The sequence below is a fragment of the Amblyomma mixtum genome, chromosome 3 (assembly GCF_055824585.1).
Source record: "Amblyomma mixtum isolate Tamu chromosome 3, ASM5582458v1, whole genome shotgun sequence".
Taxonomy (NCBI): Eukaryota; Metazoa; Arthropoda; class Arachnida; order Ixodida; family Ixodidae; genus Amblyomma; species Amblyomma mixtum.
This window is the reverse complement of record NC_143014.1, coordinates 64,734,656-64,806,131: the sequence shown is the minus strand read 5'-3', so window position 1 is coordinate 64,806,131 and position 71,476 is coordinate 64,734,656. Positions and strand designations below refer to the sequence as shown.

Here is a 71,476-nt window from a genome sequence, read left to right as displayed (position 1 = left end):
TGTGTGCCCTTTATTAAGGCGGAAGCCTTTAATGCCTCATCGTTGTAAGCGGGAGTTGTCGACAGAGATGTCACGCTTTTCAATTGGTCGAAATGGTCGTGACGTTACAGTGCGCGAATTTCAAACGGGGCCAATTACACTTTGGCTAGTAACCATGCAACCAATTAAAGCGATGGTATAGTGATGCTCCACGTAAGTGGGACTGGGTTTAGTCAATTAACCAATTAGCCTAATTAACCTTTATAGTCAGACCAGATAAATAAATAAAACCTACTAGGAAATCGGTCGAGTTGGGGAATTGAACCATGGTCTCCGGAGTGCGAGACGAGCACGCTAACCACTCCGCCATGCCAGCACTACGGTTTTTTAATAAACAAAGGCGCGTCTAGTGAATTCCCATCTTCCTCCCTTCCCTTACGGCGAGGTTCAGGTGTCCACCGAGATATGCGAGACAGATACGTTTCCTTTCCTCAAAACCAATTAACCGACGAGCAAGGCATAGAGCCGAACGGGCAATGGCGTTCTGTGGACTCCCTGGTAGCGTTGCAAGACGCTCTCGCGTTCCGCTCTTAGAGGCTACGCTTAACATCTTAACCACACATCAGTGACACAAGCAGCAACACCGCGCTTAAGGCTTCCGCCTCACTGCACTTTAAGTCAACAATGTGCCCCCCTGAATTTTTCTGATGCAGCGTGGGTCTATGAAAACTGCGCTCGCGAGGAACACCGCTCATGAGACGGACGCCGAAAATCAATAATGTAGACATTAAATGGCCTCCCTGCATTCACTTCTAGACTTTCACCCTATACCGGGGCGGACAAGCCAAACAATACCTGCGTGATGGCAGCCAAATCCAGGTGGTTCGCCACTGTATATTTCACCTATTAAACGACCGTTCACACTCCACACAGAAACCCCTGTGCCTTTGCGCTTATCGTTTTGTGAGTATCAAGCACACGATGAGGACGTAAGTCCGGGGTATGTCTACCCAGTCTCCCGTCCAGGAGAGCTCCTCCTGGTCGGCTTCCCTGTCCCCTGATGTCCTGCCATTGGAGGCTTTTTTGCGCAGTGGCGTCGGCAGCATACCTGTTGCGCTGGTGCCTAAGGATGGTGGCGCTATCAAGATGACCAATCCTGGAGTTGTTCGGGCTGCGCTCCAGTCAGCCACTTCTCATTATGAGACCATCTCTGAGGTCCGCCAGTTTGGACGCGGCGGGATTCTGTTCAGATCGTCAGACCTCGCCTGTGTCAGAGATCTAGCTTCCTCATCATTTGCGTCTCTTCGGGTAAGCTCTTTTATCCCTCCACATTTGGCTTGTACGAAGGGCATTGTTCGAGGCGTCGACTCTTCGTTGACTGCAGCAGAGACTCTATCTTCTGTCCGCCGCAGGTGTCGTTTCTGTGCACCGCTGTAGCCGGGATGTTGGCAACATGCGGGTGCCCACAGAATCTGTGATCGCCACTTTTGCCTTCACGTGCTGCCTCACTGAAACCAAGGCATGGCCTCTAATTTTTCGGGTAGACCAACTATCGTCTAGGCCTCTGCAGTGCAACAGCTGCTGGTGCTATGGCCATAGCACCGGCGGTTGCAAATCCACCTTGCGCTGTTGTAACTGTGGGGAAGTTCATGCTACGAGCACCTGCTCTGAGCATAACGAGACGTGCTGCATTTGCGGTGGCGCCCACGCTGCTAACTTTTCCAACTGTCCCTCTCGAGCGATGGAGATTCAAATTCTGGACATTATCGACAGGAAACGCTGTTCGCGCCAAGACGCTATATTGGTAGTTAAGGAACGGGCCTACGGCTATGCAGGTGTGACCGCTCGTCAAGGAGTCATGTTAGACTCGACGCTGTCTCAGGCAATTGCGTGTGCGGTGGAGGCGTCCATGACTAAAATGGTTGAGGGGATTGCTGCAAGTGTTTCCGAATGCCTCACTAACGTTCTCGCAACCCAGCTTACCAATGCCGTGCAAGCCGGTCTGGCCTCTCTGTCGACAGTAATTCCCTCTCCTCTTACCCGTTCTACACTATCTGAAGTATCTCAGCCGCGGAAACGAACTACTGCCCCCAGCACTGTACTTGCCTCGGGTACTTCAAGTGACGCTGGAATTATCTATGATTCTGAGATGATGGAGTCTGATGAGCGGGTTCTCAAGCAAAGCGGGTCCCCGATATCTCATTCGTCTACTTCTCCGCGTCCGCAGGCCAAATCAAAGAAGCAGCAGCTTGGCACTAAGCCGAAGGACACCATTTTAGAGCAGCCAGTTGCTGCTGCTCTGCTTTCGCAAACATAGCGTCGTTGAGAGTTCTACAGTGGAACTGTCGCTCTATTCTTACAGCTTCAACAGATTTACACTGTATTGCTTCCCAGCTTAATACGGATCTCATAATTCTTCAAGAAACGTGGCTTTCAGCCGACAAACTTTTTCATTTTAAAAATTACCGTTCATTTCGTCTAGATAGCCAGTCACGAGGAGGGGTTTTGCTATTTGCTAACTTTAGTTTCTTCAAAACTTTGCCACAGGGCTAAGGTATCTTTTCAGCAAATGTCCCCTGACTGTGAGATATTGGCATTAGACTTTGTTCTTCCTGGGTGCTCTCGATTTTCCTTAGTAAATGTTTATTTCCCCTATGAAGTACAGGATACTAGACCTCTGGATTCGCTTCTCGCTAGCTGTAGAAACCCAGTTCTCATGGCTGGGGATTTCAATTCACACCATGTGTCGTGGGGCTATCGTACAAATCTATGTGAGAAGCGCCTTTGGGACTGGGTTTCTGATAACAGCCTTATGTGTTCAAATTCTGGATCGGCCACTTACATTCGCGCTGAGTCTAGATCTGTTTTAGATCTTACATTCAGCAGTCCTGGAATTGGCGTAACGAATTGGTCGACTGTTGATTCCGGCACCTCGAGTGACCATATACCTATTCGTTTTGATATCATCTGTCGTGTAACTCTTACGTCTTGTCCGTTGCGGTCGCGTGTTAATTATGACAAATTTCAGACGATGGTGCGCTCTGCCCTTGCGTCAGTTTCTAACATCGCCGAAGACCACCAGTCAACAAGCATATGCCTGGCTATAGAGGAATGCCGTAAAAAGTCGGAGTTCCTGGTGCGGCCCTCAAAAGGGAATTCCTCTAATCATTGGTGGAATGCGGACTGTACGAGGGATTACAGGCAAAGGAAGGCAGCACGGAAAAAGCTTCTTTATAACCAATGCCCAAATAACTGGAATGATTATAAATTCACAGCAGCCACCTTTAAACGCACAGTTTCTCCTGCGAAAGAGAAATATGACTCAGAACATTTCGATTATCTTTCAAAGTCGGGCAACCGACGTGCACTATTTGGCTTTTTACGGTCTAGAAAACAGGTCCTGCCCTCTCGTAATTTACAATCAATAGTTACGTCACCTAAGGAAGCTATCGAGGCGGTTGAATCAATTGCCGCGGGCCTGCATAAGCGGTTCTGGTTTCTATTACGTTTACGTCCCATGTTCTTTGCGCCAGTGACGCCAAATAATTATTTCTCTAAAGTTAATCTATCGGAGCTTTCTCAAATTGTTCAGAGATTACCAGCTTCTGCTCCTGGTCCTGATGGTGTCACGTCAAAGATGCTCAACATTCCATTTGAGGAGTCTCCCGACTCCTTGTTACACCTGGTCAACTATTCTATCAAACACGCTTGGAGTCCTTCTGAATGGAAGCTGGTCAAGGTGATCCCTTTACTTAAAAACCAGGGTGGTGGCTATGAATTGGAAAATATTAGGCCAATTTCTTTAACATCAAACATGGTAAAATTAATAGAAATGGTGTTACTAATTCGGGTTTTTGCCTTCGTGGACCGCAGAACTATTCTCATCCCGTGTCAACTCGGCTTCCGGCCACGATGTTCGATATGGAATGCACATGTAGATCTTGAGAGTCGTATTCTCCTCGCTCGTCGTCAACGCCTGTACGCTGCTTTGGTTACGCTGGACATCTCTAAAGCTTACAACAGTGTAGAGCATTCCATCCTAATAGATAGGTTACAGTCCCTTCAGTTTCCGGAATATTTAGTTACTTGGATATCTGCATTTCTCTATAACAGGGAATTCTTCTGCGTCTACGTATAATGGTGTACATTCCGAGATGTACAAAAAGACGAGAGGTGTTCCGTAAGGAGCTGTCCTTTCGCCTGTGCTGTTTAATATTCTGCTGAGCTCCATTCCTCTACACCACCATGTTCGCACTTACGTCTATGCGGACGACATTGCATTTTTTGCGGCTGCGCCTGATATACATTCCCTCTATGACCAATTGCGTTCGTATTTGAGTTCTCTTGAGCACTGGTTGAGCAGTTTACACCTGACGTTAGATGTTAACAAGTGCGCCGTCCTTGTTTTTCCTCTACAGGATCCTGTTGTGGTCTCTCTTACATGTGAATTTCAACCAATACCCCAGGTTCAATCCCTAAAATACCTAGGCGTCATTTATGACGACAAACTCACCTTGCGGCCTCACATTGACCATGTTGCTATGAAAGGGACTCGTGCCGCAGGCATGTTACGCAGGTTATGCAGTCACAGGTACGTTATGCGCAGGGATACGCTACTAATGATTTACATAATGTATGTCAGGCCAATTTTAGAATTTGGCTCTGTGTTGTTTTCAGGCTCGGCTTCATACAAACTTCGTCCTCACATCCTTTTGGAGTGGGAGGTGCTTCGGATGTGCCTTAATTTGTGGCTACCAATGCGCTTACCTTGAAGCCCGCATTCCCCCTCTTTTATCCCGACTTCACTTTCTAACTGTGCAGACTTACCTCAAAATCTATGAATCCCATTTTCACCGTTCGCAAAGCATTTTCTGTTGCCAGCCGACCTCCTTTTTTGGTGTCCACTGGCCTCATTTTCATACCCCACAGGTTGTGTTCGTGCAAAGACTACCTGAGCCTTTAAACGTGCAAATTTTTAACATCCTTCCAGCACTAAGCAGTGGGTCCTCTGTCCACATTTTTTTCGACAACATTTTCCCCCAAAACGCGAAACTTTTACCCCCCCCCCCCGTATTCTAAATGGACTATTAGTAGATAATTTAAGGTCCCTACCTACAAAAATTGCAATAGCAACCGACGCCTCTCAATGCAAAGAAAAGGCATGTGTGGGAATTTTCTGTCCGAGTTTAGACTGGTCCTTTTCGCTGCGCCTTCCGGATTTCACCCCTATTTTTCAAGCAGAGTTTCTGGCAGTAGTACTTGCTCTGCGCAAGCTAGGCCCTTCTATTACTGCAATGGCAGTCATTACCGATTCTTTATCTTTGTGTTCGTCCCTCGCATCGCATGTTGACTGTCCCACTTTAACCACTTTTTTATCGCTTCTTCATTCGCATTTTAGCCTTGTTCATTTGATATGGGTACCCGGTCACAGCAGCGTGACAGTAAATGAGATCGCGGATAACCTCGCAAAGGCTTCCCTAGGCGGCCCCGTGTTGCCCATCATCCCGGCTATGGAGTATATCACAGCATCTAGGTTCCGGCGACGAGCGTTATTAAGCGCGCAAGACACAGCACTTTTAACATCGGCGGAATGTCAGCATCTGCGATATTCCCGGAGCAGGAAAATTTGTCGATCTCGGCAGCTAGTAGTATCTCTGACGAGGTTGCACTGCCGTAACCCCCCTCTAAATGTCCTACTGCACAGGCCTGGTTTGGCGCTATCTCCCCTCTGTGCATTTTGCCGTGAGCCTGAATCTATCGATCATTTTTGGCTCCATTGTCGTCGTTTCACCTCATTGAGAAGACTGCTGGAGTTGCCCTTACAGCATCTTGGCCTTAGTTTAAGCATCCCACTCTTGCTATCATTTGGTGCCACCACGCTTGGGTTCAGCCACAGGCCTGTTTGTGACGCTGTTCAAAATTTCTTGCTGGAATCTCATCGACTGCCTTGCTAAAGCTTACAGTATTTTCTTTTCTATGCTTTATTACATTTTGAATTATTCACTTCATTTTTTTCTTTCTCTCTCTCTCTTCAATCCAAACTCATATCTTTTTTCACCCCCTGCCCTCCTTGTGGTAGACTCCCCCGGTGTTGCTCTCCCGTGTGCTTTTATTTTGCCTTTAGTATGTACAGGTGAATAGCAACCTTTGCCACCCGTATTCTTGGCCGATCCCCCAGTGTGGCTATGTGCCGTCTTTTGAAAGGCTATAACAACAACAACTATCGCGCACCACGCGACTACGTGTCCTCGAGCCGCTTTTGGCGCAAGCCACCGAGCGAACGTGCCACTCCCGTTCAGAACTGACTTTGCAGATCCCGAAGCCTTGTATCTCAGCTGCCTTCATTTACCGAAGTCTCCTAGGGCGGCCTCTGAGTCTAGGATAGCGAGATAATGCCTCAGAGTGCGGTCAAACGGAAGCAGACAGCGCCAGCGGCCTTCAGGGAGTGCTGCACCGCCACTTCTAACAGCCACGGAGGCCTTCTCATCGGAGCTTGGCACAGCCCGGGAGACCGAGGTTGTGCCCGCATGCGAAGCATCCTTACTCTTCTGAAGGCTGCTGTCGCGCGCTCTTCGACGGCGCACCAGCCTAGCGAGGACGAGGGGCATCAACAGCGGTCGCCTTGGAGATACTTGCTTGAGTCCGGTGGACGCTGGCTAGTTGGCCAGTGGATGGACGTCTACGACGGGACGCGGGAATTCCATGCAGAGGTAACCAGTGTTCCTCTTCTTCACGGTGCTCCGAAGAGCGCCCCACTGTTCCTCCAGACTCTGGAGCGCCGCCGCGATTCTGCCAAGAACCAGCCAGATGCCGCGTTCCACCGAACCGAGTCGTTTATTCCTGACGATATAAACGAGTGCACTGGTCAGCATGAACACCTGGTCGAAACTGGAGTCGACGCCGGGCACCACGTATTCGTCACCCACACCCGACGCGCAACTGAGCCCGTTGCCCATGGCCTGCACCGTCATCGCGGCGAAGGTGAACGCATCCTCCTCTTGATTCTCGACTATGCTGCCAGCCGGCTCTCCACAACTGCGACAAGCCCCGTTCTGGAGGTACCTGGTGAGCTTTTGCCATCTACCGTGAGCACCACCGAAGGTGTAGAACAACTGACAGTCCTGCTGGAAGATCTGGCCCAGGATAATACTGCTGTCACCTGTCCCTCGACAGCCCACGTTGTGCGCATACCAGCAGCGCTTACGCCACCACGCCGCCCCGCCACCGAAGGCACAGAAGGACTCGCCATCCTGCCTCAAGATCTAGTCCAGGATGCTGCTGGAGTCTTCCGTCCCACGGCGACTCTGGTGACATGGCTGGTGCCCTTGCGCCGTCTGCCCTCCCCGACGTCAGAGAAGACGAGGAAGAACTTGTGCACCAGCTGCAGGCTCTCTGCTGGACTGCCGCTGGTCGCCCTCACCTTCTGCTAAAACCCCGTTGGTGGTGCCAGTGCTGCGTGTTGTTCACCTGGCTTCCGTGTGCTCCAGGAAGGGCCGGGGAAACTCGCACACGAAGCCGCGCAGCAGGAGAACATCAGAGGCACCACAGTTACGGGTCAGCGGGACGTCGGGGTCACAGGGAGGCCACAGCAGCGTGGGTGCCAGCAGCAGGAGATGGGACGCAAGCCCTTGCCTCATCTTCGTTGTCGTGTAAGACGACCGCAGCTGACGGAAAGGTGAAGCAGTGAAGCGGCAGCACAGTGGTCCCTCTGTGCAAGGCGCCATCTCCATTTGCCTTGACATCATCATTTTTAGCCTGGCCACCGGTGTCGCACTGCAAGCCTGCCACTTCCTGTCCCGAATGACAAGCGGTAGGACCCTTGGAGGGACTCAGTAAAAAAATGTGAAGAAGTCACGTCCCCTCAGATGTGGAGATCTATTATTGGACTTTGTCATCGGCAAACTACTTTTAGGATTAATTTTCCCGAGCAATTAACCCGAACCGATAAATATGGATATGAACATTAATATTTTCAAATACGCGCTACCCTAAGATATAAATATTCTCTAGTATTACAAACTACGCATACCTCCATGGCTTAGCTGACACTGCCAACTCCAAAATGTGCTCTGGGGACAAAAACACCGCAGCCCTACCACACTTGTTCCAGAATTCTGACTACAATGAAAAGGACTTTTCTACCGGCGGGAAGGTGAACCACTGCGCTAAAATGCTATGCGTGGCGTACCAGGCGTCATTCCCTATCAGAAAACTCTACGTGAGTGCGATTATATAGGACTCGGTCGACTCTTATGACCCGCTGACGCGGAGGACATTTTTTGGTGTTTTGAAGGCGCAGTCGCACTTGTTCTCCGTTAACACTGCCAAGAAATTACTTCCTGCCGTGAATAGGAAATGCATTGTATTTCAAATGTATTTGGAACGCAGTTCTGAGCGCAGTAAAGTAGTGGACCGGATTCAGTCCGGTCTAGCTTCACCCGCTCTTGTTCAGCCCTGTGCTTATTCTCTCTCGTTGACATGGGATGTAGCAACTCCCGCGTTATTCGGGCATAGGCTTCGCTTTCGCCATGCGTGCTGAAAATTATACGGTATTCTTTTGCTATCAAACATTTAATTGCAGAAGTGCTCATCGTACACATGGCTCATATAACGCCACCTTTAATCATTCTTATCCGGCCTATTCGCCGAGTTAAACGAACTGCCTCACCGTATTGCCGCGGGACTGAGTCCCACAAAATTGAATCATTAATAAATCGCTTCTGTCACCACTTCTGTTGCATGTCCACTTACTGATTTACTGACTTGTTACTTTGTTTATTCCAAAGCATTTCTTACAACACGTTGCTCCAATACGCACAACTGTGTTTTACTTGTGTCTGCTATTCATATTTCGGTCCACCTGCTATTCATATTTAGGTCCGCCTTGGAAGTGTCCATCGAGGTGGGGCTTTACCGGCTCCGGCGTACGCCCGTGCGTGTAGGCGCTCTTCGCTCACGCCTAGGAAATGCCCATCGAGCGACCGTTTAGGCTGCAGTCTTGCGTTCGCGCCTATAGTGTAGGCTACAACTGAAGAACGAAGATGCAAGCACCTCTCAAAGGAGGCCGTCCAGCCAATGGCGTCGACCATTTGTTTCTGTGGCTATGCAGCCAAGGCTAGGCAGGAAAGGAAAGGGGACGGCGCTTTACCCCATCGCCACGGGGAGGGTCCTATCTTAGCCTTAGCAAGCCTGCACCATCTGCATTTCCATGCTGCCGCACTCCTAATCCGAACAAATGACAACCCATCCCCCACAGTTCGTCAACAAAGGCGCGCCTCCTTCCCTTTCCTGCCTAGCCTTGGCTGCATAACCACAAAAAGATGTCCGAGAGTTGTACATTTACAACGCAGGTAGCTGGCAAGTGCCTCCGTTAATTGGAACTGACCTCTTCTGGCTTACGTTACGGATGAGATTTCGAAGGAGGGGCGAAGGCCGTGTCTTGGTGTAGTTGGCAAACATTCCACTGCTGGCGGCGTGGTGCAGCGTATTTATTTCTCGTATAGTGACAATTTGCTGTTTTTCTCAATGCTGTCGATTTGTTGCGCGGTGGAATGCGCTGACTGATCGAAGAAGACCAGCCGCATATTGTTGCGAAAGCAACACTACGCGAGTCGCCGAGCCATTTCGCGGAGCTGACGAAAGGCCATACTGCGCATGCGCGAGGAGCAGTGACGTCACACGGCGCACAGCTGGCGCGCCGCCGCCGTCGCTGCGCGGGTGACCCAGAGGCACCGCCGCCGCGCTCGCGAGTTGCACATGCGCAATAGCGGCGCATAGCTAGCGTGCCGAGGCCGCCGCCGCTGCCGTGCGCTCTCCATCACCTCTCTCTCTCTCCTCGTTGCTTGCGCAATCCTCCAGGTTTAACCAGAGCTAAACCACTGCCAATTTTTCCTTTCGCTTTCCAAAATAGCGAAAACTGGCGAAAAATGTGTTTTGCAGCCGTGCAAAGAGCAAAGCAACAGACGTAAAGAGCTTTCAGAATCTGCGGCACGCACTTGACTGTTGGCAGACTTACTAGGTTACTCGTGCACCCATTTGGGTGAACAAGCAAGCATTTAGTTATATGACGACCACACATACTGCGCCGGCCCACACGTGACGGAGAGGCAAAGAGACACCACTAGGCTCAGCTGGAACAAAACAGATATTTATTTATTTATTTACAGAATACTGCAGACCGAATCGGTCCAAGCAGGAGAGGGTACATACATTTGTTAGTAAATACAATGCCTTAGGATCAGCAACAATGGTGAAGTTAGAAATCACGACAAGAAAATATAATAACAAAAATAAACAAGGTTACAAAGCAAATACACTATGTGAATGTACATGCCCCAAACACAGGCACATAGGCAACGAAGCACGCTATGCACTGCTAATGAATGACAAACATTTCCAACCATACACTCAGATATGTAGGTTCTCAAATGGTTGAAGGCAGGAGAGGTGAATCATGAGGCAGAGAATTCCATTCGGATATTGTTTTTGGGAAGAATGAATATTTGTAGAGATTCGTGCGGGCAAATATTGGTCTGATGCTATGACTATGTTTATGTCTCGAAGGTCTGGTTGTGTCCCTTTCGAAGTAGCCCTGTGGCTGAATGCCTAGCTTCTGAAGATACAAAGAGTGAAAAAAACGCAGCCGGGCAGCCTTTCTTCTTCCAGCTAATGGCTCAAGGGCTGCCTGATGTAACATGATGGATGGAGAGCCCCTTCGCTTATACCGGTTGTATATGAACCTTACTGCTAATCTCTGGATTTTCTCTAATTTTTCTATGTTGGCTGTGGTGTGTGGGTCCCATACTATGCTGGCGTATTCAAGAGTAGGTCTAACAATTGTTTTGTACGCTTGAAGTCTAAGTATGCTTGAAGAATTGCCTAATTTATGTTTTAAAAAGCCTAGCTTTTTTCTTGCATATTCAATAATTACATACTATCGAGTACATGATGCAGAGGCTGGTGTGCCCAAGCTTACATGCCGCTGCGTTGGCGCCGTAGTCCTCGTCAGAAGGAACAGAGGAACTTCGGAGTTGACCTTTTCCGTTCGCTCAGGCTCGTCATCTGCCCGATGGCTTGGGCGCTTGGGGCGCCGAAGGACCAACTGCCCAGCGGTGTCGTCTCGTGCCTTCCTCGTCTCTCTACTGCCCGCTTTTGTTTCCCTGTCCATTCGGGCGATCCCTCTTTCGAGGCTGGAGTGTCTCCTTCTCCCCCATCTCAGCGCCGGCGCCTGCGGCCTTCCCTGTCTTCCCCGGACCTCCCGCCGGCGCCCCTGTCACTCCTGCGAGGTGTGCTTGACCAGCCGAATGCCCGTCGGTGTGCGAACAATGATGATGGCCAGGCTGTCGGCATTCGGACCCCCAATGAGCACTGACCCCTGCTTGTGTGCGTGCGCGCGCGCGTAAGTGGGCTGCCAGTTGCACACATGCTGGCCTGCCACGCATGTTTTACTGGGTCACAATGAAGCCTTCCATATGCGATCTGCGATACTGTACAGGTCCCTCCAATATGAAAGGGAGCAACCAAATTGCACGAAAATGCGAATTTTTCAGTTCTCTACTAAAGTTGAAAATGATTTGTGAATATTATACGCCAAGAGGAAAGCTACTGAGAAGACAAGGGTAGGAAAATGAGAGATCATTGTGTCATACATATGAAGGAAGCGAACAGTTACCGAAACCAATGAAAACATAGGGGAATGTTTCTATCTTTATATATATATATATATATGTATGTATTTTTGAGAGCTGCTGATAAATGGGAAATTAACAGTGTAATTCTTTTATGGCTGAAAGTTAAATGATTATAAAGTGGCAGAAAAAGCAACTTCGTGCCACCGGTGGAACCCCAACCCCAGACCTCCGAATTTCGCGTACGGTGCGCCACAACTTGGCTGCGGCAGCGGCTCTCCGATCTTTTATTTTCGTGGATATTTATGTCGCGTGTAACTTAATCTTGAGAGTAGGGTGCCTCGATGTAGCGCACTCGATGTAGGCTGCGCTGGCATCGAGGCACCCTACTTGAGAGTGTAGCGTGGACAAGGCCATAAACCTTCATGGCACGTGCTCCACGTCGCTGTGCGCGCACCGCAACCGCGCAATGGTACTTTCGAATGACGTGCTAGATCGCAAAGATTCGTTGAAGGAGTATACAGTTTTTTTTTTTCGAGCGTTTTGTTTTTGTTTTTGTTTTTTTTTGCTCTGGTAACGCTGCGGTTTAGCTCCAGGACACCTCTAGTTTCAAGAATTTGGACAGGCGCGTTTTTCGAGCGAGCAATAACCCCAGGGAAAAAAACGAAACATCGAAAGCTGGCGCGTAACCTGCAACGGCGTCTTATCAAACAATGTGTGGAATGCATGGCTTGACGCGCTACCTTATCGAAACCAGCCCGACACGCATCGCCTGCGTCAGCGCTTTATCAACTCAAACCAGAACGGGAAGACACCTACTGGAGAAATTACGGCTACCTCTAGGCGCACAAAGAGACAAGGAACAGATTAACAGTGAAGACAGAAACAACATCCGGGTAAGACCAATACCCCGACATATGGATCCCAATATACATCATGAAAGACGACAAGCCAGAGTCCGAGCACTCACCAGGGAACTCAGCGACAATCCCAACGTAGTCTACACGGACGCAGCAAAGTACCGATACCAACGCAAAACGATCGCCGTTGTAACAGACGAAGGAGGGCAAGAAATAACCAACGCAACGATCAACAACCCAAGCATAGAAGCAGCTGAAGACGCCGCCATTGCTCTGGCAATATCGCACGGCAACGCAACAGGACACAACCTCACTATAGTGACGGACTCCAAACAAGCATGCATGTAGAAACTACACAAGAGGCAGGATCGACAGCATCGCCAATCATATTCTACACACGACGAGAAGACACAAAAACACTAAACATAGTATAGTGTGGGTTCCCGGACATGAGGGGATGAGGGGCAACGTGGCAGCAGACGAGTTAGCTCGAGGGTACGTCAACCGAGCAGACTCAACACTTTGCACCACAGGCACCTTTGACCCAGTTACCCCCACGTACTCAGATATACTCGATCATTACAGGGGTCAGCGGAAACGCTACCCAGCCCCACACAAAAGGCTCACCAAAGAGGAGGCGGTAGACTGGCGCAGACTACAAACAGGTACCTACCCACACCTGCACAAACTACACAAGATTTTCCCTACACAATATGCAGACGAATGTCCGTGGTGTCAGGATAAACCTACACTAGAGCATGTCACATGGACCTGCCCTAAGGCAGACTTAGAGCCCAGAATAGACCACCCGAGTATGATGCAGTGGGAGCACTAGCTGGCCAGTGAGGATGAGGAAGCGCAACGATTCCTTGTGCGCCGAGCCACGATGGCAGCAGTCAAGTGCGGAATCCTGGACCAAGGATCGACCACGGCGCCCAGTGACCCGTAATGGTCAACAACACCTGAAATTTATTAACAATAAAGTTTTTCCATCCATCCATCCATGGCTGAGCGAAACGCGTCGTGTGCACCGGCGCAAACATGGGCGTAAACCTTTTCAAACTCCGCGCCATTGACTGCGACTAGTATCATCATCGGCACTCATGTTTGTTTACAAACGTTAAACCCGGGTTTTCTTCTTTCAACTGCGGTAGAGATGTATACATGAACCACCACGTGGCATTCACCTACAACTACTTGGTAACTGAAAATTGGTTTTTGAGGAAAGGAAATGACGCAGTTACTGTCTCACATATCTTGGTGGAAACCTGAACTACCATACCCGAACCCACCGAACCGCTCTGTAAGGGAAGGGATAAAGGAGGGAGTAAAAGAAGAAAGAGGTGCCGTAGTGCCGTTATAGTCCTAGTACACTTATAGTGCTGTAGTGGAGGTCTTCGGATAACTTTTGTCTTAATTCTGTTTCGGTTTCGTCATTCGAACGATGGTTGTAGGTCAGCTCTTAAACCAGGCTAGCCTAAGTGTTGTATAAGTTGTTTTCGTGCCTCACGTAGCCTAAACACCAATTAAACGCCACAGCCATCGTTCGCTCGGGCGATAGAAATCGAAACATCCGTGTGTCCGGGTTTTTTTTTTTTTTTTTTGCGGGTACGTTGGACGACTCAGATCGCCGTGTTTTGAAGCGGTACCGTAAGGTACGTCGGACAATAAAAGTGGCGGTTAAACTGACGCAACGCCTCTAGAATTTCAACTAGCTGTAGCGGAGGGTTTCGTGATAGCGGAGGCGACTGTCGGTCCAAAAATAAAACCAAAAGAAATCGTAAATCCAGATCTACGGATATCTCATCCAAGTTCTCATATTTGTACCGCTACTTCAAGTGGCCCGTTGGTCTAGGGGTATGATTCTCGCTTTGGGTGCGAGAGGTCCCGGGTTCAAATCCCGGACGGGCCCTATTTTTTTTTTTTTTACGTATTTTCCAGTGTGTGTTAGCAGTTACATTCAAAATGCTTCTCGCACCCTTAAGCGGCCCTACAGATTACCAGTGCTTGATCAACAATGGTAGCCTACACCGGGTTGTTTCACATAATTTAATGTCCTTGGCAAAGTCACATTACTGCGCAACATCTCCCCTTCCGTATTTAAAAAAAGTGAGATACATTTTGTAGTAAAAATTCATATCAGCACCACCTTTGACCCTACAACAGCCGGAGGAAGAGAACGAGCTGCCGCTATTCTTTCGTTAAAATCAATCGCTGTACATAGTGCTCCAACCAGAATACTACCACATAATTGAAAATGACAATTTATTCAATAAACTGATACAGTATATTCAATGCCACTGTAGCAAAAACAAATAATGCCTGTAAAGAAGAACTAGAGTTGTGGTGCCCCATGTGCACAAAAAGTTCTTGGACATGAAGAATTCTTTCCACTGGAAAGAGAACTCACACCATCCACATCTGCAGCCACACTGGAATAAGGCCTAAGCAAGTTATGACAAATGTCCAGTTGCCATAAAGAAGCCAGTCTTCCACGGAGAACACCACAAACTTCTTGTGGCCCAAAAATGAATAAGATAAGTTGTTCTGAATGAACTGAGGGTCCCAGCCATCAAAGCTCATAGCTTGAACGAAGATAATCAGAAAACTAAACACAAATGGATGGATCAACAGCTGCAAGAGTCTGTGGAAGAGGACAGCCACCCTGAAACACATCAACAATAAAATATTAGCACCTAAATTGTCACAAAAAAGACACAATCAAGGAAGCAAGCAAAATTACTTTTTAGCTTCATGAACTCCTTTCTCCGCCTCCATACTCTGTACCAGCTACCACCCTTGCAAGGATACTAAGCACTTGCAGCATTTTTGCATTATGGCAGCAATATACTGAGAAAAACTTGCTTATCAAATTTTTTTCTGTACCAGATGATAACCTTCCAATTCTTCAAAACACTGAATCTGGTTGGCTCACCAAGCTTCAGCTCTCAAATATAATCATTAATATAAATCCATCAAGTTCAAATCACTCCACTTGAACTCAAAGCAATTTCACGCAAACTAGAAGGCTATATTTATATTACTTTCACAGTTCCTTAAAGGGAACCTGAAATGATTTTTATGGGTATATTCTGGTGCAACAAATCTGTAGAGGTCGTCTTTGCGGGTATTCGAGTCAAATTTGAAAGATCTGCGTGGAGCCTATAAAATAGAAATATTTTTTTAAAATCACTGTTCATATTAGCTCGCAACCAATTAGGGCGACGTGCCTCACCACGCATCCCCTTCTCCGATGACGTCAGTGGGCAGAATGGGTGAGCTTGAAGGCTGGCTTTTCTGCCCACTGATGAAATCAGGGTAGGGGACGCGCGATGAGGTGTGTCGCCCTAATCAGTTGCAAGCTACTGCGAGCAGTGATTTTAAAAAATTATTTCTAAATTATAGGGTCCACACATATCTCTCGAATTTGACTCGAATACCTGCAAAGACAACCTTTACAGTTCTGTTGTACTAGAATATGCCCACCGAAATAATTTAATATGTTTCCACCAGCAGTGCTGAAGAGTAACTAAAATATGTTTGCTTGAATTATGTCACCATGCAAGAAATTAACGTACTATTTGCAAGAATGTGTAGTTCAAAGTTCGGCAGCAAATAAAAATTTGTGTCTGCAGCCAACAACAGCAACGAACTAGACAACTACATAAAATAAGTCTGCAACTAGTCTTAAGATGATTTGCACAAAACTGATGCATCAGCAACAAGCAAATTCTGCCAAGCCTAGGGGTGCATTTTCATTGCATTGCCTTGCATTTTCAATGGCCACAGCTACTTTAATGTGCTTGTAGTATTGCTTCATACCAAGCTAACTAAAGCCACAGACAGAACTTCAAGTTATTTTAGCCAAGTGGAGCTTCAGGCTAGTAGGTATTGCATTTTGACAGAGAGGCTTAGCACGAGAACACAGGACGAAGGAAGAAAGCCAGGACGAGCGCTATCCTGTCCTGTCCTTCTACCTTTGTCCCGCGTTTCCGAACTAAGCCGCTTTGTCAAAATTGAAGTCGTTTCCTCCAAGTGAAACGGAGGTTCTCTCATGGGCACAATCTTTCTCTCTCTGACACACACATGCATGCATGCATGCATGCATACACAGGTGCACAAAGAGAGAGAGGCGAAGACCAATATAATGCCAGTAGTGAGAACAAAGAGCAGGTCGGCACTCATGCAATCTAAAGACTAAGCTTCAAGCAAGTGCAATACTGCCAGTCTGCATATCATCTGTTTCTCTTTTGTATTTATTTAATACCTCAACTATTAAAACTACTGAGACAGAACAACAGACACTCTCCCATTCCATCTTGGGAGGGAACCAGGCACCACCCATTTCCCCATTAATATTAATAAATGGCATGGCCTCCTTTGAGCTTCAGAAGACCTGGCTACGGGGACATTCAAATGTATTACTGAAACCCTAATGGCAACAGTAGAATAGTACAGGTCACGTAAGGATTTTTTTTTTTTTTCAAATGAGCCATATCCAGAAACTGAAACTAAATTGAATTATGCTGGAATGCGAAGAAAATTGTACTTCCTTCTTTTACAAAAACTATGAGAACGAAAGGGGCCCCACAATGCCCTAGAAAACCTGCACGCAAATCTTATTTTAAATCAAAAATGAGTCAGATCCTGTTAATGTATGGATCAAAATGAGCCAAACCACTCGTGAGAGCATTCTTTGTCACCTTCAGCCTCATACCTCGGACTGTTTCGAGCGTAGTTTCATTTATTCCATCTCCAGAGCTACTTTCTCGTCGACTACAAAGAATGAAGAGATCAGCAGAAGACCTGAACCCTGAAGACGATAACGAAGTGATCATTAGCCCTGTTGCTGAGGGATTAAGGACGCACCTTTGCTACACTGAACATTAAAGTGTTTAGTTAAGCTGGTCGGAACTGGCTTCCTCAATTCCTTTTTACTAGCAAAATGGCATACACAGACAGGTCACCTCAAAACCAGTGGTTGCCTTGTCGTTTCGTGTCCTATCTACATCTAACATTCCACTACTGATCACGAATTAGGATCCTACAGTGAAGCAGAATATATTCTTGATCCCATACAATTCCAGCTAGTTTGCTTTTCCCCTGCTAAAGTGTAAACAGAAGAAAAGAAGGCTGTCACGTCAGCGCTCGTGGCAGAAGTCTGCTATTCTTGTTTACTTGCTTATGTTAGTGACGCACAGCAGTGCCCTTGATCGCACACACTGAGTGTTCTACTTGTTTTTCTGCAGAATTCACACCACAATCATTCTTAAGCATTCTTTTTATAAACAGAGCTTGAATTACCAATCCAGAAATAAAGTTTTCTGAACAAAGCTGGGTCAAGTCCAGAGTTTCCCATCGAAAAGAGCCAAATCCAAAGTTTACATGCTGATCTTAGAGAAAGAACAGTGCAAAAAGACGAGATGAAGCAGCAGACACATACAAGCGCTGTGTGTGTCTGCTCCTTCTTCATCTCGTCTTTTTACACTGTACTTTGTCTGAGATGTTCTCTCACCAAGTTACCCAGCAATACACTTTGATACATGCTGATATCGACCAACTTATTTGGATAATTTTTCATTACATGATGCTGTGCAGTTGCTCTAACATGTATAAAGCATATCATATAACAATTTGCATAGTGCAACAATTTGCACAGATAAGAAACTTTCTTGTTTTTCTCAGTCCCTGTTTAGGTGCATCTGGCTCACTTAAAAAAAATGCTCCTCACATCTAAACGCTCACAGTACACACAAATCTGGTGGCACATCTTCACAGGATGAAATGTACAAGTTCCTGTTTTAGAACAAGTTCCTGTTTTTTCCCAAGAAAGTAAAAAAAAGAATGTTTCTTGCTTGATATGAGCTTGAAAGTGACACTGTTTGCAATGGCACTACTGCAAAGAAAAGTGTCAGGAATATCACTATAAAAGCTGCACACAATGGTTTTAAAGGAACTCAGATATTCCAAAAAAGTATGGCACTATAAGTATATCCTTTCCATTGCTGCGTAATAGAACATTTTGGCTGTTTGCTGAAACAGGTCACACCCTTACATTAATGCAAACACAACCATGCCAAATTAACATCACCACTGCTGTGCATTACTGCAATGATGGCAATAAAAATATATTTAACAACTTACACGTTCTTTTTGCAAAGCATGCCCATGTACTATTAGGGACAAAAGTTTCCAGGATGTGCCAACAGGGATTTAGGCGCACAGATGCCATGTCTACCAACAATAGCCTTGTTTCACCACCACAAGTGAGAGCACTTGAGTCTGACTTCCATGCCTAAATCTGTGACACCGAAACACCAAGTGATAACAGAGCCACGCACTCACTTAGATTGAGACTCACACGTCCTGGAGACATTTGTTTCCTTTACAACATGACAAAAATCAGAATAATAAAAATATGAACCTAGTAACAGACACCAACAGAGTCCCATTACAAGTTCACTGATCTGGTAGAGGCCTGCCCTGGCAACTAATGCTCAGAAAAAATAAAGGTCAAAACAAAAAGTTTCAAAAAAATTGGTGAACTTACCAACGTTTTGTGCTACCTGCCGTAACCAACACAGGTATAGTAATGACAGCAACAGCAGTGGCAAATGATATGTTCACAAGGGCCAAAGAGAACACCACTGTAGAAAATGCCAGTAACACAGCACATCTATGGGCTGATCTTTCTTTCTCTTTCCTGAAAAGAAGAAGTTTGAAAGCTTACAAAAATGAAATGATTTCAGAATAAACTACAAATGGTGAATAACCAACGATCTGTAAGTACACAACCTTCCTCGAAAAAAATCTGGGCTAGCACTTGAATATTTTCACTAGGGAAAAAACAACGAAACTTGAAGTGGGAACTTCAGACTAAATGCAAGCTAGAACCTAAATTAGTAAACAAGATTTCCACAAACCTTGGGCCCACTACCAATGGTAGGAGAAGAGAAACAATCAGTGTAGCCACATAACCAAAGTACACAGACTCCTGGCTTGAAAGGTGAAAGCGGTGGCCAAAATGATCGAAGTATGTAGGTGCCACCATCAATAACAAGCCAACAGTGTGTGCCACAGTCATGCATGGCAGAGCTGACCAGGGTGATGCAGTCTGCAATAGAGAGAAAGCATTAATCAGACCACTAGTAAGGTTTAAAAAATCAAGCCCAGTCATAACAAAATTGAAAAAGAAATCACCCTTTGACGTCATAAACATATATTCACTACAGTCGCATACACTTTCTAGTTCCTGACACTACAATAGACCGTGCCCCCTAGTGATACCAGATGCCGAGTTGGGCAAGGTACTTTAAAACAATATCTTTGATACAGGTACCAAATGTTTCTAAATAGTATACACTTTAAATACAGACTAAATAAACAGGCACAAAATTTGCATCCACTACAGATACTCACTTCAAACATTTCAATGAATTCCTTTAAATCACAATGCAACTATATTTTATGTAGCAAGCTATCACTACAACAGGCTAGCAAACTTAAATGGAGTTGATCACAGAATGCTGTGTTCCATCTTTTTTCAAGTAACATGAACAAATTTTCAGAATTTTCCAACAAAGTGCCACAAAACGGCCAAGGTTGGCCACCGAATGTTGTCATGCCTTTCTTCAAAAAATTGTTGTTCTGTCAACATGACATGCAAAAAAAACACCCAAAAAACACGCAAAAAACATGCAAAACACACACACATGCACACACACATGCACGCACACAATGATACTAATGGTAAAATGCAATTTTAAGCAATTTTTGGAGAACAAATTTTTAACCTGGAGCACTTTGCAGCAACAAAACCCTAATCTAGAAGCACTCCAGAGTAAGTAACTTTAAGCCTCAAAATCTTCTAAGTTTACAGACAATGATAGAAAAGTTGTGATGCAAAGGTGTGCACCATTAAGTTTGTCATTACTGGCACTGAGTTGCACCTGACATGATTTCAACTGGAAGTTCTATACTGTATAACTGGGGAAGAGACAGATAGACTATTGTCCCATCTCTCTAACTAGTACCTGTTGCAAAATGTACGAACATATAATTTTTACAAATCTTTTTAATTTTCTTGAATCAAACACCTTCTTCTCACAGGCCCAACATGGTTTTCGGAAATTTTATTCATGTGAGACTCAATATGTTTTACACATGCATTACACCGTATCCTTGACCAATCATCACTAGCTGACTGTATATTCTTAGATTTTAGTAAAGCTTTTGACAAGGTATGCCACAGACTCCTATTATTAGAACTAAATAACCTTAATACTGACCCTAATCTACTGAAATGTACTGAGTGTTTTCTCCTTAATTGCTCACAGTTCGTTACCGCCAATGGCTTTAATTCCGGTTTTACAGGAGTGCAATTCAGGTATTCCCCAAGGCTCAGTCCTTGGCCTCTTTTATTCTTAATCTACATCAACGATCTCCAATCTCTTGTCAACTCTCATATCCTCCTTTTTTGCGGACAACTGTGTTATTTTCTGAGAAATAACCCATACTAATGACAGTTGCCTACTCCAGATTGACCTTACCACCATAGCTAACTGGTGCAATAATTGGTCAATGCAACTAAACATTAAGAAATGCAAAGTCATGCGTGTTTCAAGGAAATCTACTGCCTCGCTTTCGTATTATATTGATAACATGTCTTTAGAGTCTGTAACATCATATAAATACCTTGGCGTTCATATCACTTCTAACCTAAGCTCATATCGAGCACATAATCAACAACGCTAATTGTATGCTAGATTACTTACGTCGCAATTTTTTCAACGTTCCTTCTTCTGTGAAACTTTTGCTAAATTCATTCCAAACTAGAATATGCATCATCAATCTTGGATCCTCCTTATGACAGTCATATTACTGCTCTTGAGATGGTTCAGAATAACTCTGCGTGTTTCATCCTCACTGATTACATCCGCACTGCAAGCATAACTACTATGAAGTCCAGCCTTTCTCTTCCATTGCTATCACTTCGTCGAAAAGTGTCTCGTATCGCATTATTTCACAAGTTGTACCAACACACTGTACTGAGCAATCGCCTTATTCCACAGCCATTTTATGCATCCCATCGTACTGACCATAATCATAAAGTCGGTTTCGATTCTTCTAACACCAAACATTTTTCTCAGTCATTCTTGCCGCGTACCTCGCGTGACAGGAATCACCTTCCCGTAGATATTGCCAACATCAATAATTACAAGATGTTCCGCGAAGCTATAGCTAGCATTGTATACTCAGGTATCATTTAAATTTGTCTCTCTGCTGCATTTTTCTCATCTTATTCTTGTGTTTTTGCCATTCCCCCTCTGTAATGCCTCTGGCCCTGAGGGGTATGATAAATAAATAAAATAAATAAAATTGCTTCGAGAACTGAGCTCCTATCACATCTTGCGTGTTGCAGTTCATATTGAGCACAATAGTAGATGTTCTGCAGTGAAGACACAGTTCAGTAGTACCTACCAGTAAAGCTCATTCTGGACTTCAAGACTTCAAAAATATTTTCCTCGCCTCAAACAAAATTTGCTCGAATTAAAACTTCCATATTACAAGCAACGAAGTTGGTACGTATAACGAGCCATCTCATGCATTTTTTATCTGGGGGCCTTGATCTTTAATTTAAGTGTGACTCTCACGAAAAAATTACTTTCTGCAAACTTTGTAAGTACTATTCTTAAAGGTACTCTGTTAACAATTTTAAATTATTTCTAGCATAAAGTACAGCAACAGGCAAAAGCGGCAAAAATTATTGTTGCTGAAATGTTCACAACGTTAATGTAAAAAATATCTTAAAACCCCACATTTTTTTTTACTGAACCAAGAAAATTCAGAAAATTCTTGAATGATTTCATTAATGACACAAAAGAACAACACAAGTGAAATATTTTAAAATAATATTTCTCACTGTACCGTTTCATATTCGATTTAAAAATTAATAATGAAAAGGGTTGAACTTCAGGGCAACGCAGCAAGCTATGGAAAAGAAAATGATAGGTGTAACGTTACAGAAACCGGAAGAGGGCAGAGTGGGTCAGGGAAGAAATGCGGGTTAATGACATCCTAGTTGAAATGAAGAAGAAATGGGTACGTAATGCAAAGGAAGGATAACCGACGGTCCTTAAGAGTAACGGACTGGATTCGAAGAAAAGGGAAGCGCAGCAAGGGGCAGCAGAAAGTTAGGTGGACGGATGAGATTAAGAAATTTGCGGGGATAGGACGGCCGCGTCTGGCATGGGACAAGGTTAATTGGAGATATGAGAGAGGCCTTTGTCCACCAGTGGGTGTAGCCAGGCTGACGGTGATGATGATTAACTATTGCTTTTTCATGAAAACTTCACAGTTTTTTTTTTTTTTAAATTTTACTCACACAATGGCCAACTACCCCAATTTTTTTCCTAAGAATTAGCACTTTTGGGGTCTGGGACATTTCGCGTGGAATGACCCTAATGTGTTGTCAACACTTCTTGTCCTTCCCTATAACCCCAGCCCTAAAACATTTCACAGCAAGCAATAAAACATCTGATCGTGCCTCAACTGAACTACGGAAAGTGATGCAGCTTCAATCAGTGTTGGAAGTGTTGGAACGTGTTCGTCAGTACCATTAGGTATTGCCCGAGCTGCACGCACCAATCACAAATATCTTTGAATTGACACAAGTTTTGCGTAGCCGAAAAAGTGCGCCGCCAAACCTGCACTGCAACTACATGGCTCTTTGCCTAAAGTGAACTGGCGGATCACACCTCTCAGCCATTTTCGCCATCAGACGCGCTGCCTGAGGTTTTTGCGAACGGACTCTACACATTTATTCGGCCAAAAAATTTGACTACATAGAAGAGAATGCTGTCTAGTACGTGTCCCCATCGTACCCGCGAGTAGCGTCCGTGTGGGCTCTTCACAGAAGCTTCCACTCGTCAGCGCTTAACAAAGATGATATTCCAGAAGACGTGATGCACTGTACACATAGAAATCGCCATATCTGCACGTGGGGGTTACACCACCAAACATTATTTGCATCGTGTTTAAACACAAACTTTGACCACGTGACTTATGCTCGACCTAATCGGCAATCCAGTCAAAATCAGGTCAGTGAAAGGTAGATCCTAAACAAACGCAAACCTGAGGACCTAATCTGCCTCCATCTTGATGCGTGTGCTCTCGTGTTTTAAAGGCATCAGGGCAGCAGCTCGAAAACACACGCCAAAACTTTGCCTCATCGATGGTGGTTCACCCACCCACATGACATAAAAAGAATGCCATCGAAGTTCATGGCCCCCTGACCGTCTAAACAGTCCTCAGCATTTTGATAGAGTCGAAACAACTATGTTTATATCTCCCTAGATTGCTGGTGCACGTCACCGCCCAATTAAAAAGCAGTGAGTTTTAAAGCAGTTTGGCGCAATTTTCCTAATTTTTATCATGATGGCACAGCTTTTCTGGTTTGGTGCAGTTAGCGCACTTTGCGCAAAGGTGGAGTCACTGCCCTTAGTTATAGCTAAAAATGTTAGAGAAAGCTCTGGCTTGGCAATTAAAGAATCACATTACACAATTCACAATGGTGTCGTTCTTGAGCAAGACATGGAAATGTTCAAAGGTTCCAACTGTGGTCTTGTTATGCGTGCCTAAGTGCTGGAGCAGAAACTGCTGCTGCAGAGAGTAAGGCAAACAGACCACTCAAAGCAGTAAAGTTCAGTTCTTGCAGAGTGATGTGCGCACTGTTTCGCCTGCACTGGCCTATTTTCCCAACAGCGAAATTCTAGCGAGACCAAGGAACTTAGCTTTCTCTAGTGACTTTATTATTGCAAGGTTCAACTAATCATTCTGATGATAGTAGTCATTTTGCTAGACACATAAATGATAGCAAAATTAGGCTAACGCAGTTAATGCAATAATGCAGTGATGCCAAAGGCCTGTGTAATTAAGGGGAGATGCAGCTTTCAGCGGAAGTCTTTATTTTTTTATGTCTTTATACCAAATTTTTTTAGCATATTAGAAATGATTTTATGACTAGTCTCTCAAAATTTCAGTTATCTCCAGAAAAATGTTTTCTAATATATTTCATTCCTCTGAATCTTGAGAAAAAGCTGCGGAGCCAAGATAATATGGCAGAAGGCTGGTTCAACAATCATTGCATTCCTAATGGCAGGTTACACGAAAAAAGAATCTTAGAATTTTTTTTGTTTCACAAAGCACAAATTTTGGTTTCGAATTTTTTGTGATGCAGTGTCTACTAACATATCTAGAGCAAGAACAAAATTTCATACAAAAAATTTAAAATTCACAAAGTTGAAAAACAATGAACATCTTGAACTGACCGATGGTCCTAGAAGTGTAACAACAAAACAAACAGGGTCAAAAAAGATAAAACAGTCATGAAGAAATGTGCTCCGCAAAGTGAGTTATAGGCAAAGAACCGTAACGGAGAAAAACACGCCTATTGCACAAGCATTTCCCCGCAATGCATAGCCGCCACAGTCCACAAAACAATTTTTTAGACTACTTCCTGGTTGATTTCAGCAATAAAACTTCAGGACAGCATAAAAAGAAGAGGCATACAAGCAGATGCAACAATTATAAAAAAAATCAAATTTTTTTACCATTTTTCAAGATTTCAAAGCTGCTTCCCTATTTAAGTGCTCCACAAGACAACTGCTTCATTTTCTCCAAGCCCACTTTGCTAATCAGGCTCATATTTAAAACTTTATATTTACAGGCTCATAGCATACAACTTTAAAAAAAAACAGTTGGTAACAATGGGCCATAGTCCTTAGCGTCCTATGTTACTCCACATAGTAAATGCAATCCACTTTTTAATGTTTGACCGTGTTAAACAAGCCAGAGGCATCAGAAGTCTTGTGCTTAAAATTCTGTCTGGTGGTTAGCTTCCTGTTTAGTACCAAGACAAGTTTTAACAATGGACTGCTTTTTTGTCGTGGAGGAATTTTGTGCAGCAGTCCTGAATGTGGACGCAGCTTCACTGCAGACTTAAGCTGCATCCAACTACAGTCAAGACACCAGCAGCTACAATAGAAAATGCAATACCGCTATGCAACAACGTGCTATACGGAATGCCCACAGGCCATAACCCGCAAATGCATGCAACAGGATACTCCTTCACTTCACAGCACGTGTGCTCATGAGCATGTCACCACATGGCTTTCAGGTAGGTGGGAAAGAAGCAGTCACCTCTTTTGTACTGGCCTCGTCTGCACTCTTGGCATTCCCACTGAGAGACAGAAACAGAACTCCAGCCTAGAGAAACAGTGAGAACAGTGAAGAGCATTTTTGGGGTATGCACATATGGCAGAAATTATGGATTATTCTAACAATGTTCACTTCTCAACATCTGCGCAACAAACAAGTGTATAATAAAGAAACGCAAACGACAGCTGCAAAATGTGTGACCAGTCCTTGTAAGGTATAAGAACCATGGATTTTACAGTTAAAAAATGTCTAAGTGGACAACATCCACTTAGTTAGTGACTTCAGTCACAGTAGAGCTTTAAAAAGCAAAAATAAATTATCACTACACAAATCTTCAAAGCTACACAGCATGCATGTTTATATAAAAAGACTATTACTATGAAAATTTTCAAGGTTGCTGAACAGAGACATGATTACACACAGAAAAATTGCACACACACAAACAAAGCAATTGCATTTCTGGTAGATCCTGAGATACTGAGGTACTTAATCACCATCACATTTGCTCTCTTACCCTGCCACTTCCCACCTAACTCTCCCTTGTGTGGAGCCCCAAGTCAGAAGCATATTTCTTCAGCCAAACTTTCCACCTCTTCAATCAATCAACTTTTCACTCTCTCCAAGTTGCTGAGTTCATTTATTAAAGACCCCTCTGCTTTTTACGACACACCTGCTAAGTATTACAACCCTAGTACAAATTGCCCGATTTTCAGAATTCACTTTCGGATGCCACAATGATAAATGTACTTTTACAGTTTGTTACTTATGCTCTGCATAAGGAAATGTGAATGTAAAATGTAAAAATATGAGCCCTCTGGTAGCCAATTCAAATGCAGTCAGTTTTCTACGTCAGTAACGCAAAACTCGCCTACAAGGCGGAAAAATTTCAGATAAAAATAATGAAGCTAGGATAGCTAGGAGAAAAATTGCAAATGGTGGGGTTCAACACCTTGAAGTGACACATGGGCTATGAGGGACACTATAGTGGAGGGCTCCAGATTAATTTAGGGCACCTGGGGTTCTTTAAGGTGCGCCGACATTACACAGCCCACGGGTGCCTTTTGCGTTTCACCTCCATTGAAATGCGGCCGCCGCAGCTGCACTGGAAGAATAGTGGTGTGTTACCAGCAGGCTTCAACACGTAGGCAGTACATCTGAAGCGTCCTTGATCAACACCACATTTTTATTTGTTTCTGAGACTTTACAAGTAAAGTAATGAGACTTTGTAAACCCACATGTAACAGAAAAATGTCCAATGCAAATAGCGTTTCAATAATATGAATCACACTTCCAGCATACCTTTAGTAAAGCTGGCAGGCCAATAAAGGCAAATGCAGGACTATACAACCCAATGGAAATGTATCTCCTTGTAGATGGCAACAAATAGAAGAAAAATGATTGATGAAATCGTTCTAGCAAGTTGTTCAAGCTGGAGAATACACCTTCAAGGACCCTGAAAAGCAGAATAAGAATAGTGACTTTCTGCAGCCCAATCTTCTATGGCACCTGGTGGCGTTATGGTGTTTCTGGCTGCTGAATGCACACAATATCTGGGAGCAATTTGCAAAAAGCTAAGTCACTGAGAATCATGCATTAGTCCTTAGGTATCCACTCTTGCATTAAAGGTGCAGTGAAGAGGAATCTGAACTCGTCTTTTTGCCGCGGGAACTCGATCTACACGTTCCTAGCATTCTTAGAAACCGCGACTTATTGCCCTGTGTGGCCGATTTCCCTAATTAAATCGGATTAACGTCCGGCTCCCGCCTTTTTTTTTTTAATTCTCCGCGTACGGAGTCGACCAACGCGTGGAGTGCCTTTCAGCCAGCTCCGTGGAGGCTTTGCTTTCGCTTTATGTTGTTTTTTAGGTTTCCGTGAACAAATAGTTTCATTCGCAGATAATATAGCCGCAAAATAAGCCCGCAGAAATAAAAATATGCGCCGACTATTTGCTACTACAGATTACTACGTATTACTCCGCCAATGGCAGAGCGGCAAGCCCCCACGGAGCTGGCTGAAAGGCACTCCACGCGTTGGTCAACTCCACCCACCGTACGTGGAGAATTAAAAAATAAAAGGCGGCAGCTGGACGTTCATCCAATTTAATTAGGGAAATCAGCCACACAGGGCAATAAATCGAAGTTTCTAAGAATGCTCGGAACGTGTAGATTGAGTTCCCGCGGCAAAAAGATGAGTTCAGATTCCTCTTCACTGCACCTTTAAACAGAATATGCAAGCATTGCTTAGCAGATGAGCAAAATTTGACAGGAATGAGTTTTACGTCACAAGTTTTTCTTAGTGCAAAACAAACAGGAGCTTTCAAAGACATGATCCTACACCTGTAAGCATCAGAGGGTAACTCCAGGGATTTTTTTTATCCTCTCTCTAGCACAACTAACCGTTTCTCAAAATACTGAGTGCAACTATTTTAAAACAGAAAAAATGGTAAACTCAAACTGAAATTCAGTTCATGGCCCAGCACAATGCCCTGCTTGAAGCAGCGATGACATCACAAACATCATTTTGGAATAAGATTTGTACATGCACTGGCTGGAAACAGCTAACGAAAACGATGACTCCATTCATAAAATGCCTTATGCAATATAATGCAAGACTGAACATTTTTGTTTAGCAAGTGGGAAGTATACTTCATCTCAGCAGTTCCTTGCAGCACTACCAAAGCTGTAATGAGTGCAGAGGAAATGTTCTGATTCTGCCGAATCTAGCATCATTGTAAAAATTAGGAGGATGCTTAAGCTTCGCCTTAATGATGGACGCGATAGCGCCTTCTTTTCCTTTTTCCTCTTCTCATTCCTTTTCTTTCTCACCTAAACTGAAGTTGCAGTCATAGTTCGTCGGCACATCACTCTCGACAAACCCAATGCCACAAACGCCAGCATAGCTTCCGCGTCGAATGAACGAGCAGCAAGCTGTAAGCTTCGTGGTGAACGTGCCTTGAGTGTGCGCTGCATTGTTCGCCACTCTCCGCGTGATTCCTGCGCCCCCCTACGGCCCCACTGCGCCCAAACGAGAAGAGCGGGAGGTGCTACCGTCGCGCGCTATCTGCTGGGGCAGTGGCGTACATTGCGAGGAGGAGGAGGAGGGAGTGGTTTTAGTGGGCACCGCCTGATGGCGCTATGTGCGCGCCAAGCAAAGAGGAAAAGTAGCGGAAACGTGCTTTGCTACTCCCTTAACTGCGACTTCTGTAATTTCCATGCTCATAATTACTAATATACTACACAGTACATGTCTCTAAAGCACCCTTCTAAGACAATACCGTATTCAATAGACGCGCCTTTGTTCATTCCAAACCATCGAGTGGTTAGCGTGCTCGTCGCACACTCCGGAGGCCCTGATTCGATTCCCCAACACGACCAATTTCCTACTCAGTTTTATTTACTAATGCTTCTGGGATTTTTCGCTCACGGCCAGCGCCGCCAATGATGACACCGGCTTTTCTATGACACGGGGCCCTTAACGCTCTCGTGTTAAAATTAGGGGGACACAAACTCCCGCCTTTAATGGTATGGCGCAACAGCATTAATGGCTCCCTTCAGCAGTTGCACTTCACACACAGTCACTGCTCTTGGCTGACATTCACACACTGGTCACAATTACCCCAACACAGTTTCCATTCTTGTCTGTGAACTTTTTCACTGCAGTTTCACACACATAATGTTACTCCAATCAGTATCTGACAAATTAGCATGTCTCTAGTTCCCTCCACTAATCACCACATTACTGGTTTATGGGGGTTTAACGCCCCAAAGCGACTCGGGCTATGAGGAGCACCGTAGGTTCTTTAACGTGCACTGACATCGCACAGTACACAGGCCTCTAGAATTTCGCCTCCATCGAAATTCTACCACCATGGAGAGAATCGAACCTGCGTCTTTCGAGTCAACAGCCGACCACCATAACCACTGAGCCACTGCGGCGACTAACCCCATTACTAAGCTTAAAATTAAGCCAACACAACACACACACCACCTACCTTTGTACCTCAGTTAAGTCAACGTGCCAACGTGACTTAGTCGGTTAGTGTGCCTGGCTGGTGGCCCAAGGGTCGTGGGTTCGAATTCCGACTAAAATTTATGAAAATTCTTCTTTGAAAAAAATAACTTACTTTAAAAGGTTAAGTCGTTTGAAAGATGTGCCAACCTTTTATTCACATTCTGCCACCTCTTTTCAATTATTTTCATTCCAGACATCTACGCGTATTGTCATACGTGACGTGGGTTTCTCGATACAGCGCCGCCAGGACAATGTCAGGTTTTCCACTGAATAGAAGCCTTAACGCTGTCGCGTTAAAATGTGCATATGGGATAGCGCATGCTAAAAAAATAATGTGCTTCGTAGTGTACATGTGTTACACGCTATTTCAAATCGAGCCCTAACGTACACTTGCAACACACATGCTATTTCCCGACTCTAGCGTGCATGGCTCTTGCATACACTAAAATTTCGTTTGTTTCAAAAGTGATAAGCAAAGCCACAACAAGCTGTTGTGCTCAACAGGTGCCAGTGAAACCTGAGTTTCTTAACTATACCTCGAGGAACTTCTAGTCGACGTGGCAATGCTTCACTCTTGTCCACTGACAATAGCAACCTGCAACGTGTACTGCTGTGGACAGGCTTTTTTCTTTCGCTTCGCTTAAAGCATGACACATTACAAGGACCTTTCAGACCAGGGATTCAAGGCAATGCTGTTACTTGCTACAGTTAAGTAACAAAAACATCAAATAAGAGATATTATAGGAACTTTCAATCCTTTTATATTTTGTTGCTTTTCTTCTATCCCTTAACGAAAAACGTTTAGCTTAAAATGCCTATTAAACACAATGTTGGGGAAATAACTATTCAGCTTTCCAAAGGGACCGAATCTTGCACCTCTTAGCATGCGGCGAAGGGAGAGGCAATCGGTAAATACTGCAGTAACAAACAAAGATTATCTGCTTATGGAAGTTTGGTTTAGTTTATTGGGGCTTAACGTCCCAAAGCAACTCAGGCTATGAGGGACACCACAGTGAAGGGCTCCAGAAATTTCGACCACCTGGGGTTCCTTAACGTGCACTGACATCGCACAGCACACGGGCCTCTAGAATTTCGCCTCCATCAAAATTCCACCTCCGGTGGCCAAGATCGAACCACGTCTGTCAGGTCAGCAGCCGAGCACCATAACCACTGAGCCACCGTGGCGGCTACTTATGGAAGTGATCATTTGAACGTCACCATGGCTTCATTCCAATGCTAAAGTTTAAATAAAACCAACGGCGCCATGCGGCCAGATTCATTGAAACTCTTTTAAATACAGTGCGCTTTATCAAACAGACTAAAACCTACAGAAACTAAGGCTAAATTTCTTACCTTAGCTAATCATATTACCAGCTCTATTAATATTGGTGATTTAAGCAGTTTACTGAAATATTGACGATACAGTATATGAAATCAACTTTGGTTCAGTATCCCGTATCTGTATCGGAAATGCAATTTTTTAGAGTATCGGGTATCGGTACCCAAGGTACTTTTTTCAAGTACTGTGCCCAACCCTGCTTGGAAGTGATATGGCCACCAAGGTCCAATTTTGCCAGGAGAGCGAGCACAAAAAAATTGCAGGGAACTGCATAGAGCAGTAGCCTTCCCAAGCATCTGGGCTCTTCTCTACGCGCGGCTAAATGAGTTACAAAAGCCACTGTTTGAAATTTCTTCTGAGTATTCGTTCACAGTAGCACTGAAGCTGGCTCTGCCACCTACGCAGAAGTTTATTTTGTCCTTTTATAATAATACCGCTGCAAAGGCAGATACACACGGCACGGCAGACGTGATTGCCATGCTGGAAGCATCAGACAGCTGCCATATATCTTCCAATTCCGTTGGCAGGGATAATGGTAGTGCGGTACTCGAATTTTTCCAGTCACTCTAGGACTTCTTATTGTGTTTCCGTTTGCAAACGCTGAACTAAATGTGTGAACGTTACAAGTGGCGTAATGTCCTGCAAAATATTTGCGTTTAGCATATGTAAACATGCACACGCTTATGATATGTTGACATCATTAATTTATATTTTTTTTCTAACCAAATCTGTGTACACTGTGAGCAGACGACACACAGATGACGAGGCGCGAAGGAACACACTTAACGCGCTCTCCTGTTTGGCTAAGGAGGTCTCTACCTTCCATAGTGCTGCAAGGAACTTATGAGATGGAGTATAGACATCAATGTGTAGGTAAAGTTTGTGCCATTGCAATCACAGCGTTTCCTATAGAAATCAGCTGAGACCAAGGGAACAGCAAAAATTTAATTTCATCTACACAGAAATAAAATGACATGCGGCTGCCAAACTTGGTGGTAATGATCAGAATGAAGACGAAAACCTGCAGTAACAGTTTCATTAGAATATGTGAACCTCAAAAAAAAACCCAGAGGTGCCCTTTAAACAGCCACTTCAGAATGCACACCGCCAACAAGCCCAAGCAGAAACACTACACAGAAAAAAAAAGTAGGGGATGATCAGACATTTGATTCGACAATTCTGCGAAAGCAGCTGGATTCACCCTCAATGTTCATTTTGATGCATTTACTCTACTGAATGCTTTTACTTAAGCTGAGGCTTCACACATGCAATAGAATTTTTCCAGAAGGTGAAGGTGGATTCAGGGAGCCAGTGGGTGGGTTTGCAGCCCCCTAGCATGGGGGGTGGGATAGGGAGGTGGCTGGTGATTATGGAAGGAAACTGACTTTCCCACTGCATCTTCGAATTCGATTTCACCTGTTCTTTTTCATTCTGCTGCAGTGAGGGCTTCAAGTGGATGGAGACAATGTAGAGGGTGGAGGTAGGTGGGCTGGTGATGAGTGACGCTTCTGGAGGGGAGTTGGGTGGGTGGGTGGCGGATGTTGCTTATGGAGGGTGAAGGTGGGGAGGGGTGGGGTGGGATGGTGGATCGAGGGTGGTGCTGAAGACATGAGATTTCCAAGGAAAGGAGGGGGGGCACAGTAGCACTGCTTTCGCAGTAAAAGAGCTCACAAGAAAACCAAGTAAGAAGGCGACTCACCTGCCAACCTCATTAAACCCAACACCAACAGAGGCCACTCCATCTGCATGGCCTTCCAAAGTCAGAGCTTGTATGGCATAACGATGAAAAAGTCCATGACCCCCATTTGGCTGCCCGGTCGCCTGAGCAGCCATCATGGCCATCATGGTTTTGAATGACTGCACCCAGTCCTCAAATGGTGGCAAGTCATAGGGAGACACCTGCAACACCAGCCACCATGCCCTCACGTAAGCATCGGATACTTTTCTCTCAGTTACCAATGATACTGAACAATCTAATAAGTGGGAAACAGTGCATCACAAGGAACCTGTAAAGCCTCAGAAAACAAACGCCACTGAATATTTTTTTGTACCACAGCACATGCTCAGCAAGTTCCTTTCTGCCCAGTTGGTGCTTTAGTGCATGAGTGTACAATGCTGACAACAATTCTATATCTACCCTAGGCCCATACATGTCTTTTGAGACATTAATATTAATGCCACTCAAAGCCCTTTCAGGTGAGAAAGGCCACCAAGCCTCAAGCCACAAGCAATCATACTTTATCAACAACATGTCATTTACATTAACAAAAGCAAGATACTGCTTTAATACCATCAAAAGTGCAATAAAAAATCCCTTACTTGGCCATGGAAAGTTGTGTGGACGGACTCTCGCAGGCACAGCTCAGTTACTAGGTTGAACAGATCCAGGTTTGGGAGTTGGCCATTGAGCCCAACCAGTTTCATGTCGAGTCGCTTGATGCGACTACTATGAAGCTCTAAATTGATGGCAGCCTGTATAGAACCACTTCTAGCCTGCAGCATGCCAGGATCAATAACTGAAAAAAAATAAAAAAAGCCAATACAGAAGGAATGTTTTGCATAGGTATTGCCAGCAACAAGACAAACAGAACAAGAAAGCTATTGTAGAAGGACACACATACCTCCAGGTGCAGTACGAACGTCATGGTAGGCATCCAACCATGCTTGGAAGCCGACCAATTCATGTTCAGTGATGAGAAATATGACGTCCTTGGCCCAGGACCCTTGCGCTGAAAAAATATACCCAAATTTGTCCCACCATTTACAGCTTACGGTCAATACATGTGTAGCAACAGGACAGCAAGACAGGCTTAAGAAGCATGTAGTAGTAAGACAGGTCTATTCAGGCCTTGAAGGGGCTCTGAAAGGGCCTCTAATAAAGTTGCGGTATGCCTGGGATGTTAAAGCACGCCACGTCACGAATATTGTCCAGCAAAATTTTTTGATGCGCTTTGTAGAAGCTGAGCTACCTGTAGTCAAAATTTGAATTTCAGCATTTTCGCGCCTTTCCCTCCACTCTCGTCACTTTTTGCACGCTGGAAGGTCGGGGCTCCTCCGCCGGCCCCATCTCCGGGGGCGCAGCTTCCTGACCCGCCGGAGCTAGGCGGCTTATTGGCCGCGGCCATGCTAGCTGCCTGACGCCTGAAAGAATCTAACCAATAGCCATCTCTGAGCTTGCATACGCAGGAGCGAGCAACGGAGGAGGGTGCAAGCATGAAAAAGTCCTCAGGAAGAGCTAACCAACTTTCGCACGTGATTGTGGGTTCTATGTTGCATGTAGAAGAGTACTATTTGGCTCAGGTTTTCCCAACAACACAACACAATGATTGAGCAAGTTGATGTGCTCTGCTTGGAAGTTGTTTCAGAGCCCCTTTAACGTTATGTGTAATCCTAATGAGAGCTACAGTGAACATGCCTCAAGGCTTTTCACCTCTGAAGTACTTGGCAAGTGCCACCATGAGTGCAATGCCAGGTAGGGTCGACCCGTGAAGGCTGTCCTCCATGCGGTACGGTGATGACAGCACAACCGCTTCTGTGCCAGCACCACGAGGAGCCCGTAGAATAGCGTACACATTTTCACCATGGTGCGTCTGCTCCAAATCCAGAAAAGACAGAGCCTCAGCCAGTGCAGATAAAACCACCCACCAGCCAAACCACCAATTTTTGCTCCATGCTTGACATGATACGCTAGTTGAAACTCACAGAAAGGAATAAAAAACAAGTCACAGAACTTTCACGTAAAGCCATCCCAAAAAGTAAAAAAAGTGCAAGGAAAAAATCATTACATTTAAGCATAATAAAAAACACTGGCCAGCTCCTGAATTTAGTAATAACACCAGTGACTGTGATAGGCATTAAGACTTTCAATCATGAGTCCGTAACCAATTCTGCGGCTGCTCTATCCCTATTACACCCCTCAAAATATATTATCTTTATAATTCGTGACAATCCCAGGAATTATACGTACGGGTTTTGATCCCAAGGGGTAGTGAAGGCTGAAATTGTGCCGGTACACATCAAGCCCCAGCTGACGAAACTGGCCCAGTAGCCACGGCAAAGGCAAGCTGAAAACGCACGCAGTAATCCAACATAAGTTTGCCACCTGCTAGCAAGGATGTCAAAGCTTACACCCAGCAAGCAGAACAGCCTGCTTTTTTTTTTTTTTCTAGAACAAATCACTAAACCAACTCGAGGATGAGCAGTAACAGAGAAACCATTCATTCCAAAGCCAACAATCGAACTTCCCATTCACTCGACCTCATATGTTCCCGAAATTTACCTCGCATGGCTTTTGGCCTCTTCTTTCAAGCTTTCCAGGGCATCCTTTGCGAATCTACCAAGGTCGAACCGCCTGTTGACCAGGCCCGGTAGGAGAGCATTTTCTGAGAAATACGTTTTGTTGTTGCACTCATCACTTGCTAGAACTGCGAAAGCGATCAGGCCAGCTACGTATGCCAATGTGCAGATTACGTTGCAATGCTTTTGAACAAACAAAACCACTTTGCTGTTCTGAGAAGTGTTCATGAGCACACCCATGTTTTCTGCTTGCCGGTGTTGAAAAAGTATGTACTGGGTTACAATCTTCGGTTACTCTTGCGCCGTTGTATGGAAAGGGCGAAGCCGGCATCGGCTCACTTCAGCTAACTTCAGCTACGCCACACCATAGCTCGATATCTACAGCGTCTAGAGCGATCGCGCACTCGAGCATACAGTACACATCCTGTAGTTCCGACCCTGAATAAAGTTACCCAGGCCGGTCAGACTGACAAACGGCCCACACAAGTACGCGCACACCCAGCCGACGAGCAGAAATGTCACTTGTTAGTGTAAATAAAAAACAAACCGCAAAGCCTAAAGCCCAGCAACCCCATCAACTGGTATCAATCGAAACTAAAAGGAGAGTGAGAATTCATTTACGACAAAAAAATACTGGTAAAAGGCCTTTTATTAGTTAATTTATTAAATATCTTGAAAATGTTTAACGAATAATGGTTAGTTTTACGCGTTTGTGCATCAGTTACAAGGGTGTGCTCATAGAGCGCATGCCGAGCGCAGCAGCCGAAGGGCCGAAGCAACCTGCGGGCCTGCGGTATGCGATGACGACATTTTTGGTCGAGAGGAAGTTTGTGTGTGTGTCATGGTGTGTGAGCATGTCTGTCGACTTTTGTTTATAAAGTTTTAATCACGAACGTTTGTACCGTTACAGGACATGTTAGTGCTGTAGTCTGCTCAATGAACGAGCAATGTCCAAACCGCTGAAGAATTTGCATCATCTCCAGAACGGCAGTATTTTAGAAGTAAAAAGCAAGGTAAGTTTCAGTGTGTTCTAGGCCTAATTTGGCAGGTGCTGTCTCCCCTTAACTTCATTAACGGTACTTCGGTATTTGCGTTCTTGACAAATGTTGTGCCCTTTTAAAATGTCTGTTGTTTTACTTTGTCACCCCTGCAGTTTGCAGTGCGTAAGTACGCGTGACATTCATATTCCGAGCAGTTGAAACTTTCTTTTCGACTTGATTACGTCAAAAACTGGAGGCTTGTTGTATACCTTATATTGTCTAAATTGTTTACATTTTTGCTTAGTTCGTGTTAAGGTATGACAGAAGGGAGCGAAAAAGTGATCAATCCCCGTGGCACCGTTGTCGTGTCATGTCCTGGTTGTTTTTGGCGGCATTCATGCCAAATCTTGACCTGCTTTCTTTAGGACAGCAGTCGTGTGTCTTGACTGGCATATACTGCCGGTGGAGACAAATGTCGCGTATTCACTGCATCCAAACTGGAACGTTGATGACTAGAATTCAGTGTTCGGAATGTGTATTCCTGCATAGTCTTGGTGCGTGGGGAGGGCACGCCTTTTTTTCACGGGTGGCTGCAGCCTCGCCAGGCGCCAGGAATGCATGCAAATGAGAGCGGATTTCAGCCCTCCTCCTCGCTTTTCCTGCATGGGAGTCAACTTAATTGTGCTAAAGGTGCCGCAGTGTTCTGCGTTGGGATGTCATTCGGAGCACTGCCATTTTATCTCGCAAATAACACATAGAAAGTCGCCTGTGGTATTCGTTTCATGCCACTGTTTAAAATGTTTGTTGTTGAAAGAAACTTACCTCTGGCACTGTAATTTGTAATAATCGTGAATTTTGTGTCATGGGAATTGTGCAGAAAGCTCCATTTGTGTGATTGAGCGTGTGTTAGGCTACCACTGAAATCAGTACGAGGAAATGCACACAACAAAGCAGATACCACCAATGTTTTCTTCCTTTTTATGATTTCTTGCAGTCAGCCTCAAAGTGCAGTGCATGTCCAACGGTACCTTGTTTCAGTTTGACTTCTTTTGCAATAAAATGAACTGTTTGTGGGTTCCTAATTAGCACATGAAACAATTAGGTAGCTGTGACGTTTTTTTTTTTTTTTATGGAGCACAAATGCGCTCTTGAGTGTCATTCTCATGTGCTGAAACCGATGCCAGTAAATATGAAGTGACAGCATTGTTTTTCACTTTGTACATAATGCTTGAAATTAAAACGAAAGCTTTGTGATTCCTTGAATACTGAACCAAATGAAATGCTTTTGGTTCAGTTTTCAAACTGCATGAATTTGTAGGAGTTAAGAAATCTAGTGGTGTATAGCTGATTGATGCAAGTGTATTTGGCACGGCTGCCACATTTGGTGTCAGCAGATCTAGCTCATAGGTGTATTTATCGGGTGTGTCATTATTCGTAAAGTACTGTCAGTTCAGTGTGTTTTGTACAGTTTTGGATCTCTTCATCCAGCTGGCAGGTACTGAACTTTGCCAGATACTTAACTTGGCATTAGATCTAGAAAGTTGTGGTTCAAAAATGTCTTGAGCCACCTTTGCGGCTTTGTGGTTATGGTGCTCTGCTGCTGACCCGAAAGTTGTGGGTTCGATTCTGACCGCGCCAGTCGCATTTCGATGGAGGCGAAATGTTAGAGTCACGTGTTCTTTGCGATGTCAGTGCATGTTAAAGAACCCCAGGTGGTCGAAATTATCAGGAGCCCTCTACTACGGCGTCTCTCATAGCCCGAGTTGCTTTGGGACATTAAAACCCCATAAACCATAAAATCTTCAGCAAGTTTGCCATTTGAGGAATCTTTTAGAAATACTAATTCGTGTATGGTGTCATTTCTGGCGATCATAAGTGGTACAGGACGTGTACCATGTTGAGACATACCTACGAGTAGAGGAGTTAAACCTGGGCGGATTGTGACGGCAACATAGCTTGTTAATGTACGTTTGATTTGGGAAGTGTTGACACGTATTGCACAAGTGTAGCCTCAGCTCGATGAAACTTAAATAAGCAAAGTGATGTGAAAGGAGCATGCCACATCGGTGACTGGTCATCTTGTCTTGGTCAGTATGTTATTTGCTGTTGAAAGTGCTCTGTTAGTACCTCTGCCGGAAACCTTTCCAGCATTGTTAGCATGACTCCTCAAAGTCACGAAGGAGGAAATCTGCCTCTTTCACAAGATGTGGCACCCTCTGGGAAATGGGTGAAAACTAGTTGAAAACAAATGTACATGGGGGATGCAGGCACAATTTGGTTCCACAAGGCGCCAACTGCGCCTGCAGAGTGGCAAGTGTATGCTCGACAGCTGCCACCATCTGTCACTTGCGCCTGTTGCGAACCTGAACTGCTCGTGCGCAGTAGGAGCTTGACGGTTTGTTTTCAACCAGTGGAGCTTGAGGAAGAGAGGCATGCATCCGCAGAGCGGCTGTGTGAAAAAAGGCGCAGTGGTGCAACAGTGCAAGCACAACTGGTGACTGCACTGTGGCATTAAGGAAGCATGCCTGTTTACATGTTCAAGGTGCTGGATGTTCTGTACTATTATTGTGTGCCCCAAAATTTTCAGGCTTCAGTAAGGCATAATTTTCGAGTGCAGATAATGTTATCACCTTTAAATTAGGTTGTTGGCATCGGGTAAGTGTCAGCTACCTCTCTTTCATGGGCAAACGTAGTCTTACTTGGGACCTTTCACTTGTGAGCTGTTGCAGAGAGATATGGTGGCAGTTTTTTTATAGCTACTTAAGAGTGAGTGGTCATTGAACTTGTTTCACTCAGTCCATGTGCTTACGCTTGGTGCCAGTGCATCAATAAAAGGAAACAAATGATAGTAAAATGAATGGGGACATTGACGTTCTAGCCTGCTTTGTGTTAAAACTTTCCGGCTCGGGCAGGCTCCTATGACTCACAATTAACCAGTCTCACTAGAGCAATGTACTCTGCCATCTTGCATATAATGCAGCCTTTTTACTTGTTTCTGAACGCCATTGAGAATATGGAGGGCCGGTTGTTTTGCCGATTGTCATTGCTCCAAGTCCTAAATGACGCCCACTATTTTCGCTGTAGCACAGCTGCTCGAATGAACTGACACTTGATGCGGCACAGTCCTTTAGTTGCAAGTGCGCAGCGCCCTTCGGAGAAGGAAAAAATATTTGAGTGGCAGTGAATGTTTGTTGTTGCTCGGGAAACTAGCATCTGCACTATGGATTTTCTGCCTGAGGTCATTAGCTTGTTATCTGCTAGTTCGGCACATGTTTTTTGTTGGAAGTTTTATTTCCCTTTTTTTTTTTCCCCTCATTTTGCTGCTAACTGCCAACAAACAGCACTTGTGCAATTGCTTGATGGTTAGTGTAGGCTGCTGAGTGCAAAGTTGTTTTTGCTCAAAACTATGGCAGCTGGATTTTGGCAGGAGCGTAATGTAGAAAGGTCACTGTACAATGTAATACCACTTGAACAAAGTTCTCAAATAAATGAGCTTTTGAAAAGTCCCCTGCCGAAACACCAGTGTGTCAAGTGCAAATGAATTTCAGTTGTACGAACCCCAACACACTGCAACTGGAAAGCACTAATGTAATGGTTCTGGGTCAGAATGGATCATTTCAGTAGACTCGTTGGAATTTTCAACCCTGAAACTTCATACACTACAACTTATGAAACTGCACAGCTTGGCGAACTTTTGCAGCGGCATACTTTCAATTGTGAAACTGTACCGTGCCATGTCTGCTTGACGTTGGCATAGCTACACAGTTGGGTTGTAGCCTGACAAGTAGCCACACATATTGGCTAGTGCACTGTCTGTCCCTGGTCATAGTCATAGCTGCAGCCAGATGGCTATTGCATTTGGTGGAGCAGTGCAGTGTTCTTTGTTTTTGAAGTGGCAATGCATTTTGTGTTTTCAGTGTCAATATTGGCAGAGTTGAGCAGAAAATTACTGCAAGTTATCAGTTATCAACGATCAACTAGCTTACAAATTAATTGATCACAATATATGGTGTTTTCCTTTGCCACCATTAAATTTTGGAATACTTTCCCACTATCGTTGAAACCATAGTCGCCTTTTCTAAATTCAAGATTGCTAAAGATTTTATTTTTGTAATGTAACAACTTTTTATACTTTTTCTTTTCGTTTGTTCTTTTCAATTCTCTATCCTAATATTCCTTGTACAGTTGGTGAACTTGCTGTTTTTGTATTTTTACGCGTGTTATTTGTTTGGGGCCCCGGTACAGTCCACAGACTGTTGGACCCTATTTTGTGTATCACTATGTATGGTTCCCTTTATACGTATTCAGTAAATTTGATTTGATTTGATTGATTTGAACCCGCGGCACCTTCTTCAGGGTTGACTGGGTAAAAGCAAGAGGCGCGTTTTTTTTTTGTTTTTTTTTCCACTGCCACTGCGGGGCACCGCTGTGTAAATCGCATGAGTTGGGGCACTATCCATCACTAACTGTCCATCATTCTTGTGCTGGCGAAGCCTCTGTGGAAAATTCTTTGTTTTTCTGATGTAGCTGGGGGAACAGTCAGCCCAGGGTATTTTGTAAACAGTGCCGGGTGCTCATTCCTTCGATGCACGGTCCTTCATGCCTCAGTTGATGGACCGCGCGTCACAGGAACGAGCACCCGGCATCATTTACAAAATACCCTGTGCTGACGGTCTGCCAGCTACATCAGTGAAATGAAAAATTTTTCACAAGGGCTTCGCCAGCACAAGAACGATGTTCAGATTTTTGAATGAGAATGTAGTGCAATCGCAGAACATTCTGAGGACTTGGAGCATCGTATCACCTTTGAGCATGCCAGGGTTGTTAACACCGAGCCCAATCCATTCAAGTGACAGTTTATAGAATCCTAGCTCATACAAAACTCACCCGGAAATGTAAACTGCTCTCGGGGCTCCCTTCCATCAGTTCATGTACATGGCCTTTACAACATTGCAAAGCCCATTCCCTGCCAACAAGCTACGCCCAGTTGTCAGTGCCCCAACTCGTGTGACTTGCATGGCTGCAACTCCAGTGCTGCAGAGGTTAAAAAAAGCGTGCTTGTTGCTGTCACCCAGTCAACCCTGAAGGAGATGCTGAGTTGGCGCTGAAACATCAGTTTTCCTACGAGACTTTGGTCTGAGTATTTTTTTTTTATTTTTTTCCTCTAGTTCTCTCAAGTGCAGCTTTAACAATCTATGCATCTTTGTTTATGTCACGCTCATTATTGCCACCGCATGTCGCTCAGGTGCGCCAGCGATCGCCGTGATCATAGGGTTGCATGGAGTTACTGTACTCACTATATAGTATTTATCAGCGAGAAAATTGGAGTGTTGGCACTCCAGGGCCAATAACACGGAATAAGTACATCTAATAACTATTTATGTGGCATCACTAATCTTGTCTGTTTTTTTCTTTGGATCAGTTTGATGCAGAATTTCGTCGATTCTCGCTGGACAAGGCAGAGCTGTCTCGATATGAGGAGTTCTGCCGCCTTATTGAGAAGTTCCACAACATTGGTGAGGTGCCGTTCAGCCTCTGCTACACGGACCCCATTCATGGTGACCTCCTGCCCATCAACAATGACGAGAACTTCGCCCGGGCTGTTCAGTCTGCAAGGCCATTGCTGCGGTTACTCATCCAGCGGAAAGGTGCTACAAGGAGCTGTGCTGCATTTACTGTCAAAACAAATGCTTGGGGACACATTTGCACTATGGCCTTTGAACCAGTCAGTAGTCTCGGCAGGGTGCTTGAGTGGTTGTAAAATCACCTGTAGGTGGTTATATATACAGTAAACTCTTGTTAACTTGAAGTCTTATAAGCCGCAAAAAATACCAAGGTAAGCAAGGTTTCGGCATATGCAAAGTAGTGCCTGAATTTTCAGTGTACTGATTATGCATTGTAGAAAATGTAAACCACCTATCTGGCCTTGCAAATTCCGCGATGCAAACATAGAACTCAGCAATAAATAATAATGAAAAATGTAGCGTAAGGGCATGGCAGCACATAAACAACCCACAAAGAGCGTACTGTTGCGCTGATGACGCAATTAATGTCCATCTTCGCCTCTGCTAAGACAGCGCCTCTACTTGTGGTAGAAGGGGTTGTAGCGAAGGCTGCTGCATCGCATGCACTCCCACTATGTCTGTCTGGGCATTGTTGTCCTCTCCCCAAGTTTCAAAGCCAGCAGTGGAGGCAGCATGTGTTGGCTTCGGCTTTTGGCACTGGAGTTGTGCAAAATACAGAGTGGCACAGGGCTCCAGTGAGAGGCGCACAGTGCTGCATGTCAACATGGATTTGCTCGTTGGCTCACAGCACTACTTGAGAGCTCTACGAACTGCTATCTGATGGCACATTTTCTGTCAGTGTCATCTCATGTCATATGCCTTTTGGGTGCTGTGATGGGTATAAAAGGATGAAACAATCTCCTTCAATTTCAAGATGGCCACTTTTCTGCAGGCTACAAATGCTTCTACCTGTAGACCTCATTCATGCACGAGTGCTTCTGTTGCTATGGTATAGCTTGTATGACATGTCAAGGGAAGTTCCCACTTCACCTTTGAAGTCATAATTTAAACTTGGTGCTTTAATAAAGTTCAAAAGGGTTGAGAATTGGGCGAGTTGTTAGTGAGCACTTGTGTTGTTGTCATTCTGTCTCTGTCCCTGTCCTTGTGGTGCCACAGCAGTATGAATGCTTTAATATGTCAGGTGTATTTTGTTACAGAACACATAGCAGTTAGGCATTCGCTACATCATCCATTGCTTTGGAAGAAATCATAGAAGGTAGCCTTTTGACAATACACTATTGCTGTAAAATAGCTTTGAGGAAGCTTTCTGTTTGCTGAAAGATGTGTCTCCTAGAAAAAACTACTAGAAGTGACAGAAGGCCTCAAGGGTCCCAGATGCCAGCTTAGTCTATAGCTTGCTACAAGTAGCGATTTAGGTTCATGTAGCATGTATCATTCATTTCACTGTCATGTAGTGATCGTTAAACGAGCATTTTCATTTCTGGCAGCAAGCAATATCTATGAAGGACATAGAAGGTGGCAATTTGTGGACATTGGTACTGACAGTGGTGTGAAACTGGATCTTTGTTTTGTCACCTGTGCAGCCTTTGGAATTAAAATCATGAGTGTTTTTGTGATTGGTTGTAGCTACAATGTAATGCATTTTTCTTTGTGTGTGTGCAGGGGATAGTCGTGAGGAGCTGAATGGCTTTGGAGCCCCTGGAGCTAGCCGCAAGAAGCGGTTTCTGGGCCAGTACCTTTTGCCAGCTGGAGTGCGAACTGCTCGGCCTGCCCTGTCCATTTCATTGCCTGAAGATTTCCGCCAGGTGTCCTCTATTATTGATGTAGATGTGGTGCCTGACACCTGCCGTCGAGTGCGCCTTGTGAAGCATGGTTCAGACAAGCCTCTGGGGTTCTACATTAGAGATGGCACCAGTGTGCGCGTCACACCACATGGCCTGGATCGTCTGCCAGGCATCTTTATTTCACGCTTGGTACCTGGAGGTCTTGCAGAAGGCACAGGTCTCCTGGCTGTCAATGATGAAGTTTTGGAAGTGAATGGCATCGAGGTTGGTGGCAAGACACTAGACCAGGTAGGTCCTTTTTTTAATGGCACATTGTGCAGTTAGTTTGCTATAATATGTACTTTAAAAAATTGAAGTTGAAGAGGAGTGAATCAGGTTTCTGGTATTTGTCCCTGTGGAATAATGCTGTGGTTGAAATTTTAAAATGAGTCAAGTGCCACACAAGTGGCCAGGGTTGCAAGGTGGCCAAGTCACTTGAAGTTCAGAAATATGTGCAAAATAGTATGCAGACCAAATGCTATGTTATTCAGTTCTGTTTTCTTGTTGTGTTCTGTTGCATTCTGTGGCAGTGTTTGTTGTGCTTAAAATGAGCAAAGGGGTAGTGCATTGAGCAAGGCTTTTGCTATGAGCTAACGGCTGGTTCTGTTGGCTCATGTGCTCCAGCTGAACATGGTAGACAATGCAATGCAAGCTGCCCTAGTACGGAACAAGAAGTTTAGTGGTCCTCATACACCCGCACAGCCTTTTCTTACTGATTGTGGACCCCAGAAATGCCTGCTCAGATCTGAAATGAGCTGCATCATGTGGCACAAACTGTAGCACCTTTGCAATTAACTCAAAGTACATTGTGCAACTACTGTACCTAACATAGTATTGGGCTTTGCACCTAAGAAGACTGCAGCCAGATCATTACTTGGCTTCATTTTTACGTGAGCTGTATATAGTCTAGCCCACTTATAACAAACCTGATGGTTGCATGAATTGTGTTCGTTATATCCCAGTGTTGGAGTTGAAAATACAAAGATGGCGTTTGATTTTTTAAAAGTTCGTTATGCACATCTGCTCCTTCGGAGCAGACCCTATCACGGCACTTTCCAAGCTCTCCAGTGTGCTGAGACTTTTGCTGCTGATGAGTGGCTTTAGCCATGCATTTAATTGCAATTGAAGTCTTCTTGGTAACTGGTGGTAAGTCAGCCTCTTCACCTCTGGCTGCACTTTTTTTCCACATTTTTGACAGGGTGCAGCCCTTACATGGGCCCGGCATATTTTTTGTAAATTTTTCCAACTACAGCAGAGCCCCGGTTATGTGTCCCTTTTTATTTGCTGCAGCACACATTTTTATGGAGTAGCACAGTCCCGGCGAATCCTTCAGATACACAGTACATGGGAAGCATAGATGATAGGAAGCAAGCCCGACGACCTGCACAAATTACCTGCTAAACTGAGTTAGTGAAAGTGTGTTTAAAACAGGTTGCCAGACCAATTTACTTGCAAACATCATGTGAAGTTAAGATCAAGATCCTTCCAAGATCTGGTGCTCGACTGTCAGCAGTGATTCCTTGGCTGATAGTTCAGAGCGGCACGCCACGCATGCGACCCATGGCAGTCTGTTTGAGGTGGCATTTGTCTGGCCTGCTTTTCTGCGTGCTTTGCTGTCAAAGGCTTTGCGGAAATCAATTGCATTCATTTTAATGTGAGGTTATTGCGTGATAGTAAACTGCTAACCAAGTTAGACCTTTTACAGTAAACCGGCAATAGATTCAAAGCACTTCCACTGCAGCTTTGATGAGAAGCACGCTAGGCGTAGCGACACTGGGCAGATAGCACACTACTACAGTGCATGTCGCCAGCACCCCGTGGGCGGCATGTCGCCACAAGGAAATGCACCTCTGGCATGGATACTCCCCATTCTAGTTCTTTGCGCAGCATAACGTTTTGTCCTTTCTGGTGCGTACACCAAGCGCATAAGGCGAGTTAGAAGCGCTGAAGCACCATATGGTTGCGGCTCCAGGCGGATTGCGGCGTGTGGGACCAGCTCCCACAGTAACCTTCCACATGTGCAAAATTATGCACACATGAAGCAGTTCTTTTGGCTGACCCTTTTTTTTTCCTCTAATTGCCGGCTGCCAAGTTGGGGTGCGGCCCTTATAAGAGTATATACGGTATACCCTTGTCACTTGGACAACCTCATTGCCCATTCAGTCTATGGCCATTAGAATTCTCTGTGGTCATCCAGGTGCGCCACTGCCACTCAGCCAATTTCAATTATCATTGAGTACTGTAGATGTGATCCAACAGACGGCACTAGGTGTAGCAGCATTGAGTGAAAAATCAAGTGAAGCATTAATAAAACAAGGTGAATATTGAAGTGCTTTTATTTTAATTGAAAGTTCATTCAGAAAAACCTATCCAAATATTTCACAGTTCACCACAATCCCAAGACAGCGATGGCAGGCCAACAATGGGCACAGTGTGCATTTCATTTCATAAGCATCCACTTTTCGCTTGAGAGGCTGCCACAGATCAGTGACCTTGTTTTTCGCATTCATAGCTACTGCCATTGCGGCACTTGTGGCATTTCTGGGCACCATACTTGTAGGCACACCTTGGTTTCTGTTGTCGCAAAGCACACTGGGTTACGAAAACTGGCAAAATGAAACGACGCAGTACAGCACGCAGAAACGACATTGGTTTGTTTACATCTGACCACTGGATAGTTGGCAGAGCTTGCATTTTTACTACCAAATAAAAATTAATTTATGAATTGGTTAACATTGTTTAAAATTGTGTGTTCAAATCAAATTTTTCATTACTTGTGTTAACTTTCTCTATTGATCACTGTATTTACTCGCATAATTTACGTACCTTTTTCTTTAAATTAGGACTTCAAAAAGGGGGTGCAATATTAAAGGTGCACTGAAGAGGAATCTGAACTCGTCTTTTTGCCGCGGGAACTCAATCTACACGTTCCGAGCATTCTTAGAAATTTCGATTTATTGCCCTGTGTGGTCGATTTCTCTAATTAAATCGAATTAACGTCCGGCTCCCGCCTTTTTTTTTTAATTCTGCCTCGTACGGTGGGCGGAGTCGACCGACGCGGGAAGTGCCTTTCAGCCAGCTCCGTGGAGGCTTTGCTTTCCCTTCATTTTGTTTTCTAGGTTTCTGTGAATAAATAGTTTCATTTGCAGATAATATAGCCGCAAAATAAGCCCGCCGAAATAAAAATATGCGCGGACTATTTGCTTCTACGGACTACTACGTATTACTCCGCCGATGGCAGAGCGGCAAGCCGCCACGGGACTGGGTGAAAGGCACTCCCCGCGTCGGTCGACTCCGCCCACCGTACGAGGCAGAATTCAAAAAATAAAGGCGGGAGCCGGACGTTAATTCGATTTAATTAGGGAAATCGGCCACACCGGGCAATAAGTCGCAGTTTCTAAGAATGCTAGGAACGTGTAGATCGAGTTCCCGCGGCAAAAAGACGAGTTCAGATTCCTCTTCAGTGCACCTTTAAGCAGAGATTTTGCAAACACATCCTAAAAAAAACAAGGTCATAATGCACAATACAGTGAAATCTCGATACAACGAACTTTGTGGGGTCGCGAATAATCGTTCGTTATTTTGAAATATCGTAATAATGAAAGACTCGCGAAAAAAGGTAGTAGTATTACTGGACAATGAAATTACTGTACCTTCAGGAAGGGCACACGACAAGCTATGTAATTTTCCAACAGGAACGCAAACGAGAGGTTCAGCGCTCGTTTATTCGAAGAAATCCGTGATTCTGGCGGGTGCGACACAGGCGCCCCAGGACGAACTCGTCAACGTCGTCAACTTTTTGGTGCACAGAATCAGGCACATCGCTACAACGTCCGATGAATGTGCGAAGTTTGCCTATGGATGCAAGAACCTCCGCACTAGACACAGGTTCGTCCGCTTGGTCTGCAGGCGGCGAGTCGGCATCGTCGTCCGGTTCATTTTCTTCGCCGCGCTCTTCATACTCGCGAACGCTGCTCACGATGTCTTCTACAGTCAGCTCTGCTGACTTCAGGGCAGCATTTTCCGACTCGGCGTAGTCGGCAAAAGTTACAGAAGAGTCTACAGAGAGTTTCGCAGTGACTTCAGTCCGCATCTCTTTTGCGCTGTCGTTATCCGTGCTATCAGCGTCATCGCAGTCTTCTATGTGATGCAGCGATTTCACAAGGCCAGCTTTCCTCCAGCAGTTGTTGATGGTCGAGGCCTTTACGTTCCACCACACCCCAGTTACCATTTCGGCAGCCTGGCGGACATTTATGGCTGTCGGGAGTCCGAGCCGAAGGTTTAACAGCGCTGCACTAGGCGCTTCCGAAACGATGTGTTTCCTTAAGCGTGAACTGCCGTCGCTTCATCTTGACGCTGGCGCCCGCAGAATTCATCGTCAGCACAGTCAACACGCAGCGGCGAGAAACGACTAGGCCTCGCGTTCACGGCGGCCGCACACACAAAAAAAAAAGGCGCGGAGGTAGTCACATGCACACCGTGGGAGAAAAAAAAACGGAGGAGGAGAGACGAGCCAACTTCCGGTTGCGAGGCGGCTTCGGATTGGACTGGATTGTATCGGATGCCTGCCCTTGGCGATTAGCAGAGTTAGCGTGTGCCTCTCGGGGAGTCGGCTCACTTCTCCGGGGTAAGTTCGTAATAATGAGGTGCATTTATAATAGATGGGCAAATAAATTATGCTCGTTATTCTGAAATGTTCGGTATTTTGAAATTCGTAGTAGTGAAATATTTTTACATTGAAAATATAGATATTTTGGTGGGGATTTTGAAAAAGTTCGTAAATATGAACAATTCGTTAATGTGAGGTTCGTAGTAACGAGATTATACTGTATACATACTGTGTATTGCCATCTGTTCATCAACCCCCAGCTCGCACCCCGCACTGGCCAGAAAAAAACTTATTCAAATTCAAAATATAGGACATACCGTATAAACGCATCTAAGGGCCACACTTTTCGTCATTCGCGGAGTATTTGGACTTCGAGTTGGTGTTGTGCTCTGGTGCACGCTCATCCCTCAAGAAGCCGTGCAGCATGTCCGCTGTCAATGCGCAGCCGTTGTTCCACACTTCCATCACACAGAAGAGCAGCTCTTCTTCCAGTTCTGGTAACTCGCATGGTTTGCCTCGGAAAGCGCGCTTTTTGCAGCTTGTGTTTCCCAATGCATCCTTTTGGTTGCACCAGCATCAGACGCAGTTCTCGGCCACATAGGATTTCCTGCCCACCGCACACTTGCCATGTTCGAGAGCTAACTCTCAGCCGTGTAGCTGTTAAGGTGCTTGCCCATCATGCTAAAACAAACTGCAGCGCTCTGCGTCAGCACGCGAAAGCCACAACTATGGTGAACTGACACACTTAACACTCCACAGCAAGCTGGAGCTGGCGATACTGATGCCGATGTGGATAACGGGAGCTCGCTATGGAGGAAAAGTTGACGATGATGATGGTGACCCACATCCTCGGGCACCATCCATAGACAGCACTTGGAAGCTCATGTGCGCGGCCTCTGTGACCAAGCGCACCGTTGCTTGCAGCTGGAGCTGATCACGGAAGCCACGGTGCATGCATTTAGAAGGCTATTCCCGCGTGGGTCGTGGAAAGTTCAGGTGCGACCCTTACACAGCTGCACCCCTTACAGGCGTTAATACGGTATACCCCCCTCTTGCCCTACCCCTCATCATGTAGTTCTCCGTGGGATGGCCTGACTCCTGACGTCCGCAGCTGAAAGCAATGTACGCTCAACAATACAATGGCAAAGCCAGCAGTCAGAGGCAAATGGAGCTAACAGGAGATAAACCGGTGGCCTTGCATGCAACCTGGCTGACTGGCGACAGATCCAGCAAATGGTTTGGCAGTTTCAGATACCGACGCGCGCTGGCGGTTACCGGAGGTTTTCTCTCGCGACTGTTCATCCGGGAAAGCGACTGCCAGCATGAGCTAGCCGGGTAAATTGCGCGCAGTTCTTCCCCTCACCATTTTCACCTTTCGTAGCTGCATGTGGCGACGCGGCCACAGCAATCCTTTCAAGCCTGCCTTGCACACACTCGCATGCACGCTGGTGGTCTGGAGCAGCAGGGAGCATAAAATGTGCAATTAGTTTTTTTTTTAACTGTGGTGATGAATTAGGGATGCATAAATTATGCGTGGCCGCAAATTATGCAAGTAAATGTAGTAGTTATTCTTTTCAACGTTTAGTGCGTGCAAGGCTCCTCTCAAGGGCGCTCGAGATTTCAGTGGTCATTCGGGAACTTCCATTGAGTTGATCCCCATAGAGTTCTATGCACATTGAAAACTGTCATGTGGCACTGGCTGATCCCTATAAGTTCGATGTCTATTGACTCGGTGGGCATTCAAACTAATAGTGTGACAGGGGTTTAACAGGGATGCAGAGCCAAAGTTGACACAGTGCACGTGTGTGCAGAATGTACAGTCTGCTTTCTGTGCACTGCTTGCATGTGGAAGGAGCGCAGAAGGTGGAGAGCTGATACGGTTGGTAGCACACACCTCGTGGCTGGCTGCACTACCAAGGCATACCACATGACCTGTATTCAAGCTTCTAGATCGGCGACGGATTGGGGCTTGTTGGTGCACAGAAGTCATTAGTCCTCATCCTTGTCTGTCTGTCTCTGCATCCGTGTTGATTGAAGCGCTTCCAGAAATGACACTGCCATTGGTTGATCACTGACCATCTGCAGGAGTTTCGCTTTCAGTGCCCATCGCTCTTCTTCCACTGACATTTGGCCGAGCTGGTACACACACACATACCGATTGACCTTGTATCACATCGGCGCGCTTGGCTGGTGGCTAACTCCAGTTTCAGTAGCGTTTTTTTTTTTCCTTTGTTCTCTTGGGAGCAGAGGATTCACGGGAGCTGGGAGATGCTCATTGGCCTCTGCACCATCAAGAAGCATGCTTTTTTCAACTGCAGGGGTGGGTTCACAGCTCTTAGTTCACTCCGAGTGGTGTGGTCACTGTTCTCCATTTTATCAGACACATTCCATTTTATCCATTTTATCAGTTGCCTTAATACATATTGTGATGGTAACACCACGCTCGTTCATATTAAGTGAGCATTCATAATAACTGACTTTTATAAGTGGGTTCGACTATGTGCGACTGTGCGATTTCCTGTGGTGGGTCTTTTGTGCAAAATTGAGCCTGCTCTGGTAAGATCTGCTGCAGCATGGCCTTTGGAAGGCTGTGGGTAATTTGTGCCTGTCTGCACCTGCATGAAATGGTGTGTTTGCTTGCAGGTAACTGACATGATGGTGGCCAATTCATCCAATCTGATCATCACTATCCGTCCAGCAAACCAGTGCAGTGTAGGCACACTGCCTCGAAGGGGCTCTTTTGGCCGCTCCTCACAGATGTCGCATGGATCGCACAATTCCAACCCATCCGTGGTTTCGGATGATGACCGCTTGGATGAAGATGAAATCAGGGACCATACAGCTGGATTCGAAGGCCTTGACGAAACTCCGCCCCGCAGCACCCATGACGGCGTAATCACTCTCTGACGTGTGCCCCCACGCACAGACCCACTCCCAGGGACTCTGTTTTCTCCCCTCTCTCTCTGTGTCCACCAGGAGAGGGGGCTCTCTCTGGTGCTGCAGGCAGAGCCCCTTCCCCGCACATTTCGGTTCGAGGGCATTGGCTGTCAGGCGAGTGTTGCTCATTTCAGCCAGCCCCCAGGCAGGCTCGCTTGCCCAAGCCCGTCCAAGGAGCCTTGAGCAGCACCAGGATTCCTGCAACAACCTCTGGAGGCAGCTGCAACAGACAGCTGCAATTGAGGCTTTCTGTTTTAGGGAAAGACGCTATACAAATGCATACCATATATATTTTTATACATTAGACAGGCCCATAAAGGGACGTGTTGTGCATGTGTGACATTGCAGTATTTTTCCCTGCAGTGTGTATGAAGCCTTTTTTGTTTTGTTTTAAACAATGCTGACTGTTACTCATTTTCATATACGATTTTGTGCATAGGTTACACCATTTTGACAGCCTCTTGCTGCACTGACCTTTTTATGTGTTGTTATTGAAGTTGCCTCTTCAAGTTCCATAGGTGCGAGTGGCGTGTGCATTCTTGTGTATTTTTTTTAATTGATGAATCTTGCACATTCTGTGCTTGCACTGACACTTTTTAATTTTACCTTATTTTCAAGTGGACTCTAGATGCTTCCTTTGGCACGCTTTTTTCTCAGAGCTCAAGTGCCTTGTAAAGAAAACTGTGCATCCAGAATTCTTCCACAAACATTGACTCTGAAGGCAGGCCTTCATAAATGTGATTGCATGGTTTTTATGGCAAACTTTGCATTCCAGGACTTGCACCAAACATTCCTTTTTTAGTTAGTGACTGTAAAGTTGAATTGCAGGTAATAAAACTTTGCTACAAGAGATCTTGGCTAAGTTCTGGTGATTTGAATAAATTCTTTGGTTAATTGCTGACTACAGTTTGAGATCCATTTTCATTGTTTGGTGTTGGTGATAAGCAACTGCAGTTTTGCTGCTGGCCATTGCACTATCCGTGGTGCAGTTTGTATAGCTTGAAAGACTGCAATGACTACTTGTGTATTGGTAGTGATGCTGGAAGAACATTTCCACACACTGCACTTTTATGGTAGCTGGTACATAGCAGCACAGGGTGGTTAGACAGCTAGTGGTGAGGTTATACTGGTGCTTGACTAAAGCTTGATCCATCGAATTTAGAGATTTTTCACGGCTGCTGTTTATAAAGCGGATATAATTTGTGCAGGGTGCAGTAATCAAAGGTGGTCCCAGAAAAACTTGGCTCAGAGTATGTTTCAAAAAGGAAGTGATGCACGTAAATGCACTGTGTATGTGCCGCCGCAGTGGCTTAGGTTGTGGTGCTCGGCTGCTAAACCGCGATACGCTGGTTTGTTCCTGGCCACATTTCAGTGGAGGCGAAAATCTAGACTAGTGTACTGTCTGATGTCAAATGCACGTTAAAGAACTCCAGGTGCTCGAAATGCAGATGCAGCGTCCCTCCCTGAATCTCTTTGGGACGTTAAACCCCGGAAAACCAATAACCAGCATTGTGTATGCAAGCAAGGTTGGGGGACAGTTAGTGTAAAGCTGAAAGTGGCTTTGCTAAATGTCCAAGTGCACTTGAATTCAACACTGTTTTTGAACATAATAGCCAAAACCTGAGGAAACACTACCTGTACTGCACACTGAATGTTCGGCAAATTTGTAGGTGTTCAGTTCATGTACATGCGTCTTCACAAGGAACACTATAAAATACTGAAGCATATCAGGCACTTGATCAAGCTAGAAAGCTTGTATTGCCATTGTGCCTGCTCTGCAGATCTGGCAATGACACCATGCGTTATCTTTTGGAATGCCCAAGCAGTCTTAAGTTGTGCTGGGAACTCTGGTGGACGAAGGCATAGAACCACACCCGTAATATTGTGGATGACAATCTTTCCATGACATTGGACCGCTGAAGAAAGCTTACTGTGCTATACCTGGGGTTTGTTACTTGAATGCGCTGGTTGCAGCTGGCAGTCATGGGCTGTTTTCTAAGCTCTGACCCACATCGCCTCTGTGCAGCAGCTTCAGCATGGCACTAGTCTGGGACCAGAAAATTTGAGTTTCTGAAGATTACATTTTTGGAAACTACAGCTAATATTTTCAAACTCTGGCAGTCTTTTCCATCTGGAAATTTGAATTTTCATCTGGGCTGTATTTGTGCAGAAGCAGCCAATTTATCGGCATTAAAATTTTGGACATCTGGTCATGTTTTGGACATGTTGGTATCTCTGCATGTAAGAGAGATGTCAAGGGAAGCTGAAACCATAGTGTGTTCAATACCAAAGCACAACTGTCCAATCAGGCTTTAAAAGTTCACAATTTTGCTAAGTTTATCTGTGCATGATATTCACAGCTTGACTGTTGCTATTCCAAGTGCTGTAAAATTGTTAATTAGGGTGAAATTAAAAACAGCTGTGATTATTGCCCTTTTTCTCAGGTGTAGCCATGCATTGAAAATTTTTTATTTGGCCATTTTTTTTACACTGAGGTACTAAATGATGCACTAAAATGTATCTTTGGAACTAACCTCTGGAAACGGTAATTCCAGATTTCAAATCTGTGTGAAAAACTGGACGGGGTGATGTCGTTTAAGATTGGACTAAAAATAAGGCCAGTGTCCCCCTTTAAAGGGACACAACACTGAATTTTAAGCGTCCAGATTTGTTTTCGGTGCTACGGGAAGCATGCTGTCAAAGGTGCTCGATTCCGCAAGGGTTTGTTAAAAGTGCTCAAGGCTTTTACTGAGAATGTTTCGATCAGTGCGTGCGCCCATTTTATGTAAACCGATGCTGGAAACCATGGTGAGCGAAAGCGATGACGATTGCATGTTGGCAGAAGTGATGTACCAAATGCTAGTATAAATCTCTCCCCCGAGACAGTGAACAGATTTTTAATGTTGAGTAGCATTTCCACTAAATGGAGAGACTAGTGGAGGTGACCAAACTTAAACCTCGTCTGCGTCGTAGACAGTCATGGGCACTCGTGAGGGGACGATGAGGGCACAAACGCCTACTCTGGACGACCCGTCTATTCGATCCACCCCGTGGATGGTCTTTTAAGCCGCAGGGTGTTCACCGGAGGCTGTCATTCCAATCCCCCTTCCTCCCCGCATAAGCTGTCCCCGTACGGAAACCTGGCCACACCCGCCGTGGTGGCTCAGTGGCGCTCCGTCTACCGTGCCGGAGTATCCGGTTTCGAACCCGACCGCAGCGGCCGCGTTTCGACGAAGGCAGAACGCAAAAGGCACCCGTATGCTGTGCGATGTCTCCCCAGGTGGTCGAAATTATTCCGGAGACCTCCACTTAGGCACCTCTTTCTCTCTTCTTTCACTTTATAGGCTTTTTAAATGTTGGACGAGTCAGGTGGGTGGACCCCTTTCAGTACTCCGGTAGCTTGCGCTGTCTGGGCGCGTGGATGGGCTGACGTTGGTCCTCAGTGATGGTCAGGGCTGTCTTCCACTGCTCGTGTAATGTATTTGGTGCTGTTAGGCGGGTTGGTTTTCTCAAGCAACTCCACGAAAGGTGGAATAGCGTGGGCTTACCGCCGCATCAGGGGCAGGAGAGGTGGTATCTGAAAGGTATGATTGGTTTATTGGTTTGGTTTGTTGGGATTTAACGTCCCGAAGCAACCAGGCTATGAGGGACGCCGTAGTGAAGGGCTCCGGAAATTTCGACCACCTGGGGTTCTTCAACGTGCACTGACATCGCACAGCACACGGGCCTCTTGAATTTCGCCTTCATCGAAATTCGGCCGCCGCGGCCGGGATCGAACCCGCGTCTTTCAGGTCAGAAAGGTTGCATGAGGCTGTACAATTGAGTACAGGTTAGGGAAGGTGCTTTCCTGTATTCGCGAATCGCCTCCAGAATGTGGCTTCTTCTGTGGCGAGTTTAAACGGGGGGGGGGGGGGGGGTATTCGGTGCAGTTTTAGGATTTACAGCCATCACACCATAGTTTGGTGGTAGAGGGGTGTGGTACGGGTTAGGATCTACTCGGTTTGCTAGCTCGCTAGCTAGGTCGTTTGCCGCCTCATTGCCTTCAAGCCCTCCATGGGCCGGGGTCCACGTAATGCTATGGCAGTGGTGTAAAGTGGGTGAAAGGTCCTATGGTACGAGCAGGGCCACTATCGTTTTTGGAACGCGTCCTGTAGTATCATTGACAAACACGGTTCGAATCGGTTATTATATGGGCTGATTTATTCGCCAGATCGCAATTCATCATGGCAAGGACGATGGCGGAGGCTTGCGTCGTGGCAGGATCCTCAGCCTGGTGTGATGCGCTCGTCAGTAGTTGGTAGTTGTGGTCGAGCGCGACGAAGATGCAGGTTCAGGGTATGCCGCCACACCTACGCAGACTAGATGCTTCATTATCTGACTTTGCGCGCCGGCGTAGACGAGCGACCCTGTAGCCGCCCTTCTGTCTGTTGGATGCATATGATTGGGGAGCGCGGAGCACCGCGATCTGTTTTTTGTCTGAACGTATGAGCGATAAACTTGCGCTATTTTTAACCTACTCTTTTCTGTGTACGCCGCGAGCAGACGACCAGGCTCGGAGGAACATGCTTGACGCTCACTTCTGACTGGCTGAGGAGGTTCTGCCTTTGGTAGTGCTGCAAGTTAGTCACGGTGTGAGGTATAGGCAGCGGTCGCATCTGCAGACGACGCCAGATTGACTGTTCTCTAGTAGCGAGGGATGGGCGGGGTGGCGGATAGATGAGGCGTTCGCGCGGGAGTTTGTGGTGTGCTCAGCAAACGAGTGCATACTCTCTGAGAAATCCCCCACGAGTTCCGCTTGTGCCCGGCTTCTAGACTCGGGCTAGGGCATGGCTAAGGAGTCGGCGGCCTCGTTGCCGGAATTTCCTGAGTGCAGGCACCTAGATGACGATCTCAGCGAGACGGGGGGGGTGAGCAACAGGCATTGCGCAGGGGGATGAACCCTGCCCCCCTGGCACGCGGTATTTGGCGGTATTTGAGTCATTAAGCAACACACAATGCATGTGCAGCTGGCCAAATATATAAGCCGACAGGGATTTGTAAGTGAACAGCTTCTGGAACTTTGGGGTCACGGTGCGGAAGGACGGAGAAATTGAGGAAAAGTTGAATGCAGAATACAGGGTGGAATTCGGAGGACACTTAAGCTCCGCCTTAAGGGTATGACGCGATAGCGCATGCAGTTTGTTTTTAGTTGCTTAATTACCATTAATCGTGGATAATGCGATAGTATTGCAGCGAGCTGATGCGCTTCCAATGCACGAATGGAAGCTGATGAAGACGACGGTTGCCAAAGCACAGCGCGTGAATGCAGATAGTTGATGAATATAGCGACTCTGCAAGCATGAAGAGTAGACCGCAATACGCGTGTCAGAAAAAAAAAATGTGGTTTTTGGAGAAAGGAAATGGCGCAGTGGTTGTCTCACTACTCGGTGGCCATAGCAACCGCGCCGTGAGGGAAGGGAGGAAGGTGGGTGTGAAAGAAGAAAGAGAGGAAGGTTCCATCGAAACGCGACTGAAGGAAGAATGAAAAGGAAAGCGCACAGGCTTCTCCACTGGCTCGATCTGAGCCACAATCACTGCCACGTGCAGGCAGTGGGGAGTATAAATATGTGTAAGAGGAAAGATTGAAAAAATTAGCTGTGGTTCAACCCGTCTGAGCCTAATAAGAAGAGCGAAAGCTCTGTTAAGCATGGTTATCCAATCCGACGCCTTTCCATATCGTACACCAGATTCCGCTTGACGGCGACGATGCATCGTCGAAACACTAGCTAGTTCCGGCACGTTGCTCATCCATGGCTTTGTGTGAAGGTAAGTACACGCCACATTTGCTTTTATATAGCGAACGGCACGCCACGCGATATCCGGCAGTTGCGAAAGTGCTGTCGGTTCCGCGTACGCAGCTGTGGCGAAGTGCAGCGAGTCACGTGATTCGATAGTTCCGGGGCGAGCGAGCGCTGTCGGCTCAATGCGCGCAGCTGTGGCGAGGCTTGGTGAGTCACGACGCCAGAGCCAAGCCTCCGCTCCTCCAGGTTTGAAGGTCAAATTTCATATATCCACATGACCTTCAGCTTTGTACGGGAGGAGTAGAGCTTCCGCTCTAAAAAGAAACGCACGTCGCAACAACCACGTCAGCTGTAGCGACGACGACGACGGCTTTAGCAACATCTAAATACCCCCTGAGGCAAGGAGCCCTCGCCGCAATCGGCGAGAGCCTTTAAATCCCATCCCCGAAGAGCCACAAAGGTAGCAGTAAAAAAAATACAAAAAGGAAGGAAAAGATTTTGCCAACCGCTGCATGCGACTGCTGAGCTACGGTCGGTGGAAATAAAGGGACAGGGGGACCAAATTTCGGAGGAGGTTCACATAAATTTAGAGGTCACCACTGAGTTGGCCATACTCAAATTAGGTTGGACACCAATTTTGGTCACATCCTGACGAAGTCAAATTTGAGGGCCCGGTGACCCAAATTTCGGTGGTGGCCCACACAAATTTGGAGGTCACCACTGAGGGACCGTCGCCATCGCTGGTTCCGTCCATGCGTTTATCCTCAAGTGGTACACTGAAGTTTGGATCGACAATAGTGTAGCCGTCGCTATAAGATAGGTCAATGTCCGATATGTTGCGTTGGGCAAGTCTTTGTAAATCTGCTTCGGCAGTCTCATCAAAAACGCGAGACCTTGGACACCAATTTTGGTCACATCCTGACGAAGTCAAATTTTGAGGATCCGGGGGTCCAAATTTCGGGGGTGGCCCGCATAAATTTGGTGGTCACCACAGGGGCCGTGATTTCGCGCCAGCCGTTAAATACCAGCAGTATTCGTTTACTGCTATTACCAAAGCCATCTCAAAAGCGCGGTCAAAATAACCGGGTTGAGTCCCAGCGTCCAACGTATTGACACGCGAAATCAAATTAAAAGCGCAAGCACAGAAAAGTGAAGGCGTGTACAATTAAAATTCTGATATCTACGTGTTTCCTGATCTATTTTTGTTCATAACGCTGTCATTGTCGAAATGTGTGTGTTGGCCATGTTTTGGCGAAAAAGCGAGCAATTTACTTTCAAAAAAGGTGCACAGATGGCGCCACCAGTTGTCCAGTGTATTGGACAACCGAGTTTTATGAAGAATGTTCTGGTGTTGGAGTACTGGTTTAAGAGCTATATATTGTCCAATATATTAAACAAATTGTGTTTCAGTTTGCTGTTTCATAATTACAACTGCAGCTTTGTAATTATGTGCTATAACACTATTTACATTAGCAAGAATTTCTACCATTGTGTACCTTCGTACCTTCGGCCGTCAAAGAGGAGGTCGAAGTGTAGCCGCTCGCGCCACGCGCAGAAGAAGTTCGAAGCAGCGACGGCCAACGCCACGAAAAACGAGGCGAGCAGAAACAGCGGCGACCCCGACTCAACCCGAGCTGTGACGCTTTCACCGCTTCAGCGGGACGCCAGAGACAACCTCGTGAGCGCTGCCCACGCGGCCGCGGTCACCGATGTGGCCTGAGCGTATGGCGGGGCTGTGGGCACCTCCGGACGCAGCCATGAACGAGATCACGCCGCCGCCCAAGCACCGACTCCACCTGCGGGCGGTGCTCATGCCGGTGCTGATCTGGATGGGCACCTTCCTCGTGTTCGCTGCCATCTCGGTCACGGATCACAACCAACGCCATGTACTTCATCATCACGGGTCTGGTGGTGTCCACGTTCGCCATGGCCTTCTACAAGCCCGAGGGCCCCTGGGAGCCGCTGGTGCCCTACAGCAAGCTGTGCAAGCCCAAGCTGGAGACGCACGCTCTATCTACGTGGAGGAGAAGTCGTCCGTGTACCCTCCCTCGCCATCCATGAAAAGCATGACCCGCTCGGACCCGTGGCTCTGCACGAGCGCCAAGACCACGCTGCGCAGCTCGTTTTCGTCGCCGGGCCTGCGCTGCGCCGCCGCTGACGACGACACGTGGCCCGCGCCGTCGGCGCCACCTCGCAACCCGAAGGCACACCTGCCTGCGGGCTTCCTGCCGCTGGCACCTACAGCCCCGGCGCGGAGCCGGTAGTCGTCTTCGCTGGACACCCACAGTCAGTGCGAGCAGGTGACTACAGTTAGCTGTCACCAGCCGTACGGTTGCTACGAGAGCCGTGTCTTGAGGGCGACGTACGAGGAGTTCCACGGGGTTAGCGACAATGTCGAGACGATCGAGTGCGTCGAGAGGTCTGAGGTGGTGACCCTGGAGTCCGCCCCAGTTCCCGAACCTCCCTCAACGACGATCCAGGTGGAGGAACCGGTGGCGCCTGAAAAGAAAAAGCGCAGGCTGCTGTGGAACATCTTCAGCCGAAGCGACGACAAGACCACCGTCAAGGAATTTCCCGGCCAACCACCGACCTCCTGCCGCTCGTTCTCTCGAACATTCGCTCGCGTTTTGTCCTCGTGCCCCTCGTGCGGCGGCACCGCCGCTTTCTCTTTTTATGTTACAATATTTGTCATGTCTATGGTTTTTTTGTACATAATAATTATCTGTGTATTCTACCTATGTATTGCCTGGACGTTTTTTTCCTCAATATCTCTAAAACACACATCAGTCGGAGAACTGCTGCTGGACTGCGTGCAGGGAAGCTGGGACCTTTGTCAGACCTTCTGAGAGGCCTCCCTTCCCAGCCTCCCTTCGGATACTATAGGAACCAAATGTAAATTAAATCACATTAAATAGCTGTTACCAGAGACCTTTCACCCACGGTAAGATGCAAATCTCCAATTACAACCAGGAGCCGAATCGCTTTGCCGCCACGTGGGTGGGGCGAACCTTGTGGGAGGATGAGGGAAAGACCGCAGCCAATCGGCGATCACGCGTGCTTTCTTTCTGAGTTCGCGAGAGGGCGCCGCTCATTTTTGAACTTGCGCGGGAAGCTTATGTGCATAACTTCTGTTGCTGTCGTTTTCGTGTAATCCGGTGGCAGCGCCGGCACGCAGAGGCTGCCGCTTGGGTGTGCACAACTCGCTGCGCCATCGAAAGGCGTCAGTGGAGCTCTTGAAGCAGTACAGTTGAAGCTGGAATAACTGGTGAACATGCAATGCAGAAAAAACGGTGCTCATAAACAGACGCGGGACGAAGACACGCGTGGACTAAATATTAATGTGAATTTCACTGAATATTTACACTGCACCTAATCTAAACAGTCACGAGCCGTTGCAGTTCGCGTATCGTCCACGAATCGCACCTCGCTACCCGCTACTACTGGCTGGCTGGCACATTCGCTACTAAGCCGCCACGGTGGCACTATGGTACTCGGCTGTTGACCCGCAAGACGCGCGTTCGATACCGACCGCGGCGGTCGCATTTCGATGGAGGCGAAGTGATAGAAACCCGTATACTTTACGATGTCAGTGCACTTTAAACAGCCCCAGGTGGTCAAAATTAATTATCCGGAGTCCTCCACTACGACGTCCCTCATAGCCCGAGTCGCTTTGGGCCATTAAACCCCGTTAAACAAACCAAGCATTCGCTACTACTTTTTCTGATGATATATGCCTCTATAAGCTCACGAGTAAAACTTATCCTTATGGTAATGCAAAATGCTCGTGTTAGCTAGAAGTGTGCGGCATCCCCCTTTTACGCCATCCTGAGACTCGGCGAATGATAAGACAATTGATCCAGGTAAGGTTTACGGCAAGAAACGGTATCTCGTTTACAGTCACGCATACGCAGGGTACATACCATGCCTCATGGTTAACGCCGAGCAGTGCCCGATGTCCTGCTAACGCCCAGCCGGAAGCCTATGGCCGCAAAAAAAAAAAAATTGGCCGTGGCTTAGCTCTGCTATGCCAGGATAAACGTAGCGTGAGGTGAGGGGGAGGTGTCCACATCTCGGTGGGCACCTGAACCAGAGGGAAGGCGCATAGCTGCCCTCTTGGAACAGTGGACACCTCAACCGTGCTTTAAGCTAAGTGGCTGTAGTGACAGGTTTGCGCTGCATGCTTTGGCATTGGCAACGTTGTGCCAGAAACGCGGCGCTGAAGCCATAGGCAGTCGGCGTTCATTGTGTTCATTGGCGTTGGCAATGTTTTACACTCCGATCATTTTAAGGTAAAGAAGTGCGCATAACTGGCTTCCTGGGTCAGTGGACGCCTGAATCGTGCTTATATATGTACGTGGGGTGATGAGAGAGATGTGGGCTGCAGGCTTTGACAAGATTGTGCCAGAAACGCGGCGCTGAAGCCATAGGCCGTCGGCGTTCATTGTGTTCATTGACGTTGGCGTTGTCAACAAACGTTTTACACTCCGATCATTTTAAGGAAAGGGAGGCGAGCGCGCGCGGCGAGGCACGCCAGCGGTGCGTAGTGACGTCACTTGCTCCTCGCGCATGCGCAGCACGGCTCTCCAGGAGCCACGCGAAGCTGCTCAACCTCCGCCAATGTAACTCACGCTACAAAAACGAAGCGCGGAGGTGACATTTCTGTCTCGTCATCACGGCTCGAGTTGGTGCTGTAGTTCGGCGACCCGCCAGCATACTAATCCCTTAGAAAGCATGAAATGCAGCCTAAAAGCATCATCAGACATGTCGAAGGGATCCTCACGGACATTCGGCCGCCGATAACGATCACTCAACAGCGCGCATATCAAGGGGACAAACGGAGCGAATCACCATGTTCGCATTGAAGCGAACGCCAGCAGCTCGGTTCCACGGACGGCCGACTCACCGGCTCGCTTTCACTTGACTGACAGCTCATGTGACGTATACAAAAACCGTGGCCCCGCCTCCGCGAGGTGTCGCCACGCCGACGATGACGACAGGCGGCCAATCGCGCGCGGCGGCATACGGCGGCCGGCGGGGGAAAGAACCGGTTCCAAAGCGAACCGCCTCGTGGATTCAGCCCCGGGCAGCTAACTACAATAGTTAAAAGGTAACCATTACACTTTCGTTGCCTAGCTTACTAGCCGACATGATTTACCTGTTTTCTGACGAACGCCAACACCGATATTACTATGCGAAAAGAAATCGTTATACCTCATAAAGCTTATTTTTAAAAATTAGAGACGGATTTACAGAAACATCCGGTTGTAGCTAAGGGTTGGACTTTTCGGTTTGTTTGTTTCTTTTTTTAATTTGACGGACTTGTTCGGTGCTTGTTTCAGAACGCAATTTTGTTGTTGTTTTTTATGTAGAATATTATTTCTCGAGTAAGAATTACCGGATCTTTTTTTTGTGATATCTGTGGCACCCTTCTGCACTCAGAAGTCACGTATAGTTTTTCTTGGGTGGTTTGTTAGCAAGAATAGTACGGTCATGTCTAGAGTAGGAGTTGCTATATGAAATACTATCGATGTAAAAAAAGCAATAGCGTGAAGTGGTCGGGGCGTAAGACAAAAACGTAAATGCAAGTTCATTTCTAAACTCAGGATTGCGCAAAAACTCAAATACATGAAAGACAAACAAACAAGCGAAAGCAACAAGGCTTCCTCACTTCGGAGTGGAGCCAGGCTTTTCTCTCTAGTCGCCGTCATGTCGGAACAGCTTTATCTCATTCAGCCACGGAACGAAATCTGAAAGCAGCAAACGCTTCATAAGAACAAAGTTTCGGATTGAAAAGAAATAAAAAAAATGACTGCTGCAGGAATCCAGAAGGAGCCAGAGGGCCTCCGATCACGTAGTCCCGTGATGACGGCAACGGTGGTAGCGCCGCCGAATCATCGCGGAAGCCATGGCATTTTTCATCACGCTTGTGCAGGCTTTCAAAATGACGGTGGCTCGTTATGGTTGCAAACATTGTCAGTGGCCTTACATGCGGTGCGAAGACTCCTTAATCAACTAAACTATGCAAGTAAAGGCTCTGATAAGTTGATGGCAGTCTGTGAGCAGAAGACACTATAGTAGGCGAAGTTTGACGATGTAATGGAGCGTCTCGGTCTGCAAGTTGAAAATGCTTCAAAATGTACTATCGCGCGCAACATGACTTGCAGCGCGCCACCGCCTCCGCAGCGCCCTGGCGGCCGAGCTCACAACGAGGCAGCCTAGCAAAAAGACGAGGGTTTTGCCCATTCCAGAGATGCGCGTCGCCCCTGTCCCCCTCCCCTATCCTCCTCTTCTCTCGTGAAGTAAATGGTTCATTGAAGCGATAACGGCGATGAACGTTCTTGCAAAGCGCTACCTCAGGGGCGACGCGCATCTTTGGAATGGCAAAACCCTCTCTTCTTTTTCTTTTTTTTCGCGCACGTTACATGCTTCGCTGTGAGCTCGCCCCCCAGCGCTCTGCGGCATGCTGCAAGTCATACTGCGCGCGATAGTACCCATGCATTGCTTAATCGAACGATCCCGTTGAACTTTTTAGGTTAAAATCGAGTTCGAAAAACATAATTCTGCACACGTTTCTGTTTTCTTTTTTTTTTTCGGGGACTCCGATCCATTCATAGATTACAAGAAAGCATTTGATTCAGTCCGAACGTCTGCAGACAAGCAGACACTGCGTAAACAGGGCATGAGAGAGGCATTCGTAAAGGTTGGTTTAGGTTTATTGGGTTTAACGTCCCGAAGCAACTCAGGCTATGAGGGACGCCGTAGTGAAGGGCTCCGGAAATTTCGACCACCTGGGGATCTTTAACGTGCACTGACATCGCACAGCACACGGGCCTCTAGAATTTCGCCTTCATCGAAATTCGGCCGCCGCGGCCGGGATCGAACCCGCGTCTTTCGGGTCAGCAGCCGAGCGCCGTAACCACTGAGCCACCGCGGCTGGGCCATTCGTAAAGGTCTTAGACAAAAATTGCAGCCATTTTCCCTTAGAGTACGACGAGTGATCAGCGCTAGGAGGTTCGCGAAATTATTAGCAAAATGGTGACTCCACGCAGGGCTGCCACTGAGCTCGTTTGCCACTACCACTGAAATGCTACGGACAAGCACAAATGGCCGCAGTAGCCTATGAATAACTGCAGGTGGATTCGTGGCTGTGCGAATCGCGGTCTGGGTTAGCGCCTCCGGTTCGAATACGATTGCCCAAGTCGGCCTTTGCTGGAAGGTGGAGACCAGAGTGGCCGTGCTCCCGAGCCGTCAGCTTTGTACTACAAACGCATTGCCTGCGGAATGGGGCATGTGGACGGGACGACGACGACGCGAAACCTTATCGGGGAAAACTAGGCGCTGTACCTAATATCTACAGGGTCTGCACAGCGACGGCAGTCCTCCGCAAAAATAAAAAAAAAACTGATAAAAGACTAACAAAGTTGCGGTATGCCTGCGATGTTAAAGGACGCCGCTTCGAGAATATCCTCCAGCAAGAATTTTTTTGATGCGCTTTGTAGAAGGTGAGTTATTTCATCAAAACTTTTTTTTTTCTGTGTGTGTGTGTGTGTGGGGGGGGGGGGGGGGGGGGGCTACTTGGTGCATTTTGAACTTAAGAAAAATAGCAGCGCTATAGCATGCAACCACAGAAGAAGAAAGAACAGGACACAAGCGCTGACTTCCAACTAAATTTTATTGATGGAATAAAATAAGGCGAGGAACAGAGGTGCAAATGAGGACAGCGAACAGTCGGGAATAGCAGCAGCACGCTCAAGCAAGCAACAAGACATACAAACAACTCAAACGTTAGCTGCTTCTGAAAAGTCGACCTCTGCTGCGAAGTGTGATTATGACGAAGTGCTGATGCGGCTGCTGCCATATACCTTAATATAGTATGCTTCCAGGCTGACACGCGCAGTTTTGTCGGTACTCTTGCCTAGAATTCTCTTACCTAGTTATCTGTAGCTAAAATTTTAATTTCATCGTCTTCGCGCCTTTGCCTCTCCTCTCTTAACTTTTTGCAGGCTGAAAGGTCGGCGCTCATCCGCCGGCCCCACCGCCCGGGGTGGAATTTCCTGACCCACCGGGGCTACACCGCTTATTGGCCGCGGCCGCTGCCTGACGTCTGCCACGGAGGAGGGTGCGAGCATAAAAAGGTCGTCGGAAAGGGCTCGCCAACTTTCACACCTGATTGTGGGTTCTCTGCTGCCTGTAAAGTGTATTATTTGGCTCAGGTGTTCATGACAACACAATGCAATGATTGAGCCAGTTGATGTGCTCTCACGTTTGTCGCAGCTGTGTGTGTTCGCGTCAGTTCCTTTGCAATTGTCGGTACATCAACAGCCGTACTCGAACTTCTAGCTGCAGTAGCAGCTATCCAGTTAGCTATGCAGCTATCCGCTATGCCGTAACGGTGCCGATATTTGCATAGATCATATTTTTTCCTCATTTTTTTTTAGTTTGATTCTCTATCTAGGTTGCTGTCAAGAAAGCTTGTTCACACAACTCGGTGGACGGTTGTGATGACGTCACTAGGTCATATTACCTCTCTCGACCAATCAGAGAATTTCATGACACCAGACATCGACGGGGTTTTGGTGTGACAACTGTAATGCTATCGAATTAATACGAATCAGGTAGGATATCAGGCAAGGCGAAATAATCTGTCAACCGCTATTCATTGCGTGTTTACATGAGGTATTGAGGGTTGGATTGGGAAAAGCATGGGGATAAATTTAGGAGAAGAAATACGGAGCATGATTGATGACTTAAACACTCAAAGCAGAACGGTGGGGGAAGAAATATTATGAAGGAAACAAAAGCAATGTTCAACTGTCTCAGAAGGGGACAACAGTTTACGATAGGCGACGAGGCACTGGAAGTGATGACGAAATATATCAATCTCAGGAAAGTTACCGAAAGTATTGACAGCCCATCCGGACCATGGCTGGGAAATAGCTACAGAGAATAAGAATGGAGTGCAGTACAGTCGCGAGTAAAAAAGATTAGCACTAGTGACGTGCCACAGGCGCGGCAGATAGCAACGCTCGGCGCTGCGGTTATGAACACGCCGATAACAAAAGTACGTACCAGGTGTGCTCGCCGCGCAGTGCGATTTTCACTGCTCCAGTGACGTCATTGTGCTAATCTTTTTTTTACTCGCGACTCTACATTTGGCAGGTACTCTCAGGCCATAAATAGCAGCCTACCAGTATCCCCCAGGAGCAGAGTACATAATAGTTGAATATTTGCAGGACTCACCTATGGAGCGTGCAACTTGGCTAATTAACAGACTCGGTATTAATTGATAGCGCTTAGGCCGCTTAGGCTAACAGAACAGATTCCATGAGAAGACAAAGCTAATAGGGGGCGACGAGAGTCAAGGCGCAGCTGGTGCTGTACAGGATTAACTGGAAATCACTGCAGCTGGGAGAGACCATGCAGTAAACGTAGTTGGGCTGCTGCTGCTGATGATGATTAGATGATGAAATAATTAAACAGCGCAACGAAAATATTCTTTTCGTTGCGCTATTTAATTATTTACTACACATGTTCCCGACAACGTTCAGGTGGTTTCATTTCAATGGGACGGCTCTTTTTTTTTTTTTTAATAACGGTGCGTGTTAGCTGGGACCCCCTGTATACTCGCACTTTAGACGAGAGTGGACTCATGCGTGAGTTGGCAAGGGATTGTGATGAAAACCGCACAATAAACGCGGACGAATGTATTTATGATCGTCTATCTTCGACAGCGTTCCTTGTGCGCTAGCTATTTTCTTCGTGTTACGCACTTGCCATTCCATCACCTGCAGGGACAGTGCGAAAGTGATCTCGCATCTGGCTCCGGACGTCGTGTGCATATGTTCCTGTCTCAGATAGATACAGGACGCGCAGTAGCATGCGGAGGGCGGAAATGGGGCTCACTGACGCGGGCGAGGAACGGGCCAGTCGGTAAAATGAGCTGCGAATGTTTCGCTGGCGTGGCTGGCGTTACTACGTACCGACAGCGGCGTCGGACGCCAGCCGTGCGATGCGCCAAGAAACTGCCGTCCAGTGCATGGGGAGCTCGCGTAAATGACGGTTTTTGAGAATCTACGCGAGGAAAGCTACGTGTTCGCGCTATACGTACGCCCAGAACTCAACTATGAAAGAGAATCTAACATGATCTCTGAATAACGTGTGGATTCTCTCCCTCTCGCCCCTGATGTGAATGCGAGCAAGGCACGGATAAACACATTTTTCTTTTTTTTTTTTGCTCCCGAAAAGTATATGACCGTGTTCTGCACCTTCGAAAAGCGTACGAAAGTAACGAATTTAGAGCTGCAGCCACGGTCTCGTCGGCCTTGCAAGAAAACATCATCAACCGCATTATTATAACCAGCGCAAATGTTCCCTCACAGGTTGCTCTGTGAAAGGAACTGGCTTCTCGGAAGACCAAACCGCACCTTCGCACACTACACGAGCTTACAAGAAAGAAAAGGAACCGCAACTGTTCGCGCGGCCACCGGCGGATCCGCGGAGGAAGGGGGAAAGCTGCAGCCGCACCAGAGCTCTCGGCCCGAGCAGTAAACCAGGCGCGTGCTCTTTCAAGTCCTGACGGCTGCGGCATCCGTCAGCGACGGGGTGGTCTCGATCGGTGCAGAAAAGGAGACCCGCCGGGTTGCAGTTGCAACGAGCTCAGGAACGGCGCCGAATGTGCTGGCCTTATGACTCCTCGCCGAGGCACCTGGGCGCCGAGGCCAGCACCGGAAGAACGCCGGACACGCCCACAGCAGATGCCTCCCCCCTACAGTAGCGTACACCGCTTGGTGAGTGAAAGCAAGGTATGTCGGGTGTACGCGTACGGCGGTCTGTTCCTGCGTTGCAGGTAGGTCGTCCTTCCTTGCGTCGTCCAACCGGCGTGTGGATGGCCTTCAGCTTCCGGGTGGCGCGAGCGCTTTCTATGGTCCCAGTCTACGTTCACTCATAGGACGCGCCTTTCACAACTGTGCTGAACTGACTGTGCGGCGAGTACAACGCCGTTCACGTGCCCATACCGAGTGTGACGGGGCGTGCCGCCCAGCACTAGGTGCAACCGAGTATGCGCTGCCGCAAAGAAGCGCCTTTGCCAGCACGTCTGCTCGCCTCTCTTCATCATTACTATATACGCCTAGTGCCGGACACGCGTAAAACAAACATGTCATCACGGGTCTTCGACTGACTTTTACCAGATGGCATGGGCCCTGGGCGTAATGACCGCAGCGGCGCTTGTCTGCGCTTTCCTTCCTTTCTGCGTCTTTCGAGGAGGACGATCGTCTCCCCGCCGCTGCGTAGTAAAGCAGCGGTCAATCGTCTCTGGGCGGGAGTGCGCGGGGCAGTCGGTGGACCGCGAGGGACAACCTCTCATTTCAAGGCGCGCTTTAAGAGGAGGGAGGGCCGAGGTGTGCAATTTGAAGCGGAGTCTTTGTCCCGGCGCAAAAGCACATCCGGCCTACGCGCACCTGAGGACATATCCTGGCTGCGCGTCTGACACGAGCTGCGCAGTGGGGGAAGGCCCGTCGGCTGCTTGTACCCCAGGGCACTCCACTTTGGGAAAAAATGCGTTCTCCAGAAAGAGAGGAGGGCATTGACGAGCAACGGAAAGGCAGCGGACGTCGGCCTCGGCAGCGTAACTCGAATGCAAATTTGCGACGAAGAAGGCGGTTGGAGAAAGATGCAAAGGGCTCGGCCGTGTTTCTCCTATTCTACTGCGCAGGGCGACGCTGCGGAAGTTGCTTTGAGCGTGATGCGACGGCATTTGCATACATGTTTACGACGAAACAAACAAAAGGCGAGACGGATCGGGTTTTCACAGTCTCTACTCTTACGGCAACAGTAAAAGCCAAAAGGGCATCACCCTTTACATATCTTTGTAAATAGTGCATAAAGGCCTCCCCTACCCTTCCTCGCTATCGCTCACCTCTTTATTTCTCCTTGCTATCTTCTCCCTGTCCCTTTGTTTCTGCCTGCCACAGCTGCTACATAGCAATTGCCGCGGACGGCAACACCTTTTCCTTCCTTTCTGTATTTTTTGCAATAATAAATCACCACTACTTCTAGCTCGGTTACAATGGGCTCGTAGCTGATTTCCGGAACTGAGGAGCCGCTTAGAATTAATATTTATGCAGCTATAAGGAAGTTACACTGTAGCTAATTATCACGTTGCGTGCCTTTCACGACCCCGAGAAAGTGAGTATATGACCCCATTTCCACTGAAACAAAAAAGTAATAATAAGGGAGCATTCTTTTTGTCTCTGGCGAAACGCCCTGTGCAACGTTCCACTAGACACTGCCCCCTGTTTGGAACACAACTAATAACTCTTCCATGAAGGATATATAAGTTGATGTTCAGGTACACGCAATGAAATGTTCAGGGTGGTATATTTCAGTGTGCACAATTGCCCCCATTGAGCAGCCGTCCACTGCAGGTTCAGGACTGCTACATACTTTAGGCGTTCAATACAAGCATTATACAAACTGACGCTGAGTGCAGTACGTGACTGTGCAGGTCTGAATGATACTAGAAGAAAGAAAAGCATTAAACTATGATCGGACCTGGAAAGCTCACCTCTTTCTCCCAACATTTAACGTCTAGGTGAAACTGGCATGAACGCAATTAGCCCTCGACGCTTTCGAGAACGGAGTGATCGGCACGCCACGTGGTGGAGTTCCAGTAGTGCTTCTCTTGAAGATTTTCCTGGGGCGTTACAGGGCCCTTGAGTGCATAAAAGCCTCAATGTCTTTGACAAAAGGTGTACCTGCACGCATGCTGATGCAGGTACTGGTGAAGGGGTATTTACGGGTCAAAGCAAGACGCAGTGACTGTGCGTGAAAGGCGCCACAGTGTAAGTTTGGCTCCAGATTGATTTCGGCCACTGAAAAATATTTAGCGTGCATTGAAATTTCAGGGCATGGCACGGTCAATTTTCGCCTCCATCGAAAAGCGACCACCGCGGTCAGGACCGAACCCGCAGCGGCGGGCAAGAGGCTGTGTAAGCATCGAGCAGGAATTCGTACTCACTCTCTCTCTCTCTCACACACACACGCACACACAAGAGAGAGAGATACAGATCAATCATGCTGCCAGCCCGGATGAGGACTTAAGGTGAAATGGTAGTGAATAAATGACAGACGAGATAGGCATCCAGTGTGGATCAGCAAGGACCCGTCATATTTTGCGTTCTTCGCCATTGCGAGCATTGTCGTTTCAACCGTATCTTCAGCAGTAGCATTAGCTGCTGCATACTACAGTTGATGGGCGCAAGACTCAGTCGGAGAGATCAGGTGTTGCAATCCTGGCCGATGGTTCGCTTTCGAACTCAGCCCGCTCATTCCTTTGTTCTCTCCGTTTAGCTGATTACCTTTGACGGCCCGCTCGGCAGCCAGACTCGCGATAAAAATCGCCGAGAGCTTGGCTGGATCCGGATTAGATGCCACTAATAACCATTTTTCCAACTTAAAATTCAAATGTGTGGTCAATAGAGGCGTTTCTTTCTCGCTCACTTCTTTGCAATGAGACATCATAAATATCAGTGACGTCTTCTTGTCCCTAGGACGTTCATTTCAGCCAGAGCTTTAGTACACACCTGTCGCATGCAATGGTGGCCATGGTGGCTGTAATACAATGAAATGTCAATAAAAGTGGCGCGTCTAACTTGTCCGCCACACCACGTGCCCGACGATTAAGAGGCGCCCAAACAATTAAACGATGAACTCGATGTACCAACTCGTCGCGTCCTCTCGGAGATCACACGCGAAACAGCGACAACCATCAGTTGGTGGCTCACCCCCGAGATGTCGCGCGGCCCGGCGCTCCGGACGGGGATCGGTGGGGGAGCGGCGGCCGGTCGTCCCTGGCATGCCGCGTGAGGTTTCGCATGTCTAATCGGCCGCGGCGTGGCGCAAACAAGCCCCCCCCCCCCCCCCCCCCCCCCCCGCAAGAAAAGGCACGCGTGCGGCTATGTTTGCCGTCCTTGCCGCGCCGAGCGCTACTCACTGCGCTATATTCCGAAGACGCGCAGGAATCTGATTTTCGCGACTTTCCGCGGGGACCACGTGGCGGTCACTATCGGCCTCCGAGATGCAGGTCACCCGGAGGCTTCGTGAGCGGCGCGCGAGCGGAGCGTGACAAATGGTGACCCGGCTTGCGCTTCCTGTTGGGGCTCGGGCGCGGAGTGCGCGCGCCCCCGGAGAGAGAGCCTTGGCCCGAGTGGCGCTAATGAATGGCCCCTAATTGGGGTCGACGGGCGGCCCCGCTGCTGCGGGGCCCGGCCGCTATCTGGCAGGGACGCTATCCTCCAAGCCAAAGAAATAAAAGGAAGCGCCCAAGGTTAAAATGAAAGCCTCCTCCTACCGGTACTAAAAATCAAAACACCTTATCGGAAGAGAACTATGTCCCTCGGCACTAAATACACCGGTTGCAGCCGCCCTCTCGCCGGGATTTGTCCACTCGGCGTTCCGCTCTCTTTTTTTCTTGCCCCGGCGTCGCCCAAGAA

General features: G+C 46.8%; 2 protein-coding genes, 1 non-coding gene and 1 pseudogene across 4 annotated transcripts; 3 read left to right on the top strand and 1 right to left on the bottom strand.

Moving 5' to 3' along the window:
- The first annotated feature begins 14,306 nt into the window (after positions 1–14,306).
- On the top strand, positions 14,307–14,378 carry TRNAP-UGG (transfer RNA proline (anticodon UGG)). Its single transcript has one exon. It is a non-coding gene; the product is annotated as a tRNA-Pro (tRNA).
- A 336-nt stretch (positions 14,379–14,714) lies between these two features.
- GAA1 (glycosylphosphatidylinositol anchor attachment 1) lies at positions 14,715–35,890 on the bottom strand. The gene is made up of 11 exons (XM_089579497.1): positions 35,314–35,890; positions 35,002–35,098; positions 34,465–34,624; positions 33,656–33,763; positions 33,354–33,550; positions 32,734–32,933; positions 26,984–27,137; positions 25,667–25,732; positions 19,390–19,580; positions 19,017–19,169; positions 14,715–15,131 (listed from the first exon to the last, which is right to left on the bottom strand). The coding sequence occupies exons 1-11, from the start codon at positions 35,568–35,570 to the stop codon at positions 14,873–14,875; spliced, it is 1,842 nt and encodes a 613-aa protein (XP_089435623.1). The 5' UTR covers positions 35,571–35,890; the 3' UTR covers positions 14,715–14,872.
- A 187-nt stretch (positions 35,891–36,077) lies between these two features.
- par-6 (partitioning defective protein 6) lies at positions 36,078–52,105 on the top strand. 2 transcript variants are annotated; one of them, XM_089579495.1, is made up of 5 exons: positions 36,078–36,174; positions 36,241–36,343; positions 41,733–41,958; positions 43,498–43,907; positions 50,911–52,105. In XM_089579495.1, the coding sequence occupies exons 2-5, from the start codon at positions 36,278–36,280 to the stop codon at positions 51,172–51,174; spliced, it is 966 nt and encodes a 321-aa protein (XP_089435621.1). In that variant the 5' UTR covers positions 36,078–36,174; positions 36,241–36,277; the 3' UTR covers positions 51,175–52,105. The 2 variants fall into 2 exon arrangements, with proteins under 2 accessions (XP_089435621.1, XP_089435622.1); XM_089579496.1 differs by having other exon boundaries at positions 36,105–36,123.
- A 6,402-nt stretch (positions 52,106–58,507) lies between these two features.
- Positions 58,508–59,956, top strand: LOC149350457 (uncharacterized; annotated as a pseudogene).
- Positions 59,957–71,476: the final 11,520 nt, after the last annotated feature.

Coding starts and splice junctions, on each gene's coding strand:
- GAA1 (XM_089579497.1), bottom strand. CDS start 35,570: ATGGGTGTGCTCATGAACACTTCTCAGAACAGCAAAGTGGTTTTGTTT. Junction 33,764..34,464: donor ACTTGCCAAGTACTTCAGAG/GTGAAAAGCCTT, acceptor ATATTTTTTCAG/CGCAAGGGTCCTGGGCCAAG. Junction 32,934..33,353: donor ACACAACTTTCCATGGCCAA/GTAAGGGATTTT, acceptor CTGGTGTTGCAG/GTGTCTCCCTATGACTTGCC.
- par-6 (XM_089579495.1), top strand. CDS start 36,278: ATGTCCAAACCGCTGAAGAATTTGCATCATCTCCAGAACGGCAGTATT. Junction 36,344..41,732: donor TTTTAGAAGTAAAAAGCAAG/GTAAGTTTCAGT, acceptor TCTTTGGATCAG/TTTGATGCAGAATTTCGTCG. Junction 43,908..50,910: donor GTGGCAAGACACTAGACCAG/GTAGGTCCTTTT, acceptor GTTTGCTTGCAG/GTAACTGACATGATGGTGGC.